The sequence below is a fragment of the Phoenix dactylifera genome, chromosome 1, assembly GCF_051530095.1.
Source record: "Phoenix dactylifera cultivar Ajwa chromosome 1, Ajwa_hap1_PhDact_Kaust_v1.1, whole genome shotgun sequence".
Classification (NCBI taxonomy): domain Eukaryota; kingdom Viridiplantae; phylum Streptophyta; class Magnoliopsida; order Arecales; family Arecaceae; genus Phoenix; species Phoenix dactylifera.
Window position 1 is genome coordinate 73,654,559 of NC_143190.1, and position 71,756 is coordinate 73,726,314.

General features: G+C 43.3%; 1 protein-coding gene, 1 long non-coding RNA gene and 1 pseudogene across 3 annotated transcripts in view; 2 read left to right on the forward strand and 1 right to left on the reverse strand.

Moving 5' to 3' along the window:
• LOC113461318 (myricetin 3-O-glucosyl 1,2-rhamnoside 6'-O-caffeoyltransferase AT2-like) overlaps positions 1–10,880 on the forward strand; it is a 14,254-nt gene extending 3,374 nt beyond the window's left edge. Inside the window, exon 2 of one of the 2 annotated variants that reach the window (XM_088711708.2) lies at positions 10,434–10,880. In XM_088711708.2, coding sequence (XP_088567834.2) covers positions 10,434–10,571 — 138 coding nt within the window. In that variant the 3' untranslated portion in view covers positions 10,572–10,880. Of the gene's footprint in view, positions 1–7,089; positions 8,770–10,433 lie in introns of those variants that run through there. The other variant, XM_026801204.4, reaches the window with a different exon arrangement.
• Positions 10,881–18,723: 7,843 nt separating this feature from the next.
• Positions 18,724–19,467, forward strand: LOC103698424 (acyl transferase 5 pseudogene; annotated as a pseudogene).
• Positions 19,468–20,946: 1,479 nt separating this feature from the next.
• Positions 20,947–57,534, reverse strand: LOC148715557 (uncharacterized). The gene is made up of 4 exons (XR_016398301.1): positions 57,397–57,534; positions 31,602–36,669; positions 28,668–31,045; positions 20,947–21,627 (listed from the first exon to the last, which is right to left on the reverse strand). It is a non-coding gene; the product is annotated as an uncharacterized LOC148715557 (long non-coding RNA).
• Between the last annotated feature and the right edge of the window lie 14,222 nt (positions 57,535–71,756).

A 71,756-nucleotide genomic window follows, 5' to 3' on the forward strand; every position in this document is an offset into this window, starting at 1 on the left:
TCCCGGTAATGGGTATACCAAGATAGCTCCAGACACCCTCCTGCTCCGGTACCTCCAGGATCCCCCTAATCTCTTGCCTGACACCAAGGCTAGTACTCAGGCTAAAGCGAATATAAGACTTTTGGAGGTTGACTCTTTGACCCAAAATGGCACAATACTCTGCCACAACTTCTCTGAGAACCAATGCTTCCCTCGCCCGCGCCCTAGCCACGAGAAGACAGTCGTCAGCGAAAAGTAAGTGAGAAATGGGTTGGGCTCCCGGGCCAGGAACATAAGCTTCCAAAGACCGAGAGGCGCAGGCAGTCCGCAATGCGCACGACAATGCATCCGAGCACATAATAAACAAAAACAGGGATAAGGGACATCCCTATCGCAACCCCATAGTAGACTGGAAGAAAGACGATGGCCTACCATTGACCAAAATAGAAAACCTAGGCCCCTGAATGCAGCCCATCGCCCAATCAATCCAGATACTATGAAAACCAAAACTCTCTAATACATGCTGGAGAAAACTCCATCGAATCCTATCATATGCTCGCTCCATATCCAGCTTGAAAGCCATCAAGCTCTGCCGCTCCGAGGCCCGATGAAGGTCTCACATCATCTCCTGTGCGAGCATGACATTATCCAAGATACTCCTTCCCCCCACGAACGCCCCCGTTCTGGACTGATAATAGCCGGCAACAAGGCTTTCATCCTCCCCACTAGGATTTTCGCCACTATCTTATACAGGGTTGTACACAGGATGATGGGCCTAAAGTGGCTAGGTTTCATCGCATCCTGGTGTTTCGGGAGTAGGATAACATACGTGGCCTTCCAGTCCTCAGCCATCACGGCCCGACTAAAAAAGCATTGAACCGCATCCACCACTGATCTCCGAATAATCCACCAATACTTCCAAAAGAAAAGTGGTGGAAAGCCGTCCGGTCCCAGGGCCTTATCCTCGGCCAAGGACCAAACCGCCTCCTACACCTCCCTCTCCAAGATAGGCCTCACCAAGGTCTCATTCTCCGCATCACCTATCCAAGCGCCAGGGCTCGGAAAACGCACAATACCTGCTACGTCACCCTCCTCCTTCCCACTAGATTGAAAAAAGTTGAATAAGACCTTGCTAACAGCGGCCTCACCCTCCCTTTTGGCATTTCTCGTTTGTCTGTAAATGAGTGCAATACTCCTATGGATTGATATTTAAGGTAGCATTCCGCACAACACATCAGTTGTTCCTTGCTAAGATAGCCACATGCCGATGCATGCAAACCATGTCTCCTTATCATGTACCATCATGGAAGCCTGCCCCATATTTCTCCCCGCCCCATATGATTTTTGTTCATCTTAGCTTATCAGCAATCTCTCGAAAATAAATATTGTTAATAATTATTTCTACATTTTTAATGAATGTGATGGTGTATTAGCCAACACTTGTTTAATTAGATATTAGGAATTTAATTAATAATTACATGATCTATATATTAGAATAATTTCAAAATATGAGTTTCCACTGATTGCGTATTTTTGTTTTATAAAATGGGTTAGACGTATAGCTCATAATGGTACTATGGTTAAGCCCAATATGATGTGTGATTACTTTGTTCTATGGGCTTCGGTGCACCTTGGATTTATAGGATTGAGTTCTATTTATTGTGGTAATTTTGGTATATAGGCCAAGAAATCCAATTAGGGTTGGAGCCCTTAATGGGAAGGCTTCCTTAGGTTTTCTATATAAAGGCTAGGTCCTCCTCTCCTCTCCATGTGGTCGATAGCTTGTCCCATTGACGGCTATTTTTGTGAGGAGCAAGGAAGAGAAGATCAAGCCGCTATTATTTTAGGTGATTGAGGAATCGCATTCAATATGTCTTCTACAGGTATATCTCTCAAACTTGAATACAATGTTATTATGATTCTAAATCTTAGCATGTTATTATTTATGATTAACAATTAGTATCAGAGCCTCCATGCTAAGATTAGAATCCTTCATACACAATTATTATTATATCTAGATTTACAGATTAATTTTATGCATCGATGATATATTCAAAAAAAAAGGAAAAAGAAAAAGGATTTCACTATTCTATCTTTTTCCTACCCTATTCCTTCATCTTCTTCACCATTTTATAATCCCCCTTTTCATGGTGGATGATTAAACGAAGAAGAAGAAGAGGAGGAGGAGGCACAGCCTCCTTGGGATGCGGATGCCGAGGACCCACGGCTGGGATGCCGCGGACCCGTGTCCGGCCTCCCCAGGATGCGGACGCCGCGGTCCTGCGGCTAGGATGCCGCGGTTTCGCGGCTGGACTCCCGGTCCTGCGGTTCCACGGCTGGCCTCCCGGTCCCGCGGTCCGAGAGCCGCAATCCCGTGGCTGGCGGGCTGCTCCCGGCCATTCCACGGCTGGCCGCATGCCTCGTGGCGTCGCCGTGGCCCGGGGAGCATCACCAGCCACTCGCAGTGGCCGGCGTGGTGGCGGCCATGGGTGGCAACCACGGGCTGCCTCCCAAAACAAAAAAAAATGGGGTGGCGGCGTTGAGAGAAAGAAGAAGATAAAGAGGGAGAGAATAGTTTAGGCTTTTCTTTTGATTGGGCTAGGGCTTGTGAAGCCCAATCCGAATAGGTCCATGGTTGCGAGTTGGGCCCTTTTATTTGGTCAGCCCATGTTTATTTTATTTGCATTTCATTTTAATGGGCCAGAATGGGTTTTGGGCCTGAGGCTAAGAGTTAGTAACCCATTTAATTGCTATTTAAATATTGAATAATTTGAATTAAGGCCCTCATGCATATTAATTAATGAGGTATTAAATTTTGGACATATTTTGCTGCCATATATACCTTGAATTTTGTAATTAATATCTTTGTTTGATCAATTACATGTGATTTTGATTATGATTGCACCATGTTTGATGGTTACGATTTTGTCACATAACCATTATTTTTGTGATTGAAATTTGTTGGGCATAAAGACTATCATTATTTTTCCATTAAGAGAATATTTTGAAATTGAAGTGGGTGGTAGCCGCCAAAATGACACACTCACTGATTTTTATCTGATTTTCTCAAAAAAAAGGTAGCATTGCATTTTTTCAGATCATTGTACGCAATATCTTGCCCGAAGATGTTATTGTGTATGATGTTTTGGAAAAATGATATGGAGTGATTAACGGGATTGCATTAGCCTAGAATCATCCTTCTGTCCAAAGGTGATGGTGTTTCGAAAGTTGATGTGATTTTGTTAGTTGGCTTCATGATATGTCTTAAGAGTACCTTATAGCTTGTTGTATTGTCAACCCAAAAGTGACTCTACAATAATGCACCGAGGCTCTTACCGTAATTAGACTTATATGTTTTTCAAGCCTGATTACGGACTATCTAATTAATAGCCCAAATTAATTAGATAGATATGTTGTCATCCATTTAATTACATATATCACATTTGGATGATATTAAATAAAATATGTTGTTTCCGCAATTTTGAATGTCTCTTCCCTTTCAAGCTAATTGTCTGCTATTGAAATTCTGACTGGAAATAATTATGTGAGATGCAAAAGAGACATAGAAATAGCACTGGGTCTCTTGGGTTTAGATTTTGCTTTGGAGGAGCAGCCTTCAAAACCAATAGATAAGAGCACTGTCGAGTACAAGACTAAGTATGTCAAGTGGAAAAGAGCTAACAAGCTGTGTTTGAAGATTATCAAGCGTTCTATATCTGATTCTATTATGGGTGCTATACCGGACAACGACAATGCTAAGAATTTTTTGGATGCGATAGGACCGAGATTTGTTGAGTCCGATAAAACTGAAACTGGGGACCTAATGGATAAATTTATGAGTATGAAATATGATGACACTTGTGGAGTTAGGGAGTATATTATAAAAATGCTGCACATAAGTTCTAAATTAGAAGCCCTAAAAATTTCCATTGCATAGCCTTTTCTTGTCTATCATTATCTTAATAGCCTTCCCAGCCAGTTCAATCAACTTAAGGTTGCTTATAATGCTCAAGGTGACAAATAGGATTTGAATGATTTGATTGCTGCGTGTGCCCAAGAGGAGTATAGAATGCATCGTGAGACTGTTGAAACTGTGCAACTGACCTATCAGCCTTCTCAGAACAAGAAGTCTTCTCATAATCATAAGGCTAAGTTCCATAAGAGCAACAAGCCTCACTACAATCAGCAGAACAGAGGGTCACGTGGACAGACTTCTGGTGGTCCTAAAAGAATTATGAAGAAGAATGACAAATGTAAGTTCTGCAAAAAGAAGAGTCATTGGCAGAAGGATTACCTTAAGTTTAAGACTTTGGTTAGAGAAGAAGAAAACTTCGGCAGGTATCTCTTTGGCCTTGGTTTGTTTTGAGTCTTATTTAGTATATGTACCTTTGAATTCTTGGTGGATAGACTCTGGTGCAAGTATTCATATCACTATTTGCAGGGGTTCGTAAGGAGACGAAGGCCAAGTGAGAATGAAGTGAACCTGTGCGTTGGAAATGGAGTTCAAGTTAAACTTGAGTTTATAGGAGCAGTGGAGTTATCCTTGGAGTCCGGTTTTTCTCTTGTTTTGGAAAATATATTTTTTGTACCGACGATGAGACGAAATTTAATTTGTGTCAAAACTTGATCAGTCTGGATTTTCTTTTAAATTTAGTAATGGAATGATTGAATTATTTTATGATTCTTGCATAGTTGGAAATGGCATTTTATGGGATGGTTTATACAGATTGAATTTGGCTCCAGTTGGTGAAGTTTTTTGTGTTACTAAAGTTGGAAAGAAAAGAGCCTTAATTCGTGAATCATCCTCTATATTGTGGCATAAGCATTTAAGGCACATTTCAAGGGAGCGAATGGAAAGATTGATGAAAGCTGAGATTCTACCCTCTTTGAATTTTTTAGATATTTTGACACTTGCATAGATTGCATAAGGGGAAAGCCGACTAAAACTATAAGAAATGGATCCACTAGGAGCAATGGTCTTTTGGATCTTATTCACACCGATATTAGTGGACCGTTACCTTCTACTATATGTGGGAACAAATACTTCATAACCTTCATTGATGATTTCTCGCGTTATGGTTCTGTTTACTTGATCAATGATAAATCCCTCGCTCTTGAGAAAACTATGGTAAGTATGATGAGTTCAGTCAGAACATGGGTGATTTTGCAAGATTTTTGTAAGAATGTAGGATAGTTCCTTAATACACAATGCTAGTAACACCAGAGCAAAATGGTGTTTCTGAAAGGCGTAATCGGACTCTGAAGGATATGGTTAGAAGTATGATGAGTAGAACAAATTTGCCAAAATTCTTGTGGGGTGAGGCATTGAAATCTGCCATGTACATTCTAAATAGGGTTCCTAGTAAAGCTGTTGAGAAAACTCCTATTGAATTGTGGGCAGGTTGTAAACCCAGTTTAGCCCATTTTAGAGTTTGGGGCTGCCGAGCTGAGGTTAGAATTTATAATCCTTCTGAAAAGAAATTAGATCCTAAATCCACATCTAATTTTTTCATTAGGTATCCAGATAGATCAAAGGGCTATAAGTTCTATTGTCCTAATCGTGACACCAGAATTGTTGAGTCCATTACGGCGAAGTTTCTGGAGAATGATATTGGTAATAGTGGGAGTTCTATGTTAAAGAAATTTTTTGCTGAACTGGATCAAGTTGTGGTTCCAATTTTCGTTATACAAGAAAAAGTTATTTCTTAACCGATTGCAATAGTTAATGAAGTACCTAGGCATCAAGAAGAGCCTCACGTTCCTCCTCCAACAGCAGTTGAGTCAGTTTCTGAACCGCGGGTTAGAAGATCACAAAGAAAAGAAGGTCTGCCTTGCCTAATGACTATATTGTCTATTTACTGGAGAGTGATTTTAATATTGGGCGTAATATTGATCCCGTCTCTTTTAATGAAGCATTAACAAGACCTGACTTGGATAAATGGTTGAATCCCATGAAAGATAAAATGTTTTCTATGAAGAGAAATAGAGTTAGGGAACTTGTTGAACTTCCACCACATGTTAAGGCCATAGGTTGTAAATGGGTTTACAAATTCAAATTAGACTCAAAAGAGGATGTTGAACGACAAAAGGCTAGACTGGTTGCTAGAGGTTTCACTCAGCAAGAGGGCATCGACTATAATGAGACCTTTTCACCGGTTTCATCCAAGGATTCTTTTAGAATTATCATGGAACTTGTAGCACACTATGATTTGGAACTTCATCAAATGGATGTTAAGACAATATTTTTAAATGGAGATCTCTGTGAAGAAGTTTATATGAGACAACTTGAAAATTTTGTCGTAAAGAGAAAGAAAAATTTGATGTGTAAGTTGAACAAATCTATATATGGGCTCAAGCAAGCATCCCGACAATGGTATTTGAAATTTGATGAAGTTGTGACTTCTCTTGGTTTTGTTGAAAATATAGTAGACCAATGCATTTATCTCAAGATCAGTGGGAGAAAATTCATTTTTCTTGTTTTGTATGTTGCTAGCAGTGACTTAGGGTTACTTCATGAGACAGAGAAAATGTTATCTGCTAATTTTGAAATGAAAGATCTTCGGGAAGCTTCTTTTGTACTTGGTATTGAGATACAGCGTGATAGAGGCCGTGGCTTGTTGGGACTTTCTAAAAGACATATATACGACGCGTCCTAGAGAGATTCAGTATGCAAAATTGTGCACCTGGTGATGTACCTATTGTAAAAGGGAATAAGTTTAGTAAAGCTCAGTGTCCAAGAAATAAACTTGAAAGAAAATCTTTGAAGAACATACCATATGCTAGTGCTGTAGGGAGCCTGATGTATGCTCCAGTTTGCACTAGACCAGACAAAGCCTATGCAATCAGTGTCCTTAGTAGATTTCAGTCGAATCCAGGACAAGAGCTCTGAAAAGCAGCTAAGAAAGTTATGAGATATTTGAAGAAGACTAAGGTTATATGCTTACTTTTCAGCGTATAGATCATCTTGAGGTGGTAGGCTACTCTGATTCTGATTTTGCAGGATGTCAAGATGATCTGAAGTCAACTTCAGATTATGTTTTTGTGATAGCTAGTGGTGTTATTTCTTCAAAAAGTGTTAAGCAAACTCTAATGACTTTTTCTATTATGCAGGCTGAATTTGTGGCATGTTATGGAGCTACGGTCCAAGCCATTTGGTTGAGGAATTTTATTTCAGAACTGAAAGTTGTTGATTCCATCTCGAGACCAATTACTATCTACTATGACAATAGTGCAGCAGTGTTCTTTTCAAAGAATAACAAAAGTTCTGGTGGCTCTAAGCATATAGACATCTAGTACTTGATGGTCAGAAATAAAGTTAAAGAAGAGCAGACAAAAAAAGAGCATCTAAATATAGAGGCAATGATTGCAGACCCATTGACTAAGGAACTTGCACCGAAAGTCTTTAAGACACACATTGCTAATATGGGCATTGTGGAAACCTTTAATGTTATTAGTTAGTGAGAGTTATTTATGTAAAAGAACTACATTTTGGCTTGATCCCTTTGTACGGGGTACGTAGGCAACCCATATGCTTCGGGTACAGCCTCTTTCAATAATCATAACATTTATCTCTCCATTTATAATTCTATATTTTGTGCACAAAAATTATAATTATATTTGAGCATGCATTTCACATATGTCTTTTATTATGATATCATTTTGATCTAGAGATATAATGCATAAAGACATGATGTGAGTCTCTTTTGAGACATGTGGCTTCTTTGAAGCATTTTTGAAGATCGATGTGAATTAGCACACCTTTTGATCACATTTTGGTGCTAAGTTCATACTACATACTACCACATTGGTTGGAGGATGGGGATCCATGTCGATAAGGATGTTAGCATTTGTAGCTGTGGAGTAGTCTTACATCGATTAAATGGTGTAACGACTTCCATGTTCGATGTTTGTTGCCCAAAAAGACAACCCAAGAGGGGGGGTGAATTGGGTTTTAAGTAATTATTGCAATTAAAAACTTTGTGAGTAACTAATCAAAACTTATTGCAAGTGGATTAATTAGTTATTATATGCAGTGAATAAAAGGAATGGAAGAGACAATGAAACAATCACAAACACAAGAGATTTTATAGTGGTTCGGAGCTAACCCTTGCTCCTACATCCACTCCCCAAGCTTCACTTGGGAGTTCACTATAATCCCTCGGATTACAGCCGGTTGTTTTACAAGCTCACAACCCAACTTGTTGTTTTACGAGATCACAACGAACTCGGTCGGTTTTCACAGGCTCACCGACTAGAACCATCCGATTGTTTTTCCGGGATCACAATCAAACCCTTACACCGTTGGTTTTAACCTCGGCTCACCAACCAACCTCTACACCCTTGATTCAATCCCCTGATTGAATCAAGTAACAAGAAAACAGTTTGTAAAGAGTACAGGAATAGCTTCTTGAAAAGCAAATATAAACAATATAACTAAAGAAGAGTTAGAAGCCCTCAAACAGATTTTTAGATTTGAGGAAAGAGGCTTCTCGAACTCTGCAATCTCCTCGTGAGTGGGATGAAGATTTGCTGTCAGATGAGGAGCCTTGAATGCGAGGAAGATGTTGGGAGGATGGACTTCAATGCACTTCTTCCTTCTTTCTCTTGTATTTACTCTAGAGAGGCTTTGGTAGGTGGAAATCCCTTTTGCTTTTAATGGAGTCTCTCTTTCTTACTCTATTACTGTTCACTCTGGTTATTTAAGCATCCCCAACGAAAACTAGCCGTTAGACACACATTTATGGTCGTTCTGCACACTCTGCAACTCCTAACAAAGTGTCCGTTGGGATCGAATTCGACTCGCTCGATCTGGAGTCGACTCGGCTGTTGCTGGAGTCGACTCATGCTTTACTGGAGTCGACTCGCCCACTGTTCAAAATTTGAAATAAAGTGTCGTCCCGTTCTGGAGTCGACTCGGCCAAACGTGGAGTTGACTCGCCAATGTCCGGAGATGACTCGGCCCTCCGGAGACGACTCGTTCTCAGGGTTCCAGAGATATGTTTTTCTTCATTTCTTTCTCGAGTCGACTCGGATCATTTTGGAGTCGACTCGGCTCTCAGAGTCCGAAAACTGATCCTCTGTGTTTGGAGTTGAACTGCCTCTGAGTCGACTCGGATTTTGTTGGGGTCGACTCGGCTGACTTGGGAGTCGACTCGTGAGTACTTGGAGTCGGCTCGGCTCTCAGGATCCGAAAACTGTTTCTCTGTGTTTTGAAGGTGAACTGCCTCGGAGTCGACTCGGACTTTGCTGGAGTCGACTCGGCTCTCAGACACCGAAGTTGGCTCTCTGACTCTGTCTTGCATTCCTCTGAGAGTCGACTCTTGCTTCCTTAGGAGTTGACTCGCCAACCGTTGGAGTCGACTCGAGTTCTTCTGGAGTCGACTCGGTTCTCAGAGTCCAAAACGACTTCTCTGTCTTTCAGTCTGTTACTCCATGGAGTCGACTCGTACTTTGCTGGAGTCGACTCGGCAAGCATCGGAGTCGACTCTAATTCTTCAGGAGTCGACTCGGGGACAGGGTCTGAGATTTATCTTTCTGTCCTGCTGTCTGTTCTCAGTCGGAGTCGACTCGTAATGTGCCGGAGTCGACTCGAGCTTGTGCCAGTGCTTCTGATACACTTGGAGTCGACTCGTAATCTTCCGGAGTCGACTCGAGCTTCAGACTTTGGTTCAAATTGATTTCCATACTTAGCCAAAATGTATTGAACCAAAGCTAGAGACACTTAAACATAAATTCACAAATATTTGGCTGAAACACTAGATTGAATTCATTAGTACAAGATATACTCAAATGCTTTGAGCTCATCAAAATCAAATAGGGTTATAATCAATCACTCCACAATGTTGATGTTCTTGTTGAACCGGATCATGTATCAAAGGTGATTATCATTTGAGTTATATATGTGGCCACCTATGTAGTCTAACCCGAGAGTCATTTTCAAAACAAAGTTTTTTAAATTAATATGGCAATCCGTGTTCGCCCAAGTGGGAGAATATTAGAATAATTTCAAAATATGGGCTTCCACTAATTGCATATTTTTGTTTTATAAAACGAGTTAGACGTATGGCTCATAATGGTACTATGGTTAGGCCCAATATGATGTGTGATCACTTTGTTTTATCGGTTTTGGTGCAACTTGGATGTATAGGATTGAGTCCTATTTATTATGGTAATTTTGGTATGTAGGTCAGAAAACTCAATTAGGGTTGGAGCCCTTAATGGGAAGTCTTCCTTGGGTTTTTTATATAAAGGCTAGGTCCCCCTGTCCATGTGGTTGATAGCTTGCCCCATTGACGGCTATTTTTGTGAGAAGCAAGGAAGAGAAGATCAAGCTGCTATTATTCCAGGTGATTGAGGAATCACATTCAATATGTCTTCCGCAGGTATATCTCTCAAACTTGAAATTCAGGTCACAAAATTCAAATTCTCATCCACATGCGTTTCTTTAAATTCAGGTCACGAAATTCACATGCGGAGGATTCGTTGTTGGCATCCGCTTCAGTCACACAGTCTTCGATGGCCTCGGAGTATCCCAATTCCTGAATTCAACCACAGAGATGGCCACAGGCCTTCCACAGCCAGCAGTTGCATGAGCGCGAGGGAACCGGCCTAGGCGGGGAAGGAACCGGAGGTGGTGGCCTCGCCGGTTCGTTCCGAGCCTTGGACCGTCGCTCGGCCCCGCTCGCGGAGATGGGTCTCTTTCGGCTTGGGACAACTGCTTTCCTAGGCATTTTTGACCTAGACACGGGAGAGGAACTAGGAAAAATGGAGGAAAACTCGATGGAGAAGACCTAGAATGGGTCGGAGACGAGGTCGGAGTCGGCTCTAGGGTTTTGGAACAGTGTCGGCTGTGAATAGAAGTGGGGATTGAACGTTTCGATTAGGGTTAAAACATCGGATTCCCAACCTTGAGTCGACTCCAGTAAGTCGTGAGTCGACTCGACCGCGAGTCGACTCCCCCATGAGCCGACTTTAAAATGTATCCGAGTCGACTCGAACTCTGGCACGCACCCAAAAATCATGTTATTTTCGTGCCACAAGAGAGAGTTATGAACTTATCCATGATTTAGGAACTGATTTGATGATCATAGATAACAAGTTCTATGTCCACCATAGACTAATCCTCAAAATCTATGAACTAGAGGAGAGTATCACTAGAATGGATCAATCACTCCTAACCCTTTTCTAAGTATGCAAAATCGATCTTCACTCAGAGGTTTTGTGAAGATATCAGCAAGTTGATCATCAGTACACACAAATTGAAGTGTCACATCACCATTTAGTACATGATCTCTTATGAAATGATGTCTTATCTCAATGTGTTTAGTTCTTGAGTGCTGAATTGAATTTTTAGTTAGATTAATAGCACTTGTATTATCACAGTTAATGGAAATTTTATCTTGTTTAATGCCATAATCTTCAAGTTGTTGTTTAATCCACAAGATTTGAGCACAACAACTTCCGGCAGCAACATATTCGGCTTCCGCCGTAGATAGTGCAACCGAGTTTTGTTTCTTGCTAAACCAAGAGATTAAATTTTCTCCTAAGAATTGACATGACCCGCTGGTGCTTTTTCTATCAAGTTTACAACCAGCAAAGTCTGAATCTGTATACCCTATTAAGTTTATGCTAGATTCTTTAGAGTACCATAAACCTATATTTTTTGTTCCTATTAGGTATTTAAAGATTCTCTTAACTGCAATTAAATGTGATTCCTTAGAATTAGATTGATATCTAGCACACATGCATACACTAAACATGATATCAGGTCTACTTGCAGTGAGATATAATAAAGATCCTATCATACCTCTATACATCTTTTGATCTACTGATTTACCTGATTCATCTTGGTCTAGTTTGCATGATGAACTCATGGGTGTGCTGATTGACTTGTTTCCTTCCACACAAACTTCTTAAGCATCTCCTTGATGTATTTAGCTTGATTGATGAAGATCCCTTCTTCAGATTGTTTGATATGGAGCCCGAGGAAGTAGTTCAGCTCTCCCATCATGCTCATTTCAAATTCACTCTGCATTAGGTCAGCAAATTCTTCGCAGAGGCGATTGTTAGTAGCACCGAAAATAATATCATCTACATAAATCTGAACTACTAACATATCTTTGTTTTTTCTTTTTAAAAACAATGTTGTATCAACGTTCCCTCTAGAGAATTCATGGTCTAACAGAAATTTGCTAAGTCTTTCATACCATGCTCTAGGTACTTGTTTCAAACCATAAAGTGCTTTGTTTAATTTATACACATGATTGGGGTATTGATGATTTTCAAAACCAGGAGGTTGTTCTACATACACCTCTTCATTAATATACCCATTCAAAAAGGCACTTTTTACATCCATTTGAAATAATTTGAAATCTTTAGAGCATGCAAATGCTAGTAACAATCTAATTGCTTCAAGTCTAGCTACAGGAGCAAAAGTTTCATCAAAGTCTATACCTTCTTCTTGATTATAGCCTTTTACTACTAGTCTAGCCTTGTTCCTAATCACGATTCTATTTTCATCAAGTTTATTTTTATATATCCATTTGGTTCCTATTATTGAGTATTCAGAGGGTCACTCAACTAGGTTCCATACCTTGTTTCTAGTGAATTGGTTTAGTTCTTCTTGCATTGCATTTATCCAATTTACATCATTTTCAGCTTCTTCTATGTTTTTAGGTTCAAGGTGTGAGACAAATGCTAGATGATTATTTAAGTTTCTAAGAGATGCTCTAGTTCTAACAGATTGAGATGGATCATCTAAAATTAATTCCTTAGGATGCCCATGAGCATACCTCCAAGCCTTAGTCAGCCCATGATCCACAATTACCTATTGGCTTGTTGATGCTTCTCCAATTTGCTTTGGTTCATCTTCTTGTAATGTCATCTCATCAATTTTTTCTTCAAGAATTTCTGCATCATCATCAAGAGCTACTTTCTTGCTAGAAGAGATGTCATTAGTATCATCAAAAACAACATGTATAGACTCTTCAATAACAAAGGTTCTTTTGTTAAAGACTCTATACGCTTTACTTGATGTAGAATATCCCAAAAAGATACCTTCATCAGATTTAGAATCAAATTTACCTAAGTTATCTTTGCCATTATTATGAATGAAACACCTACATCCAAAAACATGAAAATATTTTACTTTAGGCTTTCTACTTCTCCAAAGTTCATAAGGTGTTTTCTTTATAATGGGTCTCAATAAAACTCTATTTAATATATGACATTATGTATTAATGGCTTCTCTCCAAAAGTACTTAGGGAGGTTACTTTCATACAACATGGTTCTAGCCATTTTCTCTAGGGTTCTATTCTTTCTTTCTACAACTCCATTTTGTTGTGGTGTCCTAGGTGCAGAGAAATTATGAGTTATCCCCTTTTTACTACAGAATTCATCAAATAGATGATTTTCAAATTCCGTTCCATGATCACTTCTAATAGCTATGACTGAAGCATTTCTAGCATTAGTTACTTCCTTATGAAATTTCTTAAATACAGAAAATGCTTCATCTTTATGAGCTAAGAACATGACCCAAGTATATCTAGAAAAATCATTTACAATAACAAGACCATATTTGTTTCCACCAAGACTTGTGGTTCTAGTTGGTCTAAATAGATCCATGTGTAGTAGTTCAAGAGGTCTACAGGTAGAAACACAATTTATGGATTTAAAAGAGCTCCTCGATTGTTTGCCATATTGACATGCTTCACAAATTTTATTTTTCTCAAATTTTAGTTTTGGCAAACCTATTACAGAATCTCTTTTAACTAACTTAGATATTGTATCCATACTTGCATGTCCTAATTTACGGTGCCATAACCAGCTTGCATCATCAACCTTAGTATCACTAGCTACTAAGCAAGGACTGTTTTTAGCAAGATCATCTAGATCTACTACATAGATATTTCCACGTCTTATTCCTTTGAATACTAAGCTATTGTCAATTGAGTTGGTTATGATGCATAGGGATGGTTTAAACAGAACATCAAAACCCTTATCACATAATTGACTTATGCTAAGTAAGTTATGTTTAAGACCATCTACCAATCGTACATTATCAACAAAGATTGAGGAGGTGATTTGTATTTTACCTATACCAATGATGTGACCCTGATTATTGTCTCCAAACGTCACTGCACCTTCCTTTTTAGGCTCTAGGGTGAAGAATTGCTCCTTGTCACCCGTCATGTGTCTTGAGCAGCCACTATCCAAGTACCAACAGTTTTTGTCGACTTTGGCTGCAAGACACTCCTACATAAGGAAATCATACAATTTTAGGTACCCAAGTTTTCTTGGGTCCTTCATGGTTAGTAATGTTGGTTCCTTTTGGAACCCAAACCTTTTTAATTTTTCTTTTAGCTTTTCATTTTCTATCGTCACACACATTAGCTTTATGTCCTATCTTTCCACAGCAAAAACAGGTTATATTCTTAATTTTGCTTTCCCCTACTTTCACAAAAAAATTACTAAGGAGCTTTTGCTTATTCTTAGGTTTATACCCTAAACTAGCTCTATTGAACACAGCTCGTTGATTATTAAGTATCATTTCCAATTTTTCAGAACTATATGTAAACTTTTCTACAAAAGGTTTGTATTTTTCAAGTTCTTGTGCCAACTTTTGTTTTTCTGTTTTTAGTATGTTTAAGTCTTTTGTGAGATTATCTCTTATAGTTTGTTTATCGTTTTTAAGTTCTAAAATTTCCTTGGTTAGTTCTTCGTTATCTTTAATTAAGGTATTAGTTTTTTGAATTAACATTTGCTTGCTTGTTTTAAGTTCTAAATTTTCTTTAATGATAAAATCCTTATCCTTAACTAATTTATCGTATTTATGGAAGTGTGATTGATTGGTTAGTTTTAACTCTTTATTCTTAAGATTTATTGTCTTATATTCATCCATTAATTCATTAAACGCATCATACAATTCATCAAAGGTAAAATCTAAATGTGTTTCAGATGTTACCTCATTTTCATTCGCCATAAAGTAGAGGTTGGCCTTTTCCTCTGGTTCCTCATCCGATGATGATGATGATGAATCGGAATCCGATAAGGTGGAGATGAGGACTTTCTTTTTCTTATATTTGCTGGCCTTCTTGAGCAAAGGACAGTCCGCTTTGAAATGTCCCGGCTTCTTGCATTCATAGCATCCGATTTCCTCATTTTCCCTTTTCTTACCTTTATCCTTGTAATAGGAACTCGAGAGACCTCTCCTCTGATGAAAGGACTTCTTTCGGTTGATGAATTTTCTGAACTTTCGCACGAGAAGAGCCTCATCATCATCTCCCTCATGATCTTCTTCTTCACTGCTGCTACTGCAAGATAAATTCTTGTTATAAGAAGTAGATTTGAGAGCTATTACCTTTTTCTTATGAGAGGATTCTTCTTCGCTGTGTTGTTTCATTGTGAGCTCTGCGTCATTAGGGATCCAAGAAGCTCCTCAAGTGGAAGCTTGTTCAAGTCCTTGGCTTCTTGGATTGCCATAACCTTGGCCTCCCATGACCTTGGCAGACATCGAAGAATTTTTCTGACAAGGTCACTGTTAGTATAATTTTTGCCAAGGCTTTTTAGGCCATTGACAATATCAGTAAATCTAGTAAACATGCAAGTGATAGTTTCATTGGAATCCATCTTAAATAATTCATACTTATGTACTAATATATTTATTTTAGATTCTTTTACTTGATTCGTGCCCTCATGAGTCACTTCAAGTCTATCCCATATCTCTTTTGCAGAATTGCAAGTAGAGACTCTATTGAATTCATTTCGGTCTAAAGCACAATAAAGCACATTCATTGCTTTGGCATTTAGTTGTGCCTTCCTAATATCATTGTCATCCCAATCTTTTTCAAGTTTGGGTATAGTAACACCCTCTACAAAAATTGATGGGATGTATGGTCCATTAAGCATGGTGGTCCACATCTCATAGTCTTGTGCTTGGATAAATATCCTCATCCTAGCCTTCCAATATGAGTAGTCGGTTTCATTAAAGAATGGAGGTCTATGGGTGGACTGCCCCTCAATATGAGAAGATCCAAATGGGGTTGTCATTTTGATCTTTTACTCTTTCGATAGAAGAGTTCCTGCTCTGATACCACTTGTTGCCCAAAAAGACAACCCAAGAAGGGGGTGAATTGGGTTTTAAGTAATTATTGCAATTAAAAACTTTGTGAGTAACTAATCAAAACTTATTGCAAGTGGATTAATTAGTTACTATATGCAGTGAATGAAAGGAATGGAAGAGACAATGAAACAATCACAAACACAAGAGATTTTATAGTGGTTCGGAGCTAACCCTTGCTCCTACATCCACTCCCCAAGCTTCACTTGGGAGTTCACTATAATCCCTCGGATTACAGCCGGTTGTTTTACAAGCTCACAACCCAACTTGTTGTTTTACGAGATCACAACGAACTCGGTCGGTTTTCACAGGCTCACCGACTAGAACCACCCGATTGTTTTTCCGGGATCACAATCAAACCCTTACACCGTTGGTTTTAACCTCGGCTCACCAACCAACCTCTACACCCTTGATTCAATCCCCTGATTGAATCAAGTAACAAGAAAACAGTTTGTAAAGAGTACAGGAATAGCTTCTTGAAAAGCAAATATAAACAATATAACTAAAGAAGAGTTAGAAGCCCTCAAACAGATTTTTAGATTTGAGGAAAGAGGCTTCTCGAACTTTGCAATCTCCTCGTGAGTGGGATGAAGATTTGCTGTCAGATGAGGAGCCTTGAATGCGAGGAAGATGTTGGGAGGATGGACTTCAATGCACTTCTTCCTTCTTTCTCTTGTATTTACTCTAGAGAGGCTTTGGTAGGTGGAAATCTCTTTTGCTTTTAATGGAGTCTCTCTTTCTTACTCTATTACTGTTCACTCTGGCTATTTAAGCCATCCCCAACGAAAACTAGCCGTTAGACACACATTTATGGCCGTTCTGCACACTCTGCAACTCCTAACAAAGTGTCCGTTGGGATCGAATTCGACTCGCTCGATCTGGAGTCGACTCGGCTGTTGCTGGAGTCGACTCATGCTTTACTGGAGTCGACTTGCCCACTGTTCAAAATTTGAAATAAAGTGCCGTCCCGTTCTGGAGTCGACTCGGCCAAACGTGGAGTCGACTCGCCAATGTCCGGAGATGACTCGGCCCTCCGGAGACGACTCGTTCTCAGGGTTCCAGAGATCTATTTTTCTTCATTTCTTTCTCGAGTCGACTCGGATCATTTTGGAGTCGACTCGGCTCTCAGAGTCCGAAAACTGATCCTCTGTGTTTGGAGTTGAACTGCCTCTGAGTCGACTCGGATTTTGTTGGGGTCGACTCGGCTGACTTGGGAGTCGACTCGTGAGTACTTGGAGTCGGCTCGGCTCACAGGATCCGAAAACTGTTTCTCTGTGTTTTGAAGGTGAACTGCCTCGGAGTCGACTCGGACTTTGCTGGAGTCGACTCGGCTCTCAGACACCGAAGTTGGCTCTCTGACTCTGTCTTGCATTCCTCTGAGAGTCGACTCTTGCTTCCTTAGGAGTCGACTCGCCAACCGTTGGAGTCGACTCGAGTTCTTTTGGAGTCGACTCGGTTCTCAGAGTCCAAAACGACTTCTCTGTCTTTCAGTCTGTTACTCCATGGAGTCGACTCGTACTTTGCTGGAGTCGACTCGGCAAGCATCGGAGTCGACTCTAATTCTTCAGGAGTCGACTCGGGGACAGGGTCTGAGATTTATCTTTCTGTCCTGCTGTCTGTTCTCAGTCGGAGTCGACTCGTAATGTGCCGGAGTCGACTCGAGCTTGTGCCAGTGCTTCTGATACACTTGGAGTCGACTCGTAATCTTCCGGAGTCGACTCGAGCTTCAGACTTTGGTTCAAATTGATTTCCATACTTAGCCAAAATGTATTGAACCAAAGCTAGAGACACTTAAACATAAATTCACAAATATTTGGCTGAAACACTAGATTGAATTCATTAGTACAAGATATACTCAAATGCTTTGAGCTCATCAAAATCAAATAGGGTTATAATCAATCACTCCACAATGTTGATGTTCTTGTTGAACCGGATCATGTATCAAAGGTGATTATCATTTGAGTTATATATGTGGCCACCTATGTAGTCTAACCCGAGAGTCGTTTTCAAAACAAAGTTTTTTAAATTAATATGGCAATCCGTGTTCGCCCAAGTGGGAGAATGTTAGAATAATTTCAAAATATGGGCTTCCACTAATTGCATATTTTTGTTTTATAAAACGAGTTAGACGTATGGCTCATAATGGTACTATGGTTAGGCCCAATATGATGTGTGATCACTTTGTTTTATCGGTTTTGGTGCAACTTGGATGTATAGGATTGAGTCCTATTTATTATGGTAATTTTGGTATGTAGGTCAGAAAACTCAATTAGGGTTGGAGCCCTTAATGGGAAGTCTCCCTTAGGTTTTTTATATAAAGGCTAGGTCCCCCTGTCCATGTGGTTGATAGCTTGCCCCATTGACGGCTAATTTTGTGAGAAGCATGGAAGAGAAGATCAAGCTGCTATTATTCCAGGTGATTGAGGAATCGCATTCAATATGTCTTCCGCAGGTATATCTCTCAAACTTGAAATTCAGGTCACAAAATTCAAATTCTCATCCACATGCGTTTCTTTAAATTCAGGTCACGAAATTCACATGCGGAGGATTCGTTGTTGGCATCCGCTTCAGTCACACAGTCTTCGATGGCCTCAGAGTATCCCAATTCCTGAATTCAACCACAGAGATGGCCACAGGTCTTCCACAGCCAGCAGTTGCACCTGTTTGGTGCAGGGAAGCCATCCCGGATCCGCCCAAGCGGCCGCAAGGAGAACCACCATCCTTCAACGCCTTCCTCTTCGAGAACTCGATAATAGATCTCTCTCTTGACAGCATCAACCATGTGAGGGACGAGTTCATCAAAGAGACCGGCCACAAGTGTTCCATCTTCGATGTCGTCACCGCAATGATCTGGCGAGGCCGAACGCGAGCGGTCGGTTTGGAGTCTCAGGACGAGGTTCGCCTTGACTTCGTCGCGAATGTCCGGCACTTGCTGCACGAGGTGCTGCCCCAAGGAGGAGGTTTCTATGGGAACTGCGTGTTCTTCGTGGGAATCACGTCGACCGGTGGGAAGATCAAGCATGCATCGCTCGTTGAGGTGGTGAGTTTAATTAGAGAGGCTAAAGAGAGCCTGCCCACCAAATTCTCGGAGTGGTTGGTGGGAGACCCCAAGGGCCGGGACGCGTATAGAGTGCCGCCGGGCTACGCGACGCTGGTGGTGTCGGATTGGAGCCGAGTGGGATTCTCGGAGGTGGACTTTGGGTGGGGAGAGCCAATCCACGTTTCACCTTTCAACGACGATTGGAACATGGTAGCTTCGTGCATCTACCTCAAGCCGCCCAAACCCAAGCAGGGGGTGCGGTTGATGGCGCGCTGCGTCGTTCGGGAGCACTTGGCGGCCTTTGACGACCTAATGATGATGTTGGCCTAACAAATCCATCCGTGTTCGCTATTGTATTGGTGGTGGAAATCCTTATATGACTTTGGATTGAAGAAAATAAATAGAGCTGTCCTTAAGAATACGGGTGCCATCCAGCATTGCCCGTTTAATTCGTCTAACGAATTAAGTATCCTTAGTAACTGGTACTTTTCTACTTTTGATGATAGATTATTGCTGTGCAAGTAAGGATTTGTCGGAATGTTATGGTTGCTTAATTTTCTTGTTCTTCATTTATTCTTTACCTTTTAAATTTATTATAGTCATTTTTAGGCTCTGCAAGTTAGGTTTAGATGAAAATAGAGTCTTGACAAGGACAAGTGTGAAGGTGCGATGCACGACTGCCTTCGAGATTTTTATCCCTGTTTCAGGGACTTCCACATGCGGGGGTTTTAAACCTGGAACTGTTTTGATGGCAACGGATAGAAAATAGGAAAAAATAACGAATTCAAGCATTTTTCTCCTTCCGCGATGCCGAGAATCAAAGAAATGTTTCAGAGGGTTGAAACTTTTGTCCTCCAAATTCTCGGCTTCTCGACATCATGGATGATAGTAATATTAATTTACTGGGAGACAATAAATCACATGGACATGATAGTATAACCACTGTTTGGGACCCTCTGACCCAGCTCGGCCCGCTATTGGGTTACCTACCGGGTGGTCCAAACTGACCACAAAATTTCTGCCCAAATTGGAAAACCACAAATTCTAGGAAATCGATGCCTAATCAAGTTTAGCGCTGATCAACCTTATTCAAGCTATGAACGTCTGTGAACCTTAGCCCCTAACGACTTGATGCCTTGTCACTATGCAGAATTGTCGCTAGTAGTAGTACTTTGAAAAGCAGAAGCTTCCAAATTTTGCAGAAGCCTTCAAATAAAACATACCCCATTCCATCTAATGCAAGAGACTGTAATTCCTTATTATTGATTTTGCTTCTATTGTATTCGATGGGGGAAAGTGATTTTTCCTCCTCATGTATGGGGGGATGGCTATAGAGCACAAATCCAACACGTTTACAAAACTAAATTAAAAAAATGGAAAAAACTTAATATATGTACATACGAATAGATAATAAAAATAAACTAAAAAACAAAATATAGAACCTGTGAAAGCGAACACAAATTCTAAAATAAACAACACATGGAAATTACAAAATATAAACGAAGAAAATACAAGATGAATTTTCAAGAACAAAAAACAAATGCCACAGGTTCCCATGCCAATGTGGCACTAGCATGGCACGTCATTATTTGACTAATCTACTGTTTAGTGGACCAGACCCTGTAAATAACACCAATGCCTTCCGCAACATGGCACAAGAAATATTGTGTGGTTGAGGGGCAGCCCATATTATTACTCTTTAAAAAATAAAATTTCAAAGAATATACAAAACCAAATACACAAAACCAGATTACAAATTGATAAAATAAGAAAAAAAAATGAAAGCATAATATTATCGACATGGATAACTGAAAATAGGAACAAATAAAATAAAAAAAATATAAAATTTAAAGTTGGTAATTAGTTTTCTAGATTAATATGCTATCGACATGGCATCTTGTCGTTCAACCCCTCATTTGATAGCATCAACGCCCCTCTCTTTTTTTATTTTGCAACACCATTGACTCATGGCAATCTGGTATGGATACATCCAAAAAATCAAAATACAACAAATTACGAAGCGCCAGAGGCACCTCCATTTCGTCCATCCAAAAAATTCCTCCAGAGTGATTTGCAACAAAGGAGGCCACCCAGTTCGCAGCTTCGTTGGTCTCCCTAAAGACATGCTTCTTTCTAAAGAATAGCACCACTAGCCATGCCTCAGATATCCCGAAGCAGCAGAGCGCTTCGAATCCAACCGATCACAGTGGCCAAGTTATCTTTCAGCAGGATGGCACTGGCCCACAGCACACGCCGAGCATGATAGAGGCGTTTCCAAGCAACTCTCAGCACCGCCCCAAGGACTGAGATAATAAAAATCTGGCTCCCTCCAGCCGCCACTACTCTGAGCTCCTGATCACGAAGTTCGCACCGCTCCTTCTACCACCGTTCAAAACACATCCATCAAGGTTAGTAATTCCCTCAGCCAAGTGACACGAGCAACTCTTCCCTCGTGACTGCACCAGCACTCTCAAATTGCTCCAATCCCCTCTGCCATGGGAAACAAGAAATGTTATGCGGTTGGGTGGCAGCCTGGAGCATCACTCTCTAAGAAATGAAATTCCAAATAAATATACAAAACCAGACATGCAAAACAGATAGCAAACAAATAGCAAAACTAAAATAAGATAAACTGAAAAAACTAAATATATGAAGAAAGATATAAAAATGAAAAATAAACTAACAGAAAACACGAAACTAAGTTCATGAAAGTGAAAATTTTGAACAGGAAAATAAACAGAAAATAGAAACAAAATTGAAGAGAAAAGGAAATATAAAACTGAATTTCAAAATAAAAAATGCTATGTGGGGTACCACTCTGTCACGCAAAGAAGTTTCATGGACTGACACTGCTTTGGTGTGCGTACATCATTGTTCAACATCTCAATATTAGCACCAGCCACCTACAAAGCACCCCAATTCCCTAAAACATGCTAATCATGTGATTAGACGGTACCCCATAGAATTCTGCTTTCAAAAAGATAAAAAGGAAATCAAATTCCATACACGCACACACACAATCCAGAAAGCTAAATAAACAAGCAAAAAGATTAAATTAATATGTAAAAACTTAAAACAGGACTAAAAGAGCATCAACTAAATAAAAAGCAGAAAATGCAAACCAGATTACAACGTCGAATACAAAACAAAACAAACTGAAGAACTGAATATATAGAAAACAATAATAAAAATAGAGGAAAAAAATAAAAACACAGAATAAAAAGTTGGTGAAAGTGAACATATATAGGTAAGAAAACAAACAGAATACACAGAATGAAAACAGAACTATAAAACTGGATTTTCAAGAAGAAAATGCTATGAAGTGCCACTATGTCACCTAATAGTTCCCCTAGCTGGCATGGCACCTGCATGGAACACCATTATTTAACTGACCCCTTCTGAATTAAACCAGCCCTATATATCCTTATCAATCCTCTATACTGAATTTTTCTGTGAACAAGCTGCCATTCATAGCATTAGTCTTTCAAATATATATATATATATATATAAATACATATATATCCAGGAACTTCCATAGCGTTGGCGTGATTTGGTTTGACCAATGGATCCTGACGTGATACATCTTTGTAACGAAGATGGAGTGGAAACATCATGATGAATTAGCTTTTCCCGGTTTTCTGAATGAGCACTGTGAACTATCCGCTTCAAAAAGTATAGTGGATCGAACCGAAACCAACATTAAGTGAAGTCAATGAGCCATCTAAAAAGCGGAATAATGGAGCTTCCGTTCTAAATGTTGTATTTCCTTAGTTATTCTTTCGGGGTTCTTTGGCTTTCAACTAGAGTCCTGATCAAGCAAGACGTAGTCCTATCTATCTATCTCTCCAGACACAATATCTTGAGTACCTGAAACCATGTTCAGTGCTGCAAAAGTGTAGTTGTAGCCCCTAACATCTTCATATATATAATGAAACTCCAAATAACTAAATAAGAGCAAATTACAAAACAAAATAACAAAAATAAACTGAAGACTTCAATATGAAACAAAAATAAAAATAAATAAATAAAAGCTAAAGAACTGAAAATGCAAAACTAAATTTGTGAAGTGAAAATAAAAGCAAAAAATAAACATAAAACAAAAAGAAATAGAATAAAAAAGAAACATAAAACCAAATATGTAAAAAGAGAAATGCCATGGACACCAACATGTCACACAAAAAGTTCCTCATGCCAATGCGGCTCAAGCATGGGATCATTATTTGACCGACCACTCATAAATCACACCAATTCCCACAAAAATTACACCAATCACCTCAACCACATGGCAGGAGGAACATTTTGTCATATTAAGTGGTTGCCGGATCATTACTCTTTTTAGAGATAAGATAAAATGAAAAAAAAAAGAAAGAAAAGTGCATGGAACCAGATCACATGACTAAATAATAAAATTAAAAAAATGATAAGTGAATATGTAGAAACAGATAATAGAAAAGAAAAAATAAACTGAACTTGTGAAAGTTAAAAAATTACAAAAACAGATAAATAGAGAATATGAACAAAGGAGAGTAAAAGGGAAACAAAATCCAAAGTTGTTGCCCAGAGGTGCAGCCCAAGAGAGGGGGGTGAATTGGATCTCTTTAAAAAATAATTAAAGTTAAAACGCATGGAGAGTATGAGTTACTATTATCTTATAGATTCAGCAACGGAAATAAGATTGCACAAATACGATAGTGAATAAAGTTAGGAAAGCAGTCAGGAATATGCAGAGGAAAGGAAGAGAAGAACCACAATCACAAACACCAAGGTTTATAGTGGTTCGGTGCACTCCCAGCACTTACGTCCACTCCTCAAACCTAACTTGAGATTTCACTATAACCCAACAGATTACTGCCTGATTATTTTTCGGGCTCACAATCAACCCAGTTGGTTTTCCCAGGCAACCAACTGAAAACCTTTTGTTTTCCGGAATCACAAACAACCCAGTTGGTTTTCAGATAAACCAACCAAAAACTTTACACCGTTTGTTTTTCCGGGCTCACAAACAACCCAGTTGGTTTTCAGTCAAACCAACCAAAAACTTTTTCCTTGCTGAATATTCTCGATTCAGCAACTTCCAATCGAGGCTTGGAAGAGCCTTTACAAGTTTCAGATCAATGAAACTGTTACAGCAGCAATTAATCCAACTAAAGAATGTTGTAACTAGAAAACTTAAAGCTTCAGAGCATATAAAGAATAAATCAATGAAAGTAAAAGCTGAAGCCGATGAAAAAGTTGGTTGTGGAAGGATGTCCCAATGTCCGAACAGCAGCTCTTCACGATGCAGTGAGAAACTTCGACTGATCTCCTTACAAGAGAAAGTTTCAGATTACAATGCTGGTGAGGATGATGAACTGTTAAGCTTTTCTTCTCTTTTTCTCAGTGGAAACCTTTTGTTTTCAATAGAATCTTTTTTCTTTCCTTTCTTTTTTTCATTCTGAGGTTCCCTCATATTTATAGACAGATTCTTCGGCGGGATTTGAATTCCTTTCTTTCCGTTCTGATGAGAATCTTTTTCTGTTACAGAAGAAGACAAAAACCGTTTACAGCTTCTCGTTGTGATCCCAGCAATACAAAGGTCGACTCATATAACTCAGGGGTCGACTCATGTTCTTTCTGGATCGGCACTTCAAAATATGGAGAAAGCTTTTGCTGTGTCATCTTCAAAGGGTCGACTCTTAATTCTTAAGGGTTGCCTCATCTTCATCAGGAGTCGCCTCTTTAAATACAAGGATCGACTCATCGTCTTCAGGAGTCACCTCTTTAAATGCAAGAGTCGACTCATACCATAATTTTCTGGCTGTCGCTTAAACTGAGCTGGGGTCGACTCTTCAAACGCAAGGGTCGACTCTTCAATTTCGGGGGTCGACTCATTTTGAACAAGGGTCGACTCTTCAAGCTTCTCTCAGGCGGTAAAAGCTTTCTGTTTACTTTAAACTACACAAGAGTCGACTCATGTTTTGCGGGGGTCGACTCATTGATTGTGTTTTTTGAATAAAACTTATCAAAATCAACTTAAACTTGTCCTTTTTGCTTAGGGGTTGATACAAGTTTTTCAAACAGAAAACTTTAGACTTCATCTCTGATCTCCATGGATTAGATTATGATCATTTTCTTTTGGAACATGTCCAATGAGATGTTTGCGAAGAACTTATGATTTTGTAGTGCTTCATTCCTTCTGATTTTTTTGACTTAGAAATCTTCACAATTAGGCCAATGTCATTAGTACACAACATGATCTCAAGTGTTTTGTAATCATCAAAATTCATCCTTTAGGGTTGACAATCTCCCCCTTTTTGATGATGACAAAACCATTGAGTTAAAAAGAATTTTGCAATAAATTTCACAGCAATTATCAGAATTTTATAATGAAGTTCAGAGCAAATATGACATTCAGAGATATATGCATAATTTCCCCCTATCAATTATAAACATTTGAATTATGCAGAGTTCTTGTTCTTCATCTTTTCTTAAGTTTTGTTTGCCATCATAATTTAAAGCTCCCCCTATATATTATCTTTAATGTAGAGATTAGTATTCTGAATTATTTTCATATTTTTTATTTCTCAGATTAAAGTTCTTTATCATATATTTCTTCCGATTTGTATTCTGAATTCTTTTCACATTTCTTATTTCTCAGTTTAGAATTCTTTTTCATATATTTCTCCCTCTTTTTGTCATCAATAAAAGGAAGGAAACTTAAAAATAATATCTGACACCAACATTAAGGATTTTGATACCATTACAGATTTTGATAGGTATCAGAGCAGTGTATAAACTAATAAAGACATATACTTCAAGAAAGATAATCATTCATTATGAAGTACATTTGATAAATCAGAAGATTACAATTTGTATCAATTGGTATCAGTCAGCATACAAGTGTGCCAAATAAACATAAAACTCAGCTTAGTACAAGATTATGCTTTGAGAACATGGGTTTCAGTCTAAGCTTAGGTTAGGTTCAGTCTAGGGTCAGTCTAGGTTCAAGATTTTGAAGATGAAGGTCCAGACTGATCTTCCTTTGGCTCTTCCATCAGCTTGTCAATTTTACTGTTTAGTGCAGTGATGGAGCTAGTGAGCTGAGTGTGCTCTTCTTTTAATTCTTGTATGGAGCCTTGAACAGAATTTTCTTGTGCTTGCATGTTTTTCAATCTAAGTAATTCTCCTCTGTTGATTAGCTGCTAATTGCCTCAATCCTTGTAGTTCAGATTTTACTTCTTTGAGTAAATTAGTGAGGTCAAGCACTCTATCCCAGCAGACTCCTGAACTGAACAGTGTTTTGATAATATTATCTCCAATAGACTTTAATTGTCATTTCTCAAGTCTGAGTGGAGGATCTAATGGCCTTTGGATTGGAGGCTGACTGACTGGAGGCTCTCTTGGAGGTGCTTAAGTAGGGATCCTTTTGCCTTTGAGTGGTGTAGGAGTGTCTTGACCACTTTCATCTTGAATTTCTTTCCCTTTATGAGTCCATTTTTCTTCATTTTTGACAAATCCCATTCTTTTCAGTGATTTGTCATTGTAGACATCTGAAGTTAGAAGCTCTTTCTTGGTCTCTCCATCCAAGTTAATGTTGAAATAAATGAATACTAATGTCAGAACCATACCATAAGGATGTGAAGCTCCTTTTCTCTGTCCTTGAGCTTCCATGTATCTGAGCATCAAGCAGGGTAGGTTCAGTGGGAGTCCTTGTATAATATGATGCATTACTAGTATATCCCTTTCTGAAACCTGATCAAATTTTTCTGTCTTCGGGAAGAACATCTTGTTGATCATGTGATCCAGCAGACGCATCTCTGCATTTAGTTGATTGACACTGATTTCAGTCCAATCTCCTGTGACTTCTCTATTCAGAATGGTACTTATCCCTTCATTTCTATTCCCCAAATGATCTCCATTCTCTCCATCGTTTGGAATCCGAAGAGCATCTCTCAGAATTTCTTCTGTAATCAAGATAGAGATTTCTTTTACCTTGGACGAGATCTGTCCTTGTCCATATCTGGCATTGTTGTAGAACTCTCGTACCAAGTCTGGGAAGATTGGCACATTCAGGAAGCAATAGTATTCCCAACCCATATCCTTTAGATTATGCCCTAGTGGGAAGTTTTCCTTTTCCAAGAACTCGAAATCCACTCTCCTTCCTGTGGATACATTTCTTATGGAGAGAGGTCCTTGTTTCGAGACCGAGGATGGAGGTGACAGAGGGGCTGTGACAGGTTGAGGCGGTGGCGTTGCTTGCCTTTGTGGATTCATCTCCTTTTCTGCCCTAGCCTTCGTTCTTCTCTCTGTGTGTGAAGTGGCATTCTTCCTCTTAGGTCCGGATGTCACTTGCTTTACCCTCACCATTGGAAGATCAATCAGAACCTCGGAAAGATTTTCTAGGGTTTTTGGAAGTTTTTGTTTGAAGAATAGTTTGAAGACAAAAAAAGGCGCTCTAAGGGGTATGAAACGTTTCAAATTCAACGTTTCAGAGAGAGAGAGAAAGCTTTTTAGAATCCATTTCGAATAATTTCCTCTTCAGTCGACTTATTCAACTCATGAGTCATCTCCTATAGACTAGGAGTCGACTCTTTTAGCTTAAGAGTCGTCTCCTGCAAGTTAGGGGTCGACTCTTTTAACTTAAGAGTCGTCCCTTACTACATGAGTCGACTCCTCATTTATATGAGTCGTCTCCTCAGACTGTTCAAGAGACAATCTTTTTTAATAAGATTCAAAAATCAATTGTAAACTACAAATCAAATCAACTAAAATTCAACCAATAATAGTCAATCAAAATACATGGTTTATCATTCATAATCTGTCAATAAAATGGATCACAAATGCATAATTCACCTCTAAATTTACAAAATACTTCTTCATTAAGAGGTTTAGTAAAAATATCTGCAATTTGTTTATCAGTATTTATACATTTCATTTTTATATCCCCATTTTGAGCATGATCTCTTATGAAATGATGTCTGATTTCTATATGTTTAGATCTTGAGTGTTGTATGAAATTTTTAGTCAGATTTATGGCACTAGTGTTGTCACACCTTATAGAAATTTTATTCTGTTTTATGCCATAGTCCTCAAGCTGTTGCTTAATCCATAGGATTTGGGCACAGCAACTTCCTGCAGCAATATATTCAGCCTCAGCTGTAGATAGTGCTACGGAATTTTGTTTCTTGCTAACCAAGAAATTTAGTTTGTTCCAAGGAATTGACAAGTTCCACTTGTACTTTTTCTGTCTAATCTACAACCAGCAAAATCAGCATCTGAATATCCAATCAAGTCAATTGTAGATGCCTTAAAATACCATAAACCTAAGTGTTGTGTTCCTTTTAAGTATCTTAGTATTCTTTTAACAGCAATAAGGTGTGATTCTTTAGGATTTACTTGATATCTTGCACGCATACAAACACTATGCATTATATCAGGTCTACTTGCTGTAAGATAAAGTAAAGATCCAATCATTCCTCTATACAGCTTTGAATCAAAGGATTTACCATGCTCATCTTTTTCTAATTTACAAGAGAAGCTTATAGGAGTACCTATTGATTTTGAATCTTCCATACCAAACTTCCTTAAGATTTCCTTTGTGTATTTGCTTTGGCAGATGAAGATTCTATCGCTTGTTTACTTGATTTGGAGTCCAAGGAAGAAGTTGAGTTCACCCATCAAACTCATCTCGAACTTACCTTGCATGAGCTTAGCAAATTCTTCACATAAACTTTCATTAGTAGCACCAAATATAATATCATCAACATATATTTGAACAATCAGAATATCAGAATTTTTCTTTCTAATAAACAGAGTTTTATCAACATTTCCTCTTGAAAAATTACTCTTTATTAAAAAGTTGCTTAACCTATCATACCAAGCTCTAGGAACTTGTTTCAAGCCATAAAGTGCTTTGTTCAATTTAAAAACATGATCTGGAAGTTTATGATTTTCAAATCCATGTGGCTGTTCTACATAAACTTCTTCAGTTATGAAACCATTTAGAAATGCACTTTTGACATCCATCTGAAATAATTTAAAATTCATGAAGCATGCAAATGCAAATAATAATCTAATAGCTTCAAGTCTAGCTACAGGTGCAAAAGTTTCATCAAAATCAATTCTTTTTTCTTGATTATATCCTTTAGCAACTAATCTAGCCTTATTTCTAATTACAATTCCATCCTCATTTAATTTATTTCTGAAAATCCATTTTGTTCCAATTATAGAAATATTTTCAGACCTTCTAACTAAATTCCAAACATTGTTTCTTTCAAATTGATTCAGTTCTTCCTGCATTGCCATTAACCAATTGTTATCTTTTTCAACTTCTTCAAAAGATTTTGGTTCTATTTGAGAAATAAATGCAAGATGATTACAAACATCTCTAATGGAGGATCTAGTCATAATTCCTTGTGAAGGATCACCAATTATTAGTTCTCTAGGATGACTATATGCATACCTCCATTCTTTTGGTAGACTAGTTTTATCATTAAGCATTTGATCTTCTTTCTGATTTTCATCATGCTCTAATTTTCAGATGCAGATACATCCTTTAGGGTCAATTCTTTGGCTTGCTTATTGAGTTCTTCTGCATCATCATCGAGATCTAAATTCTTCCTTGATGAAGGGTCATTAGATTAATCAAAGATAACATGTATTGACTCTTCTACGACTAGAGTTCTCTTGTTAAATATTCTATATGCTTTGCTTGATGAAGAGTATCCAAGAAAAATAGCTTCATCTGATTTTGAATCAAATTTTTCCAAATTGTCCTTACCATTATTTAAAACAAAACAGATGCAACCAAAAACATGAAAGTATGAAAGATTTGGTTTCTTATTTTTCAAGAGCTCATATGAAGTTTTCTTTAGTATTGACCTAATAGTAACTCTATTAAGAACATGTCAAGCTGTATTTATTGCTTCATCCCAAAAATACTTTGGTAAATCACTCTCACATAACATTGTCCTAGCCATTTCAGTAAGTGTTCTATTTTTTCTCTCTACAACACCATTTTGTTGCGGTGTTCTTGGTGCAGAAAAATTATAATCAATACCATTTTCAGTACAGAAATTTTCAAAATCATGATTTTTAATTCAGTTCCATGATCACTTCTAATCTTGATAGTTTTCAGTCCATATTCATTTGAAATATTTTTATACAGTTTAGTGAAAGTTGAAAATGCCTCACTTTTGTGTGCCAAGAATAAAACCCATGTATACCTAGAAAATCATCCACAATAACAAAGCCATAAAGTTTTCCTCCTAGACTTACAGTTCTAGTTGGTCCAAATAAGTCTATATGCAGAAGCTCTAAAAGCCTATTTGTGGAGACAGCATTTTTAGATTTGAAGGAGGTTTTGGTCTGTTTTCCTAGTTGGCATGCTGAGCAGATTTTATCTTTTTCAAATGATAATTTAGGCAAGCCGAAAACAAGTTCTTTTTGGATAAGTTTTGAAATTAAGTCCATGCTTGCATGAGCTAATTTTCGATGCCACAACCAGCTGACTTCACTATTTTTCATTGCTACTAGACAGTCCATGTTTTTCATTAGTATTTGATCTAAATCAACTACATATACATTTCCATGTCTATATCCAGTAAATATTATACCACTGCCATTACTACTAGAAACTAAGCATAATGATGATTCAAAAGTCACAAAATATCCTTTATCATAGAATTGACTAATGCTTAGCAAATTATGTTTCAATCCATCTACCAATAAAACATTTTCAATAAAAGTAGTTGGTGTAATCCGAATGTTACCAATACCAATGATTTTGCCTTTTTCATTATCACCAAAGGTAACCATTCCCCCATCTTTCTTTTTGAGGGACATGAATTGGGATTCATCCCGTCACGTGTCTAGAGCACCCACTATCCAAGTACCATTTTCTATTTGATGCTTGGGATGCTAGACACACCTGCAAAACAGAAATTCAATTCTTTATCTTTGGTACCTAAGTTTTCTTGGGTCCTTGAATGTTAGCAATGATGGTTTCCTTCGGAACCCATATCTTTTTAATTGAAAAATTCTTCATAAAACACTGACTTATAGGATTGTAAGTGGCATATTTCTGTTTCAGTTTGTCTAATTTGAATGGTACAGATTTCGGTTGAACATAAGTGGGTTTCACAAAAATGTTTTTCAATGATTTCTATTTCTTCTAAGGATTATATCCTAAACCAGCTTTATCATAAACAGCTTTCTGACTTTCTAGAATTAAATTTAATTTTTCAGAACTTAGGGTGAATTTATCAACAATAGGTTTCAGTTTTTCAACTTCATTAACTAACTTCTGATTTTCTTCATGCAGTTTCTTCTTATTATCCAGAAGCAGAGTATTTTCTTTTTCTAATGATTGGTTCTTAATCTTCAGTTCCTTGTTCTTTAAGCTAAGCTTTTTATATTCAATCATAAGCTCAGAAAAGCATCTTGAAGCTCATCGAAAGTGAAATCATATTCAGTATCAGATATACCTCATTTTCGTGTCCCATTGGACACAGATTTGCAGCTTCTTGTTACTGTTCTTCTTCTCCAGAGCTGGATTCATCACTGTCACTCCAAATAGCCATCATAGCTTTCTTCCTTAACCTCTTCGGAGCCTTCTTTAATAGAGGACAGTCTGTTCTGAAGTGTCCAGGCTTTTTGCACTCATAACAAACATATTGCTCCTTATTTTCTTTGCTTTGCTCCCCCTTGATTACAGACCTTTTCCTGAAATTTTCTCTGTTTCTTCTGAAGAATTTTCTGAACTTTCTTGTAATCAGGGCCATTTCCTCACTGTTATCAGGTTCAGAATCCTCACTCTCATCCTCATGCAGAGTGGATTTAAGAGCGATGGTTCTGCGCTTCTTGGGTTAATCCTCCTCAAGGTTCTGTTTCATTGAGAGCTCATAAGTCATTAAGAAACCCAGCAGTTCTTCCAGTGGGAGAGAGTTGAGATCTTTGGCTTCTTGAATGGCAGTGATCTTTGCTTTCCATGCTCTAGGAAGAGACCTAAGAATTTTCCGAACAAGATCACTGTTAGAGTAAGATCTAACAAGGCTTTTCAGGCAGTTTATAATATCAATGAATCTAGTAAACATTTTAGTTATAGATTCACTGTTTTTCATTCTAAATAATTCATACTTATACACTAGCATACTGATTTTAGATTCTTTGATCTAGGTAGTGCCTTCATGTGTAACTTCCAGCCTATCCCAGATTTCTTTAGCAGTCATGCAAATAGATATACGATTAAACTCCTTTGCATCTAAAGAACAGTAAAAAACATTCATGGCTTTTGCATTCAGTTGAGCCATTCTTTTATCATGGTCATCCCATTCAATCTCAGGTTTGAATAAGGTGATGCCATCAACAATTTTAGTTGGTGTGTGAGGTCCATTAATAATAACAGTCCATAAATCATAGTCAAGTGCTTGAATAAAAAATCTCATACGAGCTTTCCAATAAGTAAAATTTGTGCCATTGAAAAGAGGTGGTCTATTGGTAGATTGCCCTTCGGCAACAGAGGATCCCATAGTGGCTGCCACGACCTTTAACTCTTGATTGTTAGATCAAAAAATTTCTTGGAGTACCAGGCTCTGATACCACTTGTTGCCTAGAGGTGCAGCCCAAGAGGGGGGTGAATTGGGTCTCTTTAAAAAATAATTAAAGTTAAAACATATGGAGAGTATGAGTTACTGTTATCTTATTGATTCAGCAGCGAAAATAAAATTGCACAAATACGACAGTGAATAAAGTTAAGAAAGCAGTCAGAAATATGCAGAGGAAAGGAAGAGAAGAACCACAATCACAAACACCAAGATTTATAGTAGTTCGGTGCACTCCCAGCATCTACGTCCACTCCTCAAGCCTAGCTTGAGATTTCACTATAACCCAGCAGATTACAGCCTGATTGTTTTCCGGGCTCACAATCAACCCAGTTGGTTTTTCCAGGCAACTAACCGAAAACCTTTTGTTTTCCGGGATCACAAACAACCCAATTGGTTTTCAGATAAACCAACCAAAAATTTTACACCGTTTTTTTTTCCGGGCTCACAAACAACCCAGTTGGTTTTCAATCAAACCAACCAAAAACTTTTTTCTTGCTGAATATTTCCGATTCAGCAACTTCCAATCAAGGCTTGGAAGAGCCTTTACAAGTTTCAGATCAATGAAACTATTACAGCAGCAATTAATCCAACTAAAGAATGTTGTAACTAGAAAACTTAAAGCTTCAGAGCATATAAAGAATAAATCAATGAAAGTAAAAACTGAAGCCGATGAAGAAGTTGGCTGTGGAAGGATGTTCCAATGTTCGAACAGCAGCTCTTCACGATGCAGTGAGAAACTTCGACTGATCTCCTCACAAGAGAATGTTTCATATTACAATGCTGGTGAGGATGATGAACTGTTAAGCTTTTCTTCTCTTTTTCTCAGTGAAAACCTTTTGTTTTCAATAGAATCTTTTTTCTTTCCTTTCTTTTTTTCATTCTGAGGTTCCCTCGTATTTATAGACAGATTCTTCGGCAGGATTTGAATTCCTTTCTTCCCGTTCTGATGAGAATCTTTTTCTGTTACAGAAGAAGACAAAAGTCGTTCACAGCTTTCCGTTGTAGTCCCAGCAGTACAAGGGTCGACTCATATAACTCAGGGGTCGACTCATGTTCTTTCTAGATCGACGCTTCAAAATGTGGAGAAAGCTTTTGCTGTGTCATCTTCAAAGGGTCGACTCTTAATTCTTAAGAGTCGGCTCATCTTCATCAGGAGTCGCCTCTTTAAACACAAGGGTCGACTCATCATTTTCAGGAGTCGCCTCTTTAAATGCAAGAGTCCACTTATACCATAATTTTTCGGCTGTCACTTAAACTAAACTGGGGTCGACTCTTCAAACGCAAGGGTCGACTCTTCAATTTTGGGGGTCGACTCATTTTGAACAAGGGTCGACTCTTCAAGCTTCTCTCGGGCGGTAAAAGCTTTCTGTTTACTTTAAACTACACAAGAATCGACTCATGTTTTGCAGAGGTCGACTCATTGACTGTGTTCTTTGAATAAAACTTATCAGAATCAACTTAAACTTGTCCTTTTTACTTAGGGGTTGATTCAAGTTTTTCAAATAGAAAACTTTAAACTTCATCTCTGATCTCCATGGATTAGATTATGATCATTTTCTTTTGGAACATATCCAATGAGATGTTTGCGAAGAATTTATGATTTTGCAGTGCTTCATTCCTTCTGATTTTTTTGACTTAGAAATCTTCACAATTAGGCTAATGTCATTAGTACACAACATGATCTCAAGTATTTTGTAATCATCAAAATTCATCCTTTAGAGTTGACAAAAGTCTTTAAAAGACATACTATACAGTGCCACTCTACTGCATAAAAAAATCACTTGCACCAACTTGGCATTGGTATGACATGTCATGATTTGACCAAGCCTCAAAAATTGCACCAGCCTCCCTAAGTCGCATCAATTCCCCTCTACCATGTAGCATAAGGAACCTTTTCTATGACAGAGCATAGGCTCCCACAGCTTTACTCTTTCATAAGATAGGAGTAAATGAAATAATAAAGAAGTACTACAATACCAGATTACACACTAAAAAACAAAAAGATTAAAACAAACTGAAAACTGGATATTTAGAAACAGGGAAAACACTGAACTTGTGAAAGTAAATATAAAACTAAAGTCTTAAGCTAAAGGATGCACACTATCACATGAAAAGTTCCATTGCACCTGCATGGCATTGGCATAGCACATCATCATTTGACCAATCCCTTAGAAATTGCACCAGCCTCCCACTCTCCCAGTGCATCAATGTCCATCTATCATGTTGCATAAGGAACTTTTTCTATGACAGAGCAAAGCCCAAAGCATTCTCTTTAAAAAAAAATTAACAAAATAAAATGAAACTCAAACAAACATTTAAAATTATGGGTATAATTCACATATATAGCATCAGATAACAGAACTAAAAAATCAAAAAGTAAAACAAAATAGAACAATCAATATATGAGAAAAACAAAGGAAAATGAAATAAAAACAGAAAAAATACAAAGCTGAATTCGTGGAAGGATAACAAAGATGGACATGAAATAGAATAACAAGAAAACAAATAACTGAACAAAAATGCTACAGGGCACAATTTTCACACAAAGTTTCCCCTGCCAACATGGGCTAGCTATGGCACACTATTATTTGAACAAACCCTCAAAAATCAAACCAACTCTCTTTGCTGCATGGCTCAAGGAACTTTGTCTCAAAGAGGAACCAATGTATCACTACTTTTCCCAAAAAAAAACAAATAAATATACAAACCGAAAATAAAAAACCAGTTTATGGAGCAATCTAAAATATAAATAAACTAATAAAAAACTGAATATACAGAAACGGGTAACAAAAAAACAAGGAAAAAACTGCATGATTTATGTGCATTACACGAGATAAGTAACATCCCGTCAGATTATAAGATTGCAACCATCCTTACCTAGTCATCAATCGCGTGCAATGAGATAGAAAATTTACAAAAGGTAACCTAACTGAAAGCTTCTCTTTTTGAAATTAAAGTTCTCCTTACTTTAGATCCAACACCCTTGTTTCCACAGAATATGTGACAGGTAAAATGTTAAAGATGCAATTTATAAAGCATAATAAAATTTATAACTTCAGATATATTCAATATGTCGTATGCTTTTTCCATTGTTTTCAATATCTCCTTTCCTTTAACTGATAAGCATGGTGCATTAAATGACATCACGAAGTTGTAAGTTAACATTTAAGATAAACTAAAGCCAACATAGCAATAGTACCAAAATATTGGAACACAGCTTTTATCAATAATGTAAATATTATAAAAAAAATCAATTATATAAAATAATCAGATAAATCAAGTTATTAAAAACAAAACTAGAGGATCTTGGAAATTCCATTAACCATATGCTTCAAAGGAAAAACAATTATGCAATATCAATAACTGCTGGAGAAAATAAAAACACGCTACAGGCTTCAATTCTAATAATAGCCGCTTCTTGAAATAAATAACCAACATGAAAGACAGATCAAGATGAACTAGAAAATGACTAATAATTAAAGAAGCATCAGCAGACAGCATACAATGAAGTATTAGACAATATTCCCTAAAGAATGTCTGATGGTGCATAGCAAAAAGTTTCCATGTAAAAGATCCTGCAATAAGGTTACATTAACCTATTATACCGGCCAAATCAATTATACCCGCAGGTTAATCATTGTTTCACACTTAAAGCAAATCAAAGTTTTCCATAAAAAAGGTCAAAAAAAATGCATCCGTTGGAGGACAACTAGCATGGTGTTATCTGAAGTATCTTATAAGAAATACACCCAAAAAGGGAAAGAAAAGAAGGCGGATCGTGCACATTATAATCCACGAAATGCTCTGCGTTAGAAGACATGGAATTAAGATACCCACAACCAAACAATAATTTAAAATTCCAAAGACTTGCCTCCAATACGACCTTAGAATGAGCATAACCCTGGCTGCCTAAAATTTTAAAAAGAAAAAGAAAAAAAAAACCTAAAATCTTAAATGTCACGCCCGGGACCCGGATCCGTGACACGGCCGTGCTATTGCCGACTATCGCCCACAGTAGCACGCAGCCTCATACAGGGGTAACAGGTAGCCAAAAGGATTCAAACCTTTATATATTAAAAGTTTTGCAGTACAACCTTGAAGTTTGATGCCAAAAATACAGAACTTCTATGCTATTCAAATGTACAAAAGTATATAAGCTTCTCCAAAAATAACGAAGCTCTGTAGCAAAATAAAAACATATCTGATTGCGATCACTGGTGAGGATCTGAAAGAAAAACGAAGCATAAACGGACGTGAGCTACACGACTCAGTAAGTAATCCTGCATAATCCTACCAGATCAACTAGTAGGCTAAACATGTAAATCAGGGTTTGAGAAGCTGACATGCATATTTATCTAATAATCATCATGGCATAATATGTATGCAATTTTAAACAAAGCAGTAGTGCAAATCACAAAAATTTTCATAAAATATGCATATGAAACCGTGCCCCCGGCATGCCGTGGTCCATTCTCTCGGATGCTACTGCGAAGTCAGTCTTGACCACTGGCGGGGCAGGCCCAGTTACTATTCAGCCACTGGCGGGGCAGGCCCAGTTACTACTCAGCCACTGGCGGGGTAGGCCCAGTTACTATTCAGCCACTGGCGGGGCAGGCTCAGTCATTCTCAGTAGCATCTTTGAGCCCTTTATAGTGCCTCTGGGATAGCTAAGACTTTATAAACTTACATGCATGATTAAAATATCAGTATCCTCATGTTGCATACATAGCCATAGCTTCTGGGATCATGCAAGTTACTTATGCATTGTAACATATCAAGCATGAAACATATATACTTAAAAAAATGCTGAGGAAACATTAATAACATGACATGATCCATAACAGGATTAGAACAGGTTACTCACTTTCTTCACTAATCATGCATACAATTCAAATTGTATGAAAAACATTGGTTCATCTTATAAAACGTAATACAAGATCTACGATAAGATTAAGACAGATTACTTACATCAACTCGCTTTCCAAATTGCTCAAGTCCAGGTGACAAATCCTTAATCACCTAAAACAACATCATAGGGATTACATTATTCCCCATTTATTTATTATAAAATTTTTTAGTTCATCATATTATGAACTTACTTGCTTGGATCCCATCCAAGGATCTAGCCAAGTCCAATTTACCCAATTTAGAGCCTTTGGGGCTCAGTTTAAAACCAGATTGGGTTCACATAGGTTAATTGGGTTTTAATTAAAGAATTGGGCCTGATTCACAACCAATTAGGTCTGCTGAGACCAACTCAGCTTAATTGGGTTCGGACCCATTTCAATTTAACTTAAATTAGCTCAGATTTAACCCAATTTATAGTTTGGGCTCGTCCAGATTTAGCCCAATCTGATTGAGCTCGGATTTAGACTTAGCCCAATCTAATTGGGCTTGGATAGTCAAATTTGGCTAAACCCATTTCATTTCTTTTTTTTTTCCTTTTCTTCTCTTTTCCTTCTTTTTCTTTTCTTTTTCTTTTTTTTTTCCTTTTCTTTTCTCCTCTTCTCCGTTTTCTTTTCTTTTTCTCCTTTTCTTCTCCTTCTTCTTTTCTTCTCCTTCCCGAAGCTTCCTCTCCTCCCTTCTCTTTCATCCCGATCTCCCCCTTCCTCTCTTCTCCGACGATGGGAGCACGACGAGTGGAAAGGGAGGACGGCGAGCGGAAGAAGGCCGGGCCACAACCGGCGGCGTCCACGGCTAGGCCCCGCGGCGTCCTCGGCCGAGCCTGTGACGACGGTGCTCGCGGCCGAAGCCGGCGGCCGCCGCACACGACGAGGAGGATGAGTCCCCTCTTCCTCTCTTCTTTCCCTCTTCCTTTCTTTCTTTCATTCTTCTTCTTTTCTTCAACCTCCCTTCACCAACCCCATATTCTCTCTCTCTCACTCCCAAACCCTCTCTCTTCCTCTCTTCATTCTTCCCCTGTGAAGAAAGAAGGGGGGTTTGGGAGGGCCGAGCCACAGTCGGCGGTGCCACGGCCGGGCTCGCGGCGTCCACAGCCGTGCCTGCGGCGGCCTTCTCTTCTCCCACGGGGAAGAGAGGCCGGGAGAAGCCGGCGGCACTGCGGGATGCCCGCGGCCGCTCCCTTGGTCTGCCAGCAGCCGACGCCCGCGCCGACGGGATCACGGCTGAAGCCGATGGCCGTCGCCGGTGGCTCTTGGCCTGCCAACAATCCCCTTCCTCCCTTCTTTCTTTGTTTCTTTGTTGTCTTGCACAAAACAGGGGGAGAGAAGGCAGGGGGCTTACCTGGCTTCCGAAGGGGATTGCAGTGCCCCGTGCTCCAGTGCCTCCACTCCATCGCCTTTGCCGATTTAGGGGTTCTTCAGATTTTTGGAGAGAGAGCCAGTAGGGTTTAATAGATACTCTTAAGAAGAAGGTGGGGGGGGGGGGGGGACGAGTGTCACGCCCAGCTTCTTCTTGGTGAGGAGCTTGAACAGCTGGGTCCTCCTCTGATCCCCACCTGTCCCTAGTCACATCCATGCATAAAGCATGAGGTGGCAGCCATCAACAATGGGCCCCAGTTAGGTCCATTAGGTATCCTGGCCCAATGCTCGAGTACGGGCCCAAAAAGGTATTGGGCCCAGTTAATTTTTGGGCCCAGTTACTATTCAGCCACTGGCGGGGCAGGCCCAGTTACTACTCAGCCACTGGCGGGGCAGGCCCAGTTACTATTCAGCCACTGGCGGGGCAGGCTCAGTCATTCTCAGTAGCATCTTTGAGCCCTTTATAGTGCCTCTGGGCTAGCTAAGACTTTATAAACTTACATGCATGATTAAAATATCAGTATCCTCATGTTGCATACATAGCCATAGCTTCTGGGATCATGCAAGTTACTTATGCATTGTAACATATCAAGCATGAAACATATATATTTAAAAAAATGCTGAGGAAACATTAATAACATGACATAATCCATAACAGGATTAGAACAGGTTACTCACTTTCTTCACTAATCATGCATACAATTCAAATTGTATGAAAAACACTGGTTCATCTTATAAAACGTAATACAAGATCTACGATAAGATTAAGACAGATTACTTACATCAATTCGCTTTCCAAATTGCTCAAGTCCATGTGACAAATCCTTAATCACCTAAAACAACATCATAGGGATTACATTATTCCCCATTTATTTATTATAAAATTTCTTAGTTCATCATATTATGAACTTACTTGCTTGGATCCCATCCAAGGATCTAGCCAAGTCCAATTTACCCAATTTAGAGCCTTTGGGGCTCAGTTTAAAACCAGATTGGGTTCACATAGGTTAATTGGGTTTTAATTAAAGGATTGGGCCTGATTCACAACCAATTAGGTCTGCTGAGACCAACTCAGCTTAATTGGGTTCGGACCCATTTCAATTTAACTTAAATTAGCTCAGATTTAACCCAATTTATAGTTTGGGCTCGTCCAGACTTAGCCCAATCTGATTGAGCTCGGATTTAGACTTAGCCCAATCTAATTGGGCTTGGATAGTCAAATTTGGCTAAACCCATTTCATTTCTTTTTTTTTTCCTTTTCTTCTCTTTTCCTTCTTTTTCTTTTCTTTTTCTTTTTTTTTTCTTTCTTTTCTTTTTTTTTTTCCTTTCCTTTTCTCCTCTTCTCCGTTTTCTTTTCTTTTTCTCCTTTTCTTCTCCTTCTTCTTTTCTTCTCCATCCCGAAGCTTCCTCTCCTCCCTTCTCTTTCAACCCGATCTCCCCCTTCCTCTCTTCTCCGACGATGGGAGCACGACGAGCGGAAAGGGAGGACGGCGAGCGGAAGAAGGCCGGGCCACAACCGGCGGCATCCACGGCTAGGCCCCGCGGCGTCCCCGGTCGAGCCTGTGACGACGGTGCTCGCGGCCGAAGCCGGCGGCCGCCGCACACGACGAGGAGGATGAGTCCCCTCTTCCTCTCTTCTTTTCCCTCTTCCTTTCTTTCTTTCATTCTTCTTCTTTTCTTCAACCTCCCTTCACCAACCCCATATTCTCCCTCTCTCACTCCCAAACCCTCTCTCTTCCTCCCTTCATTCTTCCCCTGTGAAGAAAGAAGGGGGGTTTGGGAGGGCCGAGCCACAGTCGGCGGTGCCACGGCCGGGCTCGCGGCGTCCACAGCCGCGCCTGCGGCTGAGCCCACGGCCGCGCCTGCGGCGGCCTTCTCTTCTCCCACGGGGAAGAGAGGCCGGGAGAAGCCGGCGGCACTGCGGGATGCCCGCGGCCGCTCCCTTGGTCTGCCAGCAGCCGACGCCCGCGCCGACGGGATCACGGCTGAAGCCGATGGCCGTCGCCGGTGGCTCTCGGCCTGCCAACAATCCCCTTCCTCCCTTCTTTCTTTGTTTCTTTGTTGTCTTGCACAAAATAGGGGGAGAGAAGGCAGGGGGCTTACCTGGCTTCCGAAGGGGATTGCAGTGCCCCGTGCTCCAGTGCCTCCACTCCATCGCCTTTGCCGATTTAGGGGTTCCTCAGATTTTTGGAGAGAGAGCCAGTAGGGTTTAATAGATACTCTTAAGAAGAAGGTGGGGGGGGGGGACGAGTGTCACGCCCAGCTTCTTCTTGGTGAGGAGCTTGAACAGCTGGGTCCTCCTCTGATCCCCACCTGTCCCTAGTCACATCCATGCATAAAGCATGAGGTGGCAGCCATCAACAATGGGCCCCAGTTAGGTCCATTAGGTATCCTGGCCCAATGCTCGAGTACGGGCCCAAAAAGGTATTGGGCCCAGTTAATTTTTGGGCCCAGTTACTATTCAGCCACTGGCGGGGCAGGCCCAGTTACTACTCAGCCACTGGCGGGGCAGGCCCAGTTACTATTCAGCCACTGGCGGGGCAGGCTCAGTCATTCTCAGTAGCATCTTTGAGCCCTTTATAGTGCCTCTGGGCTAGCTAAGACTTTATAAACTTACATGCATGATTAAAATATCAGTATCCTCATGTTGCATACATAGCCATAGCTTCTGGGATCATGCAAGTTACTTATGCATTGTAACATATCAAGCATGAAACATATGTACTTAAAAAAATGCTGAGGAAACATTAATAACATGACATAATCCATAACAGGATTAGAACAGGTTACTCACTTTCTTCACTAATCATGCATACAATTCAAATTGTATGAAAAACACTGGTTCATCTTATAAAACGTAATACAAGATCTACGATAAGATTAAGACAGATTACTTACATCAATTCGCTTTCCAAATTGCTCAAGTCCAGGTGACAAATCCTTAATCACCTAAAACAACATCATAGCGATTACATTATTCCCCATTTATTTATTATAAAATTTCTTAGTTCATCATATTATGAACTTACTTGCTTGGATCCCATCCAAGGATCTAGCCAAGTCCAATTTACCCAATTTAGAGCCTTTGGGGCTCAGTTTAAAACCAGATTGGGTTCACATAGGTTAATTGGGTTTTAATTAAAGGATTGGGCCTGATTCACAACCAATTAGGTCTGCTGAGACCAACTCAGCTTAATTGGGTTCGGACCCATTTCAATTTAACTTAAATTAGCTCGGATTTAACCCAATTTATAGTTTGGGCTCGTCCAGACTTAGCCCAATCTGATTGAGCTCGGATTTAGACTTAGCCCAATCTAATTGGGCTTGGATAGTCAAATTTGGCTAAACCCATTTCATTTCTTTTTTTTTTCCTTTTCTTCTCTTTTCCTTCTTTTTCTTTTCTTTTTCTTTTTTTTTCCTTTCTTTTCTTTTTTTTTTTCCTTTCCTTTTCTCCTCTTCTCCGTTTTCTTTTCTTTTTCTCCTTTTCTTCTCCTTCTTCTTTTCTTCTCCTTCCCGAAGCTTCCTCTCCTCCCTTCTCTTTCATCCCGATCTCCCCCTTCCTCTCTTCTCCGACGATGGGAGCACGACGAGCGGAAAGGGAGGACGGCGAGCGGAAGAAGGCCGGGCCACAACCGGCGGCGTCCACGGCTAGGCCCCGCGGCGTCCTCGGCCGAGCCTGTGATGACGGTGCTCGCGGCCGAAGCCGGCGGCCGCCGCACACGACGAGGAGGATGAGTCCCCTCTTCCTCTCTTCTTTTCCCTCTTCCTTTCTTTCTTTCATTCTTCTTCTTTTCTTCAACCTCCCTTCACCAACCCCATATTCTCTCTCTCTCACTCCCAAACCCTCTCTCTTCCTGTTGCCCAGATAGACAACCCAAGAGGGGGGGTGAATTGGGTTTTAAAATAATTTTAACTATTAAAGCGTTTGTGGGTGACTAATTAATGCTTTTTACAAGATGATTAATTAGTTGTTGTGATGTGTATGAAATGAGAGTAATGGTAAGAGACAAGCAATCACAAACACAAAGCTTTTATAGTGGTTCGGAGCTAACCCTTGCTCCTACGTCCACTCCCCAAGTCTCTCTTGGGAATTCACTATAACCCCTTGGATTACAGCCAGTTGTTTTCCAAGCTCACAACCAAACTTGTTGTTTTACGAGCTCACAACGAACTCGGTCGGTTTTCCCAGGCTCACCGACTAGAACCAACCCCGATTGTTTTCCCGAGATCACAATCGAACCCTTACACGTTGGTTTTACACTCGGCTCACCAACCAACCTCAATACTCTTGATTCAATGCCCCGATTGAACCAAGCAAAGACAAAGGTGTAGATAAAAGAGACAAACAGAAAAATACAGCTTCTCAAAAGCAGATAAATGGCAATATGAACAATAACGAAGTTAAGAGCCCTCAAACGCTTTTAAGTTGGAGAAGAGGAAGGGCTTCTTGAACTTCGGGTCTCCTCTTGAATGTGTAGTCGACTTGAATGCAAGAGAAGGCTCTTTCAATGTTGGGAAGAAGTAGGTGGATGCAGTTAATGCTGCTCTTCCCTCTTTTTCGTTGAAGAACAAGTTGCAGAGATTGAAAGCTTGATTACTTGGAGTGGAATGGTTGTTCACTCTCTTGCTACAGTCCTCTGTGGCTATTTAAACCAACCCCCATGGAAACTAGCCGTTAGAGAGCTTTTTCTGCCCGTTCTGCACACTCTGTACAGTCTGACAATGTGTCCGTTGGTGGGTTGGAGTCGACTCGCGCGATCAGGAGTCGACTCATCTGTAGCGGGAGTCGACTCATACTTTTTCGGAGTCGACTCTGCAACTGTTCCAAATTTGAATTAAAGTTGCTTTCACGACTGGGAGTCGACTCGTCTTGACCCAGAGTCGACTCGCCAACTTCTGGAGCTGACTTGGCTTTCTCGGAGTCGGCTCATCCCATGAAGTCCGTGGACGTATTTTTGAATTTGGTCCACTCGAGTCGACTCGACTGTCCTGGGAGTCGACTCGGCGCTCAGAGCCCGAACTCCCTATCTTCTGTCTTTTGGCTCGTCCAGTCTTGGAGTCGACTCGAGCTTCCTCGGAGTCGACTCGGCTCTCAGTTTCCGAAACTTAGTCTTCTGCCCTTTTGATGTGAAGCTGCCTTGGAGTCGACTCTAGCTGTCTGGGAGTCGACTCGAATCTCAGAGGCAGTAACTTGGTCTTCTGTCTTCTTTGTGGTCGCGGAGTCTCGGAGTCGACTCGAATCTCAGAGTCCAGAATCTGACCTCTGACTTTTTCTTTGTGTACTGCTGAGAGTCGACTCTTGCTGTCTTTGGAGTCGACCTGCCAACCATCGGAGTCGACTCGCGTTCCACTGGAGTCGACTCGAATCTCAGACCCGAAAACTGCTCTCTGACTTTTTCTTTGTATTCCTCTTGGAGTCGACTCTTACTACCCTAGAGTCGACTCGGTGAACCTCGGAGTCGACTCGCACACTTCGGGAGTCGACTCGTTAACAGGTTCTGAGTTGAAGCTTTCAGTTCGTCTGTCTGTTCTCAGTCGGAGTCAACTCGTACTGATCCGGAGTCGACTCGAGCTCGTGCCAGTGAACTTGATACGCTTGGAGTCGACTCGTGATACTCTGGAGTCGACTGGAGTCTCAGACTTTGGTTCAAGCTGACTTCTTAACTTATCCAAAAATTATGAACCAAGTCTTGAGACACTTAGACAAGATTTTCACTGAAACACTTAATTGAATTCATTAGTAAACAAGAAATATACTCAAATGCTTTGAGCTCATCAAAATCAAATAGGGTTTTAATCAATCACTCCACAATCTCCCCCTTTTTGGTGATGACAAAACATTGAGTATATGTAAAGTGAATTGCACAATAAACAATGAAATAAAATCCATAAATGAATTCAAATGTCTAGTAGTTCAATTTATCCAAGCTTGAAAGGAGTGAAACAATAAATTTCGGAGTTAAAGCTCCCCCTTTCATTTGGAATTATATAAGCCTTCATATCATGCAATCAATTGTTTGGCTTATATATATTTAATGATTTAGCTTTCTTAAAAATTCAGATTCTCCCCCTCAACATATGCATTCTACTTTGTTTTAATTCTTTGAATTTCCTTTTAATGCTTTGAAGTTTTTGAACTGAAATTTTGGTTTTTAGAGGGAAAATCTGTCAATTTGTTCTTGAGTAGGATTCAGCTAATCTCCGAATATCCCTTGAATAGATTCTGGAGATTACTCCATTAAGAGCCCCAAAAGAGAGATAATGAGCCTCGGGGTACCGAATCCACTTAGAACAAATTTGTGTGTTTTAAGAGTTTATCTTTTTATTGATTTCCATTGATTCCTTTTACATATTTTATACATATTTTTCTTCCTTTTACATATTTCTCCCCCTTTTTGTCATCATATCAAAAAGGAGGTAAACAGAACACACAATCAACCATAGATCAAAAGGCACATTATTGAAGAAAAATGCGGCTACTCATTGTATTAATTTGTATGTAAGTACATTTCAGAATACAATAAGTAACGTAAAGCAATACATGTCAAAGCAAAATACAAAAAGTAGCTACGGTCTCCTCGAGGATGTAGGTCCTCCTCTCGAGGATGTATCTCCTCCTCTCGAGGATGTGACTCCTCCTCTCGAGGATGTGGCTCCTCCTCTCGAGGATGTATCTCCTCGAGGCATGCGCTCCACGAGTGATTGGACCGCAGTCCGTCTTGCTTGTCGATGAGCACATTCGACAAGCGCTCGGCCCCTGCGGTGGTGGTGGACATGTCACGGCCGATGTCATCCCGCATCTGTCGAGTGGTGCTCGTGACCTCACTCATGCTGTGGAACTGGGCCTGTATCAAGGTCCTCATGTTGTATATCTCTTGCCGCACCTCAGCCATCATGTCTGTCACGGCTGTCAGGGAAGGGACCAATGCGGAAGATGTGGGCACAGGAGAGGGAGTTGGCACCGAACTCCGGAGCTCCTGGAGCAGATCTCGGACTATCTCCTGCCGCAGCTCCCGGAGCTGCTCAGACGAGATCCGGACCTCCATAGGCTGAGTGGGTGGAGCTGAGGAGGAGGGTCCGGCGGAGGTGGTAGGAGCAGAAGTGGATGGAAAGTCTGGTACGTCGGGAAAGTCAGAATCGGGCTCAGGACTGGGGGAAGGTCTGGCGGTCTGTGTGGTGATGGATGACTTCCTAACCCAGATCCCCTCTCTCTTCCGAAACCCCATCCTGTGTAGGGTCCCCGCTCGCATGCGATCTGTCCATCGCAATGCCTTAGAGGGTTCCCCCTCAGGAATGGGAATCTCGTACTCCCTAAACAGAAGAGTGAATATCATGCCGTATGGGAGGGTGAGCCTAGGTCTATCTAGGGGCTCACACATATACCTATAGATGAGTTTGGGGAAGTTGATTGGAGTGTCCTGAAGAATATAAAACATCAGAGCTAGGTCTCTCTCATTTACAAAATCAAATCTTCCTGTCTTAGGGAAGATGGACCTAGACAATATACTCAAGAGGATCCGCACCTCAATCGGTAGTGAGCTAGCGGATACCTCGTCTAGAGGTGACTGGGGTGGATGCCCTAGAACGGCCGTAAGGGCCTCAACCCTGTCCTCAGGGTGTGTGGGAGCCACCCCTACTTGTGGAAGGTGGAGGATGTGGGCAATGAGATCCTCCGTAACAAACAGAGGGACACCGGCTACTGTGCCCTCGATACCCCCATCTTCCCGATGGACGGTACCGTAAAACTCTCTAACAAGGCCAGGGTAAGTGGGGAGGTCTAATGTAAGGAAAAACTCTAAGCCCTGGACCCTAAGCCTATCACCTATGGTGAACCCTTCCCGGGAGAGATAGTCGAAGTCGACATATCTCCCGGTGGTGACGGCCTTCCCGGCCAATGGCCTCACGGGAACCGCCCTAGGCGGGGAACGAGCCGGAGGTGGTGGCCTCGCGGGATCGTGCCGCGCCTTGGAGCGCCGCTCGGGACCGGCCTCGGGTCGGGACCTCTTTCGGACTACGGTCTTACGCGGCATAATGACCTAAAATGGGAGGAAAACTTAATGAGCGGTGAAGAACCGACGGGAAAGTCTTGGGGACGACTGGGGACGACCTAGAAAGGGAGGAAAACCCTAAGGGACGATGAAAGGTCGACGGAAAAGGGCTTGGAGACAATCGGGGACGACCTAGGAGTCGGCTCTAGGGCTTGTGAACAGTGGCGGCTGAGAAAGAAAGTGTTTTCGAAACGACAAAGCTAGGGTTAAAAAGTCGGATCCCGACTGCGAGTCGACTCCACTGAGTCGCGAGTCGACTCGACCTCGAGTCGACTCCAGAATATGCGCGAGTCGACTCTTCTTATGCGCCTGTAGACCTCGAGTCGACTCCCGACTATATGCGAGTCGTCTCCCCCTCTGCTGCCATCTTTGCAAGTCGACTCCCGCAAATGCGCGAGTCGACTCCCCCTTAGGAGCCGACTCTGAAACTTACTCGAGTCGTCTCTAACTTTGGCACGCACCTAAAAATCATGCTTCGTTTGTGCCAAACGAGGGAAAATCACTAAATTAGGATCTGATTTGATGATCATTGAAGAGAAACTCTATTTTAACCACAAACTAATCATCAAAATCAATGAATCTAGTGGAAACTACCACTAGGATGGATCAATCACTCCGAATCCCCTCCTAAGCACACTAAACCTCTCTTCACTTAGGGGTTTTGTAAAAATGTCTGCTAATTGATCATCAGTACAAACAAATTGGAGTGTCACATCACCATTCAATACATGATCTCTTATGAAGTGATGTCTTATCTCAATATGTTTAGTTCTTGAATGCTGAATTGGATTTTTAGTTAGATTAATGGCACTTGTATTATCACAATTAATGAGAATTTTATCTTGTTTAATGCCATAATCTTCTAGTTGTTGTATAATCCACAAGATTTGAGCACAACAACTCCCGGCTGCAACATATTCAGCTTCAGCAGTAGATAATGCAACCGAGTTTTGTTTCTTGCTAAACCATGAGATAAGGTTTTCTCCTAGAAATTGACACGATCCGCTGGTACTTTTTCTATCAAGCTTACATCCAGCGAAGTCTGAATCTGTGTATCCTATTAAGTTTAGGCTAGATTCTTTAGAGTACCATAGCCCTATATTCTTAGTTCCTATTAAATATTTAAAAATTCTCTTAACTGCAACTAGATGTGATTCTTTAGGATTAGCCTGATATCTAGCACACATGCAAACACTAAACATAATATCAGGTCTACTTGCAGTAAGATACAATAAGGATCCTATCATACCTCGATACAGTTTCTGATCTACAGATTTACCTGATTCATCTTGGTCTAATTTGCATGATGAACTCATGGGGGTGCTGATTGATTTGTTTCCCTCCATATCAAACTTCTTGAGCATCTCCTTGATATATTTGGCTTGATTGATGAAGATGCCTCCTTCAGATTGTTTGATTTGGAGTCCAAGGAAGTAAGTCAGCTCTCCCATCATGCTCATCTCAAATTCACTCTGCATCAAGTTAGCAAATTCTTCGCAGAGACGATTGTTAGTAGCACCGAAAATAATATCATCAACATAAATCTGTACTAACAGCATATCTTGGTTTTTCTTTTTCAGAAAAAGAGTTGTATCTACATTACCCCTAGAGAACTCATGTTCTAATAGGAATTTGCTAAGTCTCTCATACCATGCTCTAGGTGCTTGTTTCAAACCATAAAGTGCTTTGTTCAATTTATAAACATGATTAGGGTATTGATGATTTTCAAAACCAGGAGGTTGTTCTACATATACCTCCTCATTAATATACCCATTTAAAAATGCACTTTTTACATCCATTTGAAATAGTTTGAAGTTCTTAGAGCATGCATATGCTAATAATAATCTAATAGCCTCAAGTCTAGCTACAGGAGCAAAGGTTTCATCAAAATCTATACCTTCTTCTTGATTATACCCCTTTGCTACTAGTCTAGCCTTATTCCTTATTACGATTCCATTTTCATCTAGTTTATTTTTATAAATCCATTTTGTACCTATAATTGAATATTCAGAAGGTCTCTCAACTAGATTCCACACTTTGTTTCTAGTAAATTGGTTTAATTCTTCTTGCATTGCATTTATCCAATTTACATCATTTTCGGCTTCTTCTATATGTTTGGGCTCAAAGTGTGAGACAAACGCTAGATGGTTATTTAAATTCCTAAGGGATGCTCTAGTCCTAACCGGTTGAGATGGGTCATCTAGAATTAGTTCCTTAGGATGCCCGTGAGCATACCTCCAAGCTTTAGTTAGCCCATGATCCACAATAGCCTCTTGGCTTGATGATGCTCCTTCAATCAATTTTTGATTATCATCTTGTAATGTCATTTCATCTATCTTTTCTTCAAGAATTTCAGCATCATCATCAAGGTTAACTTTCTTACTAGAGGAGATGTCACTAGAATCATCAAATACAACATGTATAGATTCTTCTATAACTAGGGTTCTTTTATTAAAGACTCTATAGGCTTTACTAGTCGTAGAGTAACCTAAGAATATGCCCTCATCAGATTTAGAGTCAAATTTACCTAGATTATCTTTCCCATTATTATGAACAAAACACCTACATCCAAAAACATGAAAGTAGTTTACCTTTGGTTTTCTGTTTTTCCAAAGTTCATAAGGTGTTTTCTTTATAATGGGTCTTAATAAAACTCTATTTAATATATGACAAGAAGTATTAATGGCTTCTCCCCAAAAGTACTTAGGGAGGTTACTTTCACATAACATAGTTCTAGCCATTTCCTCTAGAGTTCTATTTTTCCTCTCCACAATTCCATTTTGTTGTGGTGTCCTAGGTGCAGAAAAATTATGAGTTATTCCCTTTTTACTACAAAACTCATTGAATAACTGATTTTCAAATTCGGTACCATGGTCACTTCTAATGGCTATTACTGAAGTATCTCTAGCATTGGTTACTTTCTTATGAAACTTTTTAAATACTGAAAAAGCTTGATCTTTATGTGCTAAGAACATAACCCAAGTGTACCTAGAATAATCGTCTACAATAACTAGACCATATTTATTTCCACCTAGGCTTGTTGTTCTAGTTGGTCCGAATAGGTCCATGTGTAATAATTCTAGAGGTCTAGAGGTAGAGACACATTTTATGGATTTAAATGAATTCCTAGATTGTTTGCCAAATTGACATGCTTCACATATTTTGTTCTTTTCAAATTTTAATTTTGGCAAACCTATCACGGAATCTCTTTTAACTAGTTTAGTTATTGTGTCCATACTTGCATGACCTAACTTACGGTGCCATAACCAATTAGCATCATTATCTTTAGTTTCATTAACAACTAAACATTGGTTATGTTTTGCAAGATCTTCAAGGTCTACAACATACACATTTTCACGTCTAATTCCTTTAAAGACTAAACTATTGTCATTAGGGTTTGTTATAATGCATAGTGATGGTTTAAACATAACATCATACCCTTTATCACATAATTGACTAATGCTTAACAAGTTATGCTTAAGACCATCAACATATCTAACATTATCAATAAAAGTAGAAGGGGTGATTTGAACTTTACCAATACCAATGATGTGACCTTGGTTGTTGTCTCCAAAAGTCACAGCACCTTCCTTCTTAGCTTCAAGGGTGAAAAATTGATCCTTATCACCCGTCATGTGTCTTGAGCAGCCACTATCCAAATACCAGCAGTTTTTGTTGACCTTGGCTGCAAGACACTCCTACACAAGCAAATCATGTCATCTTAGGTACCCAAGTTTTCTTGGGTCCTTCATGGTTAGTCAAGTTGGTTCCTTTTGGAACCCATACCCTTTTAATTTTCCTTTTTGTTTTACCTTTCCTAAAATTACACACATTTGCTTTATGACCTATAGTTCCACAACAAAAGCAGGTTATTTTCTTAGTTTTACTTTCCCCAGCTTTAACAAAGAAGTTACTAAGAAGTTTTTGTTTATTTCTTGGTTGATATCCTAAACCCGCTTTATTAAATACTGCTCGTTGACTATTTAGTATCATATTCAATTTTTCTGAGCTATATGTAAATTTTTCAACTAAGGATTTGTATTTGTTAAGTTCTTTGGTTAGTGTTTGATTTTCTGCCTTTAGATCATTTAGTTCTTTTGTGAGATCTTTGTTTAAGATTTGTTTATGGTTTTTAAGTTCTGAGAGTTTCTTAGTTAGTTTTTCATTATCCTTAGTTAAGGTATTAGTCTTTTGAGTTAAAAGTTGGTTGCTTGTCTTAAGGTCTATATTTTCTTTGGTGATTAAATCCTTATCCTTAACTAATGAATCATACTTACGGATATAAGTTTGGTTAGTTACTTTTAATTCTCTGTTTTTAACATTTATAGCCTTATATTCAATCATTAGTTCATTAAAGGCATCATAAAGCTCATCAAAAGTAAAATCTAAAGGCGATTCGAGCGTTACCTCATTTTCATTGGCCATGAAGCAGAAATTGGCCTTTTCCTCTTGTTCCTCATCCGATGAAGAGGATGATGAGTCTGAGTCGGATAGTGTCGTGACAAGAGCCTTCTTCTTCTTGTACTTGCTCCCCTTCTTCAGTAAAGGGCACTCAGCTCTTATGTGACCCGGCTTCTTGCACTCGTATCAGCCAATCCCCTCATTTTCCCTTTTCTTACCTTTGTTCTTGCGGTAGGAATTTGAGGGGCCTCTCCTTTGATGATAGGACTTCTTGTGGTTGATGAATTTTCTGAATTTGCGCACAAGAAGTGCCTCACCATCATCATCCTCATGTTCTTCTTCTTCACTGCTGCTACTGCAAGATAAGTCCTTGTTAGATGAAGTAGATTTTAGAGCTATTACCTTTTTCTTATGGGAGGACTCTTCCTCATTGTGTTGTTTCATGGTTAGCTCGTGCGTCATTAGGGATCCAAGAAGCTCCTCAAGTGGTAATTTGTTCAGGTCCTTGGCTTCTTGGATTGCGGTCACTTTAGCTTCCCATGACCTTGGTAGACACCGAAGGATTTTCCTGACAAGCTCACTGTTAGTATAGTTCTTGCCAAGGCTTTTTAGGCCATTGACAATGTCAGTAAACCTAGTAAACATGCATGTAATTGTTTCATTAGAATCCATTTTAAATAGTTCATATTTATGAACCAAAATATTTATTTTGGATTCTTTGACTTGATTCGTGCCCTCATGGGTCACTTCAAGTCTGTCCCAAATCTCTTTTGCAGAATTGCAAGTAGAGACCCTATTAAATTCATTTCTATCTAAGGCACAATAAAGCACATTCATAGCTTTAGAGTCTAGTTGTGCCTTCCTCATGTCATGTTCATCCCAATTCTTTTCTAGTTTGGGTACCGTGACACCCTCCATATATATGGATGGGATGTATGGGCCATTTACTACAATGGTCCACATCTCATAGTCTTGGGCTTGGATGAATATTCTCATCCTAGCCTTCCAATATGAGTAGTCGGATCCATTAAAGAATGGGGGTCTTTGGGTGGACTGACCCTCAATGTGGGAAGATCCAAATGGGGTTGTCATTTTGATCTTTTACTCTTGGGTGGAAGAGTTTAGGCTCTGATACCACTTGTTGCCCAGATAGACAACCTAAGAGGGGGGGTGAATTGGGTTTTAAAATAATTTTAACTATTAAAGCGTTTGTGGGTGACTAATTAATGCTTTTTACAAGATGATTAATTAGTTGCTGTGATGTGTATGAAATGAGAGTAATGGTAAGAGACAAGCAATCACAAACACAAAGCTTTTATAGTGGTTCGGAGCTAACCCTTGCTCCTACGTCCACTCCCCAAGTCTCTCTTGGGAATTCACTATAACCCCTTGGATTACAGCCGGTTGTTTTCCAAGCTCACAACCAAACTTGTTGTTTTACGAGCTCACAACGAACTCGGTCGGTTTTTCCAGGCTCACCGACTAGAACCAACCCCGATTGTTTTCCTGGGATCACAATCGAACCCTTACACGTTGGTTTTACACTCGGCTCACCAACCAACCTCAATACTCTTGATTCAATGCCCCAATTGAACCAAGCAAAGACAAAGGTGTAGATAAAAGAGACAAACAGAAAAATACAGCTTCTCAAAAGCAGATAAATGGCAATATGAACAATAACGAAGTTAAGAGCCCTCAAACGCTTTTAAGTTGGAGAAGAGGAAGGGCTTCTTGAACTTCGGGTCTCCTCTTGAATGTGTAGTCGACTTGAATGCAGGAGAAGGCTCTTTCAATGTTGGGAAGAAGTAGGTGGATGCAGTTAATGCTGCTCTTCCCTCTTTTTCGTTGAAGAACAAGTTGCAGAGATTGAAAGCTTGATTACTTGGAGTGGAATGGTTGTTCACTCTCTTGCTACAGTCCTCTGTGGCTATTTAAACCAACCCCCACGGAAACTAGCCGTTAGAGAGCTTTTTCTGCCCGTTCTGCACACTCTGTACAGTCTGACAATGTGTCCGTTGGTGGGTTGGAGTCGACTCGCGCGATCAGGAGTCGACTCGTCTGTAGCGGGAGTCGACTCATACTTTTCCGGAGTCGACTCTGCAACTGTTCCAGATTTGAATTAAAGTTGCCTTCACGACTGGGAGTCGACTCGTCTTGACCCAGAGTCGACTCGCCAACTTCTGGAGCTGACTTGGCTTTCTCGGAGTCGGCTCATCCCATGAAGTCCGTGGACGTATTTTTGAATTTGGTCCACTCGAGTCGACTCGACTGTCCTGGGAGTCGACTCGGCGCTCAGAGCCCGAACTCCCTATCTTCTGTCTTTTGGCTCGTCCAGTCTTGGAGTCGACTCGAGCTTCCTCGGAGTCGACTCGGCTCTCAGTTTCCGAAACTTGGTCTTCTGCCCTTTTGATGTGAAGCTGCCTTGGAGTCGACTCTAGCTGTCTGGGAGTCGACTCGAATCTCAGAGGCAGTAACTTGGTCTTCTGTCTTCTTTGTGGTCGCGGAGTCTCGGAGTCGACTCGCGTAATGCGGGAGTCGACTCGAATCTCAGAGTCCAGAATCTGCCCTCTGACTTTTTCTTTGTGTACTGCTGAGAGTCGACTCTTGCTGTCTTTGGAGTCGACCTGCCAACCATCGGAGTCGACTCGCGTTCCACTGGAGTCGACTCGAATCTCAGATCCGAAAACTGCTCTCTGACTTTTTCTTTGTATTCCTCTTGGAGTCGACTCTTACTACCCTGGAGTCGACTCGGTGAACCCCGGAGTCGACTCGCACACTTCGGGAGTCGACTCGTTGACAGGTTCTGAGTTGAAGCTTTCAGTTCGTCTGTCTGTTCTCAGTCGGAGTCGACTCGTACTGATCCGGAGTCGACTCGAGCTCGTGCCAGTGAACTTGATACGCTTGGAGTCGACTCGTGATACTCTGGAGTCGACTCGAGTCTCAGACTTTGGTTCAAGCTGACTTCTTAACTTATCCAAAAATTATGAACCAAGTCTTGAGACACTTAGACAAGATTTTCACTGAAACACTTAATTGAATTCATTAGTAAACAAGAAATATACTCAAATGCTTTGAGCTCATCAAAATCAAATAGGGTTTTAATCAATCACTCCACACTTCCTCTCTTCATTCTTCCCCTGTGAAGAAAGAAGGGGGGTTTGGGAGGGCCGAGCCACAGTCGGCGGTGCCACGGCCGGGCTCGCGGCGTCCACAGCCGCGCCTGCGGCTGAGCCCACGGCCGCGCCTGCGGCGGCCTTCTCTTCTCCCACGGGGAAGAGAGGCCGGGAGAAGCCGGCGGCACTGCGGGATGCTCGCGGCCGCTCCCTTGGTCTGCCAGCAGCCGACGCCCGCACCGACGGGATCACGGCTGAAGCCGATGGCCGTCGCCGGTGGCTCTCGGCCTGCCAACAATCCCCTTCCTCCCTTCTTTCTTTGTTTCTTTGTTGTCTTGCACAAAACAGGGAGAGAGAAGGCAGGGGGCTTACCTGGCTTCCGAAGGGGATTGCAGTGCCCCGTGCTCCAGTGCCTCCACTCCATCGCCTTTGCCGATTTAGGGGTTCCTCAGATTTTTGGAGAGAGAGCCAGTAGGGTTTAATAGATACTCTTAAGAAGAAGGTGGGGGGGGGACGAGTGTCACGCCCAGCTTCTTCTTGGTGAGGAGCTTGAACAGCTGGGTCCTCCTCTGATCCCCACCTGTCCCTAGTCACATCCATGCATAAAGCATGAGGTGGCAGCCATCAACAATGGGCCCCAGTTAGGTCCATTAGGTATCCTGGCCCAATGCTCGAGTACGGGCCCAAAAAGGTATTGGGCCCAGTTAATTTTTGGGCCCAGTTACTATTCAGCCACTGGTGGGGCAGGCCCAGTTACTATTCAGCCACTGGCGGGGCAGGCCCAGTTACTACTCAGCCACTGGCGGGGCAGGCCCAGTTACTATTCAGCCACTGGCGGGGCAGGCTCAGTCATTCTCAGTAGCATCTTTGAGCCCTTTATAGTGCCTCTGGGCTAGCTAAGACTTTATAAACTTACATGCATGATTAAAATATCAGTATCCTCATGTTGCATACATAGCCATAGCTTCTGGGATCATGCAAGTTACTTATGCATTGTAACATATCAAGCATGAAACATATATACTTAAAAAAATGCTGAGGAAACATTAATAACATGACATGATCCATAACAGGATTAGAACAGGTTACTCACTTTCTTCACTAATTATGCATACAATTCAAATTGTATGAAAAATACTAGTTCATCTTATAAAACGTAATACAAGATCTACGATAAGATTAAGACAGATTACTTACATCAATTCGCTTTCCAAATTGCTCAAGTCCAGGTGACAAATCCTTAATCACCTAAAACAACATCATAGGGATTACATTATTCCCCATTTATTTATTATAAAATTTCTTAGTTCATCATATTATGAACTTACTTGCTTGGATCCCATCCAAGGATCTAGCCAAGTCCAATTTACCCAATTTAGAGCCTTTGGGGCTCAGTTTAAAACCAGATTGGGTTCACATAGGTTAATTGGGTTTTAATTAAAGGATTGGGCCTGATTCACAACCAATTAGGTCTGCTGAGACCAACTCAGCTTAATTGGGTTCGGACCCATTTCAATTTAACTTAAATTAGCTCGGATTTAACCCAATTTATAGTTTGGGCTCGTCCAGACTTAGCCCAATCTGATTGAGCTCGGATTTAGACTTAGCCCAATCTAATTGGGCTTGGATAGTCAAATTTGGCTAAACCCATTTCATTTCTTTTTTTTTTTCCTTTTCTTCTCTTTTCCTTCTTTTTCTTTTCTTTTTCTTTTTTTTTTCTTTCTTTTCTTTTTTTTTTTCCTTTCCTTTTCTCCTCTTCTCCGTTTTCTTTTCTTTTTCTCCTTTTCTTCTCCTTCTTCTTTTCTTCTCCTTCCCGAAGCTTCCTCTCCTCCCTTCTCTTTCATCCCGATCTCCCCCTTCCTCTCTTCTCCGACGATGGGAGCACGACGAGCGGAAAGGGAGGACGGCGAGCGGAAGAAGGCCGGGCCACAACCGGCGGCGTCCACGGCTAGGCCCCGCGGCGTCCTCGGCCGAGCCTGTGACGACGGTGCTCGCGGCCGAAGCCGGCGGCCGCCGCACACGACGAGGAGGATGAGTCCCCTCTTCCTCTCTTCTTTTCCCTCTTCCTTTCTTTCTTTCATTCTTCTTCTTTTCTTCAACCTCCCTTCACCAACCCCATATTCTCTCTCTCTCACTCCCAAACCCTCTCTCTTCCTCTCTTCATTCTTCCCCTGTGAAGAAAGAAGGGGGGTTTGGGAGGGCCGAGCCACAGTCGGCGGTGCCACGGCCGGGCCTGCGGCTGAGCCCACGGCCGCGCCTGCGGCGGCCTTCTCTTCTCCCACGGGGAAGAGAGGCCGGGAGAAGCCGGCGGCACTGCGGGATGCCCGCGGCCGCTCCCTTGGTCTGCCAGCAGCCGACGCCCGCGCCGACGGGATCACGGCTGAAGCCGATGGCCGTCGCCGGTGGCTCTCGGCCTGCCAACAATCCCCTTCCTCCCTTCTTTCTTTGTTTCTTTGTTGTCTTGCACAAAATAGGGGGAGAGAAGGCAGGGGGTTTACCTGGCTTCCGAAGGGGATTGCAGTGCCCCGTGCTCCAGTGCCTCCACTCCATCGCCTTTGCCGATTTAGGGGTTCCTCAGATTTTTGGAGAGAGAGCCAGTAGGGTTTAATAGATACTCTTAAGAAGAAGGTGGGGGGGGGACGAGTGTCACGCCCAGCTTCTTCTTGGTGAGGAGCTTGAACAGCTGGGTCCTCCTCTGATCCCCACCTGTCTCTAGTCACATCCATGCATAAAGCATGAGGTGGCAGCCATCAACAATGGGCCCCAGTTAGGTCCATTAGGTATCCTGGCCCAATGCTCGAGTACGGGCCCAAAAAGGTATTGGGCCCAGTTAATTTTTGGGCCCAGGTATTACATTAAAACCCAAGCATCTAAAGTTACAAAGAAGGCAATCCTTTTCCAGTAGTGACGATCATCAAAGAATCGTGCCCAAGAACCCTTGGATCAATCGAACACACAAGAATTACCAAAAAAGAAAGGAAAAGAGAGAGAAAGAGACCTTATTCTGGTGGCTTCGTGCGAGGAGATGAGGCTAAAGGTGACGCGGATGAGAGGGCGAGATCTGGAGGTGGCCCAGCCGAAACGGAGAGGAGATAGCAACCGCCGGCAGCAATGGCGGTGGTGGAGAACGGGAGCGGACGCCAACTAGGGTTTTGCCGTTTTGGCTCGAACGACCGTTCCGATGGTTCCTCTCCTAGGGTTCTTGACTCCCAGTGACCTTAGGCTTCAATATTTTCAAAAAACCAAATATCACAAGTTTAGTACCGAGGAAATTTTTATAATGCCCTCGTCAAACGGTAAATTACATATACATCCCTCTTAAAAATTCTCCTAATGAATATGCTTCTTAAAAAAATCAAATTTACTTGAACACCCTCTTAAATTTATATTTATTTCTATACCCTCATAAAATACTGTTTTTGCACAAATATTCCTAACATAACAGTTATTCTAACACTGTTAATAAAACCATATTTATTTTAATAAAAAATAAAATAAAATTTTGGAATTACTTGTTTGTCCCTCGTCACTATTGTTTTATAAATATTTTTTTTGCACATATACCAATTTAGAATATTTTAGTTATTTATAATTTAAAACTATTAATTTTTTAACGGCGTTAGATTGTATGGGTACATACGTAAAAATAAAAATAAAAAAATGTAAACTAGCAAAATAAGTATTTTATCAGGATATATATGTAAATATTAATTTTAGGAGAGTATTTATGTAAAAAATGATATCGAGGAGGGTGTTAATGTAAAATAAGCCCGGTAACAACTAACAACTGCCGCCAGAAAAAAAACCTGAGGAAAAATTATATGTACCTTTAAGTTTAAAAAAATGTTTTTTATTTGTAAGTCCTAAATCATAAGATTTATAGAGGCAGCAAAATTTACCTACTTAATTGATCTAATTAAGTAAAACTTTTAAAGATTATGTGCAAGTTAGATAATCGGCAACTAGAAAGGGCGCACATGCGCATGCGCGCGGACGCACGCACGCGCACACACACATATAAATCTTAATTTTTTATGAAAATGAATTGGATCCCAAGCTATTTGATGTAATTATCAAAAACTTTACTTACTTGCTAAACTAACATTTCTATAACTAAATTTTTACTATTGTTAGTGTTGCTGGAAATTGGACCCGGGGGCCGCCACGGAGCCAGGGGAGGAGGAGCTCCGCCGCAGGGAGGGCGGACGGCGGTGCGCCGGCCGGCTGTGTCCTCCTGTGCCCTCCTGAGGGGTGTGAGAGAGCGGAGAGGAGAGTGCGTCCTGTCCTGTCCCGTCCTGCAAAAAAGCCGGTGGCCGGGCTCCCCGGCGCCGGCCCTCCGATGCTTAAGTCAGAGGAGGCCAATATGTGGAGAGAGTAAGGAAGGGATATGTGGAGAAGATGAAGAGAATATTGTGCTCAATTGTGTCTGTGCTGTTTACTTGTGTTCCGGTCCTAGTCCGGGGCCTCCCCTCTTTCCTCCCAGGCTCCCTTTTATAGAGGGATTTTATGTCGCCCAGGAGGTGACAGGGAGTTTATTCTCTTTTATAATAATTGGGCACGATTTGGCCCATTAATGGCGTAGTGGAAAATAAGGCCGAATCAGACCGGAACCAGGGAGTTGTCACGGTCGATCGGACCTGTTGGAGTGGTCGAACCGCCGGCCGTGATAGGCCCGGGGTCCATGGATGGTAAGTGCATTTATTACCGAGTGAACCGGCGGTCAGGGAGAGCCATACGCTTTGATGGTTCAGTGATCCGGAGATCGTCTTGAGCCGTGTTCATTAAATGACTGAGCGCATCGGAGACTTGAGGGGGTCTCATGCATTAATGGCAGGTAGTACCAAATACCTGCGGAGATCTTATGCCTTGACTGCTTGGAGATAGAGGCAGGTTGTAGTGGATTGTCAAGTCCCTCAGGGGGTTAGGCAGGAGTTGAACGTTTGGTCAAGGCAATCGGCTCGGCAGGAGTGCCGAGCCGAGCTGGTCGCCCAATGGGGCGCCCTGTGGCGGGGTCGCTTCTAATGCTTCTGGTCGGCGCCCTTTGGTCGAGCGCCTTCTAGCCGAGCGCCTTTATTTCGCGCTCTCCTCTGGTCAGCGCCCTCTAATCGAGCGCTTTTCTGGTCGGCGTTCTCTGGTCGGCACTCTTTGGCCGAGCGCCTCTTTGGCCGAGCGCCTTTCCGGTCGGCGCTTTTTGGCCGAGCACCTCCGTGGCGGTATGACTTGGGGTTTTCCCCCCAACACTACCCCCCGACTTCCGAGTTCCAGTTGGCTACCAGCTGGAGTGCGGGAAGTAGCTTCAGTTGGGCCGTACGAATTCCGAAAATTTTAATTTATTGCGCATTTTGAATTATCGGACGCCTCGAGATGCCTTTAATAGGCGGCGTCTCTTCTTTCCCGAAAATCCTCATTATTGGGATACCTCTTGCGAGGCGTTCTCGCACCGTGGGCTCATGATGGGGCCGCACGATCCGATGGGGCGCTTCGGCATTCGAAGCGTTAGCCCTAATTAAATGCGTCGTTCTGTCTTTTGGACCGACACGTGTGGTCATCTTAACGGGGTACGGCTTTTCTTTTTGCCGATCGGGGCCGTTGGGGAGGTTTATATAAACTCTCCCCTGGCCCTTCGTCCCCTTCCTATTGCCTTCTGCTTCCAACTTTTCTTCCCCCAGCTTTTCACAGTCCGAAGTTCTTTTCTCCGGCGTCTTCCCCAGGTCGTCCTTTTTTCTTTCTTAATCCCTTTCTTCCTTTACAATGGGTTCTCTCCCCAGTGAGGTCGAGTCTACCATCAGCGTCCTGGAGGTCGAAATGACCGAAGAGTGGTTTTTCCCTCTTCACGAGTTCCGCTTGGAGCCCGCCAGGCGAAGGGATCGGATAACCGATCCTCCGGTAGGCCGGGTCGGAGTGCATCTGGAATCGCTCTGGGCCGGCCTCCGATTTCCGCTTCACGGCTTCGTGAATGAGTTGCTGACGGTGTGCCAGTTGGTTCCGGTGCAACTCACTCCGAATGCCTGGAGGACAGTGGTCGGTTTCCTATCGCTGTGCTTACTGCAGGGGATTCCGACCTCTGTCAACGTTTTCCAGTGACTTTTTATCTTTAAGTCGAATCCGGGAGACGGAGAGTGGCTGTATATCGCCCTTCGGGCGGGTCGGCCACTTTTTCATGGTGCCCCCTCATCCATTCATGGCTGGAAGGAGAAATTCTTCTTCCTTGGTTCTGCACAGTCCTGGGGGTTTGACCCCAGGTGGGGACCGGCTCAGCTCAAGTCCATCAACAAACCCCCCAAACTTTCTCCACGTGAGCAGGGGATCCTCGACGCCATCCGCAGCCTCGGGGACGGCATCTTACTGAACGGCCTCATCTGTGAGGACGCTTTGGTGAACGTGGGCTTGAGCTCGGCACGTCCCCACGGTAAGAGTAATTACAAGGTGTATTTATTTCCTTACTGTTCTAATGTTCTAATCCTTTTTGCCTTTGCAGATATCGCAAAGATGGTGACGAAAAGCGAAGTCCTCTACGCCCGCTTCCAGAAGAGGGCAGCCGAGCTCTCGGGTGAGCCCACTGAGCCGAGAAAGAAATAGAAGGTCTCGGCGACCCCAGCGCCCCCGGCGCCAGCAGTGACCGAGGCGGGTCCTTCTCGCCCCGCGCACTCCGAGGCGGGGCCTTCTCGCCCCGCGCACCCCGGTGCTGGTCAGAGGGAGGGCACGGATTCCAGGGGCTCGGGCTCCCGGGGAGCTTCAGCAGTGCTCCCATGCCCGGTGCCCCTGGCACAAGTTCCTGGTCGGTAGGACGCTCCAGTTGCCGACCAGGGGAGGAGTCCTGCGCGCCCCGCCTCAGTCGTGCGGCAGTCAGATCGGCCGCTTGTCCGACCCCAGCCCCCTAGCTCCGAGCCGGGGAGCAGTCAGGGAGCCTCGGGGTCGGCTCTGCCTAGGCCAGCCGATGCTGGCCTTCCGGGCCCATCGGGCTCGGGGGAGCGAGTGCCTCTGGCACTCAACTGGTCGGTGTTCGAGGGCGATTCAGCCCTCGAAAACCCTCGAGTGGCACGCGAAGTTTTTCGGGTCGCGCTGCTCCCGGCCGACCGGGCCCTGATACAGTCCATGAGCTACAATGCTTTCATGGACTCTACCCGCTGCAGCGCCGTCCGGGTATGTAAAATTTTTCATCTGTGTAATTTGTAAAAAAATTTTACTCGCAGCGCCTTATGTTTTTCTTTTCGTCTCTTTTACAGCATTTGCACGAGATGGAGATGCTGATGCACATCACCCACGACTACCGGGAGCGGGCCCGGAGGTATCAGCGTGGGTATGACGAGGTCCAGGCGAGGTACCTGGCCGCCGAGGCGAGGTACCTGGCCACCGAGGCGAGGTACCTGGCCGCCGAGGCGAGGTACCAGGCCTCCGAGGCCGAACGTCAGGTGCTCCAGGAAAAAGTAGGAGCATCCGAGGAAAGGGTTCGAGCTCTCACCGCCGAGCTCGAGGAAGAAAAGGGCGCGCGTACGTTGGCAAGGTCCGAACTGCGCGCCGCGGAAGCTCGTCTGGCTGCCGCCGAGCTGGCGTTGGCCTCCCGCGAGCAGGAGGTGGAGAACGCCCGCCTTCGTTACTTAGAGCTCGAGCGGGGATTGAATAACCTTGAGCGGAAGGCCGCATATCATGAGGCTCGGGAGCTCGAGGCCCGGGAGCAAGCTCAGAACGCGGTGAGGCTCTTCCGCGAGTCGGAGGAGTTTCACGACCTCCTAGCAGAGGAGGGCGTGAATGGGCTAATCCAAGGCTTCCGGAATTTCCGCAATCAATTGCGGCGGCTCCTCCCGGATTTTGACGTGAACCTGCTCCAACCGGGAGCAGGGGTCGAGAGGGGTGATGCGGCCGAGGCGATCCCCGAAGTCACCGAGGTCGCCGCCGAGGTCGCCCCAGCTGCTGCCGAGGCCGCCGAAGAGGCCCCGACTGGTGAGCCAGCTATTCCTGGTGCTGCGGTAACCGAAGTAGTCGAGCTCGAGACTTGATGTAATTTTTGTTATTTTGTAAAGTCGGGATGGCCCCCCATACTTGTAAGGGCCGAACCCGAATTTTTGTACTCAGCCTACGGGCTTTTTGAAATGAATATACTTTCTTGGAAAAACCCGAATTTTTGTACTTCGCCTACGGGCCTTTTTTGAAATGAATATACTTTGGAAACTCGTCTGCTAAGTTTCTCTGCTCGGATCTATTTTAGGTTCCGAGGATATGGGCTCTAGGGCCTCAGCTTTACCCGCCACAGGGTTTGGTTTTAGGTTCGGCTTGCCGAGCTCCATTACTCGGCCCTTCGACCAGTGGTATAGCAACGCTTGTGCTTAAGGGATTTGGGCTCGGAGAGTCTTTCCGAGCCTAGCCCAGATTTCGACCAAGCCCTAAAGCGGTCACTGGGACTTAAACTTTTTAGCGAAGTTAGTAAACTTTGGGTCCGAGCCCCACATTGCCGGGGCGGGTCGGATTCTTTTCCAATGAATGGGTTGAATACTATGTCAGCTCGTGACGGGGATTCAACAGTGTTTATACCAAGTTTGTTGGTATCGTGTGTTTCACGCCGAGGTGACTAAAACATTCTGCTCGGAGTCCACTCTTTGAGGACGTCGGCAGAGAACCAAAAATAGATAAGATAATGTAAAAATATTAAATAAATGGGTACCTTGTACCGTGTGCGTCCTTGCGCCGAGGCGACTGAAGACGCTCCTCTGCTCGGGGTCCGTTCTTTGAGGACGTCGGCAGAGATCCAAAAATAGATAAGATAATATAAAAATATTAAATAAATGGGTACCTTGTACCGTGTGCGTCCTTGCGCCGAGGCGACTGAAGATGCTCCTCTGCTCGGGGTCCGTTCTTTGAGGACGTCGGCAGAGATCCAAAAATAGATAAGATAATATAAAAATATTAAATAAATGGGTACCTTGTACCGTGTGCGTCCTTGCGCCGAGGCGACTGAAGACGCCCCTCTGCTCGGGGTCCGTTCTTTGAGGACGTCGGCAGAGAAATCCGGTGATGGAGAACGAGCCGAGCTTGTTGGTTGAAGCAGGTGGAGAACGAATCGAGCTTGTCTCGGTCAGTGAAGACCGCATCCCAACGTATCAGGGCATCCCGAAGAATCGGGGCATCTCGACGTCTCGAGGCATCCCGGCCGAGGTCGGGGTAGGAGAACGAGCCGAGCTCGTTGGCCGATGGAGCACGAGCCGAGCTCGTCGGTGGAAGTCGATGGAGGACGAGCCGAGCTCGTCGGTCACTTAAGACCGTATCTCGACGTCTCGAGCCATCCCGATGGATCGGGGCATCCCGACGTCTCGGGGCATCCTGACCGTGGTCAGGGTAGGAGAACGAGCCGAGCTCGTTGGCCGATGGAGCACGAGCCGAGCTCGTCGGTGGAAGTCGATGGAGGACGAGCCGAGCTCGTCGGTCACTTAAGACCGTATCTCGACGTCTCGAGCCATCCCAATGGATCGGGGCATCCCGACGTCTCGGGGCATCCTGACCGTGGTCAGGGTAGGAGAACGAGCCGAGCTCGTTGGCCGATGGAGCACGAGCCGAGCTCGTCGGTGGAAGTCGATGGAGAACGAGCCGAGCTCGTCTGGTCAGAGAGGACCGCAACTCATATCTCGACGTCTCGAGCTTCCCTATAGCCGGGGCATTCCGACGTCTTGGGGCATCCCGACGGATCGGGGCATCTCGACGTCTCGAGGCGTCCTGATCGTGGTCAGGGTAGGAGAACGAGCCGAGCTCGTCTGTGGAAGTCGATGGAGCACGAGCCGAGCTCGTCGGTGGAAGTTGATGGAGCACGAGCCGAGCTCGTCGGTCACTTAAGACCGTATCTCGACGTCTCGAGCCATCCCGACGGATCGGGGCGTCCCGTTGTGGCAGGGCATCCCAATATATTGGGGCATCCTGACGTCTCAGGGCATCCCGACGAATCGGGGCATCCCGACGTCTCGGGGCATCCTGACCGTGGTCAGGGTAGGAGAACGAGCCGAGCTCGTTGGCCGATGGAGCACGAGCCGAGCTCGTCGGTGGAAGTCGATGGAGGACGAGCCGAGCTCGTCGGTCACTTAAGACCGTATCTCGACGTCTCGAGCCATCCCGATGGATCGGGGCATCCCGACATCTCGGGGCATCCTGATCGTGGTCAGGGTAGGAGAACGAGCCGAGCTCGTTGGCCGATGGAGAGCGTATCACGAACTCACGAATATCTTCAGAGAGTCCTCGCAAGTCCCCCATCATCCCGAGACATCGGGGCATCCCAACCGTGGTCAGGGGAGGAGAAATAAACCTGGGATCATGAGATAACCAGGAAAATCGGTGAGCTTGAAATGAGTATGCAGACTGTAAGTTCATTATGAAATGAAATTCATAGAATGAGATTCAATGGTTGAATAATGGGGGACCCCTTGGGGTTTTATTGGTGGTACACGCGGAGATTTTCAGAGTTCCAGCTCCGCGGAATGGGAGTCCCATCTAGAGACTCCAATTGATAAGTTTCGGGTCGGCGGATGCGCGTGACTCGGTATGGTCCTTCCCAGTTCGGGGCCAGCTTCCCTTGCTCAGTTGGTCGGGAGGCTTCAGCTCTTCTGAGGACAAGGTCCCCCGGTCTGAAAGATTTGACTTTGACCCTGGCGTTGTAGTACTGAGCTGTCCTTTGCTGGTACCTCGCCATACGAACTCGGGCGGCCTCCCTCGTTTCCTCGACTAGGTCAAGGTTGCTTCTGAGCTGCAAAGAGTTGGAGCTGGCGTCATGATGCTCGACTCTCGAAGAAGGAATCCCAATCTCCAGTGGGATGACAGCCTCCGTCCCGTATGTCAGGTTGAAGGGAGTCTCGCCGGTGGGGACGCGGAACGTGGTCCGGTAGGCCCACAGGACATTGTATAGGTCTTCGACCCATTGTCCTTTGGATTTGTCGAGCCTGGCTTTGAGACCCTGCAAGATAGTACGGTTAGTTACCTCGGTTTCTCCATTTGTCTGAGGGTGCGCGACCGAGGTGAAGCGGTGGTTAATGCCAAGCTCGGAGCAGAATTCTCTGAAGTGAATGTTGTCAAACTGGCGACCGTTGTCAGAGATGAGGATGCGGGGAAGCCCAAATCTGCAGATTATGGACTTCCAAACAAAATCCCGCATCTTCTGCTCGGTGATCTGGGCAAGAGGCTCGGCTTCCACCCATTTCGTGAAATAGTCGATGGAGACGACCAGGAACTTCCTTTGCCCAGTGGCCAGTGGAAATGGCCCTAGGATGTCAATTCCCCATTGGGCAAAAGGCCAAGGGGAGCTAATTGAAGTTAAGGAAGCCGAGGGCCGGCGTTGGACATTGGCGTTCCTCTGGCACCAGTCACATCTTTGGACAAAATCCATAGCATCCTTCTGGAGTGTCGGCCAATAATATCCTTGGCGCAGAATTTTATGGGCCAATGCTCGCCCTCCCAGATGATTTTCACAAATTCCTTCATGGACCTCGCGCATGGCGTAATCAGCCTCCGTTGGGCGAAGGCATCTGAGGAGGGGAGATGTGAAAGATCTCCGATAGAGCTTTCCCTCGTATAGTATGTATCGGGTGGCGGAGCGCTTTATTCGGCGAGCTTCTTGTTCATCAGTGGGAAGGACTTCATCTTGCAGATAGCTGATGAGCTCGTCCCTCCAGCTCGGCTCGAACTCAGTGCAGAGGGTCTGCTCTGGCCCGTCCGTGCTGGGCTTTTGGAGGTACTCCAGTACTGCCTCCTTGGGAAGCTCGCTCATGCGAGAGGACGCCAGCTTTGATAGCTGGTCGGCCCTAAGATTCTCCGACCTGATAACATGTTGAATGTGAAAAGAGTCAAAAGTCGAGGCGAGATCCCGTACCTTCTGAAGATACTTCTGCATGATCGGGTCTCTGGCTTCGAAGTCGCGCACAATTTGGTTGACGACGAGCTGAGAATCACTGAAGGCCTTCAAGTCCTTCACTCCTAGCTCTTTGGCTAGCTTGAGCCCGACGACGAGCGCTTCATACTCCGCCATGTTATTGGAAGCAGGAAACTCGAGGCGCAAGGCTTGCTCAGCGACCACCCCCTCCGGGCTGGTAAGGATAAGTCCCGCTCCGCTACCCCCCGAGTTTGAAGAGCCATCGACATGCAGAGTCCATGTCAAACTCGGGGTCAGAACCGTTAGTGGCTCAGGTTCGGGCTCGGCCTCGTCCGGTATGGTGCACTCGACTATAAAGTCTGTGAGCGCTTGTGCTTTGATCGCTGGTCTGGGTCGGTACTCGAGGTCGAATTCTCCGAGCTCGATGGCCCATTTAGTGATTCGGCCCGCACGGTCTGATCTCTGCAAGATCTGCTTGACCGGCTGATCGGTCAGTACGGCCACTGTGTGGGCTTGGAAGTAGGGTCGAAGCCTTCGAGCTGAGATGACCAGAGCATAGACAGTCTTCTCCAGCTTGGAGTATCGGGTCTCGACGTCCCTCAAGACCCGGCTGGTGTAATATACTGGCTTTTGGAGTTTACCCTCCTCTCGGACCAAGACCGAGCTTACTGCTACAGGGGAGACAGCTAGATACAGATAAAGAAGCTCTCCCTGTTGAGGCTTTGTGAGCAGGGGAGGGGAAGCCAGTAGATGCTTGAGCTCCTCAAAAGATTGCTGGCACTTGTCCGACCACAAAAAGTTCTTCGGCTTCTTGAGGGCTGTAAAGAATGGAAGGCAGCGCTCGGCCGAGCGGGAGATGAATCTCCCAAGGGCTGCCACTCGGCCTGTGAGCCGTTGTACCTCCTTGACCGTCCTAGGAGGCGTCATCTCTTGGAGGGCTCGGATCTTTTCGGGGTTGGCCTCGATTCCCCGTTGTGTAATAATGAAGCCGAGGAATTTGCCGGAGGTGACTCCGAATGCACATTTGGCTGGATTGAGCTTCATCTGGTACTTTCGGAGTGTGGAGAAGGCTTCATTGAGGTCGGCTATATGGTCTTGTGCCACCTTGCTTTTCACCAGCATATCATCAACATAGACCTCCATGTTCCGCCCTATCTGGTCTTTGAAGATCTGGCTGACCAGCCTTTGATAAGTTGCCCCGGCATTTTTTAAATCGAACGGCATCACTTTGTAGCAGTAAGTTCCCCCATCGGTGATGAAGGCGGTCTTTTTCTCATCTTCTGGTGCCATGCGGATCTGGTTATATCCGGAAAAGGCGTCCATAAATGCCAGCAGCTCGTGACCTGAGGTGGAGTCCACGAGCTGGTCGATGCTGGGGAGCGGGAAGCTGTCCTTTGGGCAGGCTTTATTCAGGTCGGTGTAGTCCACGCACATGCGCCACTTTCCGCTGGCTTTCTTGACGAGGACCACGTTGGCAAGCCATTCCGGGTAGGATATCTCCCGGATGAAGCCAGCTTCAAGGAGCTTGTCGACCTCCTCGGCTGCTGCTCGCTGTCGTTCAGGGGCAGCGCCTCGTTTCTTTTGTCGCACAGGCTTGCTGGTTGGCTTCACTTGGAGCCGGTGGACCATGATCCCCGGGTCTATCCCCGGCATGTCTGCAGGCGACCATGCGAAGACATCCATGTTGTCTTGTAGAAAATTGACGAGGCGACCCCTCTCATGCTTGTTGAGGCCAGAGCCGATCTGCACGGTTAGCCCGGGAGAGAGCTCTCGTAAAGGAACTTGAATTAATAACTCACCAGGCTCTACCCGCTCTTTCCGAGGGTTAACCCGTGCCTCCAGAATCTTAGTCGAGGGCTGGTCGGTCGCTGGGACAGGCACCTCGGCTGGTCGCTTTGCCTCGTGGGTCGCCAGATAGCATCGCCTTGCCACCATTTGATCTCCTCGAACTTCGCCGACTCCCTGGCCGGTGGGGAACCGCATGAGCAAGTGGTGAGTTGAGACCACTGCTCGGAGGGCGTTGAGGCCTGGCCTTCCGAGAATGGCGTTGCAGACTGAGGGAAGGCGTATCACGAGGAAGCTCATCCCCACGGTACTTTCACGGGGGGCGAGCCCAGCTGTGACCAGAAGGTCAATCTCGCCCTCTACTGGGACTGAATCCCCAGTAAATCCAACTAACGGAGCATTCATCCTCCGTAGCTGTTCTTTGGTCATCCCCATTTTACAATAGGCACCATAATACAAAACATTTGCCGAACTTCCATTATCGACCAAGATGCGCTTTACATCAAATTTGTTTATGATCATGGAGATGACCATGGCGTCATCATGGGGAGTTTCAACTCCCTCTAGATCATCGTTTGAAAAGGAGATGGCTTCAGAGGCGCGCAGGCGCTTTGAGGAGATTCCTTCCCCTGAAGTTTCTCCCACCGAGGCCCCGCCTTGGATGGTGTTAATGACGCCGGCGATGGGCCTGTTGGCATTTGAACCTTCAGGCTGTGTAGCTCCTTCGGCCGGCTTCTTCTCTTCACGCCGGCCTTGCACAAACCGATCGAGCACCCCTCGGCGGATGAGTGCTTCGATCTCGTTTCGGAGCTGATAACAATCCTCAGTATCATGGCCGTGATCCCGGTGGAAACGGCAATACTTCCGGAAATCACGACGGATTCTGGTATCTTGTTTCGGAGGTGGGAGCCGGATACGATCCCGATCCTCGATCTCCATGAGGATTTCAGCCCGAGGAGCATTGAGGGGAGTGTATTTTTCATACCTCTCCTCGGGTGCATGGGCCCGCAGTTGGAACTTCGGGTGGAGTGGTGGCCTCTGCTGTGGCGGTCCCCTCAACCGGGGTGGACTCTTCGGGCGGGGCGGATTCTTGGCTCGTCGCGGAGACGGGCTTCTGGGCTGGCTGCGCTCCTCGCGGCATCTCTTCCTAGGGTTCTGCTCGGTCCCGCCCCGCCTAACGGCCACGGCTTCCTCAGCCTTGGCGTACTTCTGCGCCCGGGCGAGCATTTCAGGGAGGTCCGCAGGGAAATTCTTTTCGATTGAGAAGAGAAACTTGTAGGACCGGGCTCCAGTCTTCAGTGCTGACATTGCGATTGACTGGTCAAGCTCCCGGACCTCCCATGTCGCGGCGGTGAACCGATCCAAATACTCCTTGAAGGATTCTCCCTCCTTTTGTTTGACATCAAGGAGGGAGTCGGATGTCCGCCGCTGGGGCTGGCTGGCGGCAAAATTGCCAGCAAACTGTCTGCCGAGCTGCTCAAAGGAGGAGACAGTATTCGGCTTCAGCCCGGTAAACCACAGTCGGGCTGGTCCTCGGAGTGTCGCCGGAAAAGCCTTGCACATCATGGCCTCCGAGGATCCTTGTAGGGCCATTAAGACCCGGTAGCTTTCCAGGTGGTCAAGGGGATCAGCCTTGCCGTTGTAAGGCTCCACCTGGGGCATCTTGAACCGTAGCGGAACCGGTTCATCTTCGATCTCCGGGGAGAAGGGTGACTTCGTAGTAAACTCGAAGTCGCCGTCACGTCCTGATTTTCTCCCGTGGAGTGCCTGGATCTGGCGCTCCAGCTTCTCGACCTTCTTGTCGAGTTCGTCATTCTGGAGGATCGCTGCAGCGGTTCGTTCGGGTGCAGGTTGCCCCGGAACCGACTCAGCTTCTGAAGGTTGTGGCCAGCCTCCGTGGCCCCTGGCTGGGTGCTCTCTCCAGAGGGAGGCCTGGACTTGGGAGTCCTGACCTCGAAGGGGAAGTCCACTTGTAGGGGGCTCCGGTTGAACTGGAGCCGGAGGAGGCGGTGCCGTTGGGATGCCCCTGGGCTGCAGGCTTTGGACAGCGGTAGCCAGGGCCTGCACCTGTTGCACCAGGGCATCAAACTGCTCCGGCCGAACTTGAGGTGCTGACTCAGCCGGAGGTGGTGAGTTTCGGACGGAATGCTCAGGGCTGGGTGGAGGGCGTCGGGAGGCGTTGGAAGCCCCTTTGCTTCTTAGCTTCATGGCAGCGACTCGGGCCCTTCCTCTAGCGCCAACTGTTGCTGGAAATTGGACCCGGGGGCCGCCACGGAGCCAGGGGAGGAGGAGCTCCGCCGCAGGGAGGGCGGACGGCGGTGCGCCGGCCGGCTGTGTCCTCCTGTGCCCTCCTGAGGGGTGTGAGAGAGCGGAGAGGAGAGTGCGTCCTGTCCTGTCCCGTCCTGCAAAAAAGCCGGTGGCCGGGCTCCCCGGCGCCGGCCCTCCGATGCTTAAGTCAGAGGGGGCCAATATGTGGAGAGAGTAAGGAAGGGATATGTGGAGAAGATGAAGAGAATATTGTGCTCAATTGTGTCTGTGCTGTTTACTTGTGTTCCGGTCCTAGTTCGGGGCCTCCCCTCTTTCCTCCCAGGCTCCCTTTTATAGAGGGATTTTATGTCGCCCGGGAGGTGACAGGGAGTTTGTTCTCTTTTGTAATAATTGGGCACGATTTGGCCCATTAATGGCGTAGTGGAAAATAAGGCCGAATCAGACCGGAACCAGGGAGTTGTCACGGTCGATCGGACCTGTTGGAGTGGTTGAACCGCCGGCCGTGATAGGCCCGGGGTCCATGGATGGTAAGTGCATTTATTACCGAGTGAACCGGCGGTCAGAGAGAGCCATACGCTTTGATGGTTCAGTGATCCGGAGATCGTCTTGAGCCGTGTTCATTAAATGACTGAGCGCATCGGAGACTTGAGGGGGTCTCATGCATTAATGGCAGGTAGTGCCAAATACCTGCGGAGATCTTATGCCTTGACGGCTTGGAGATAGAGGCAGGTTGTAGTGGATTGTCAAGTCCCTCAGGGGGTTAGGCAGGAGTTGAACGTTTGGTCAAGGCAATCGGCTCGGCAGGAGTGCCGAGCCGAGCTGGTCGCCCAATGGGGCGCCCTGTGGCGGGGTCGCTTCTAATGCTTCTGGTCGGCGCCCTTTGGTCGAGCGCCTTCTAGCCGAGCGCCTTTATTTCGCGCTCTCCTCTGGTCAGCGCCCTCTAATCGAGCGCTTTTCTAGTCGGCACTCTTTGGCCGAGCGCCTCTTTGGCCGAGCGCCTTTCCGGTCGGCGCTTTTTGGCCGAGCGCCTCCGTGGCAGTATGACTTGGGGTTTTCCCCCCAACAGTTAGATTGATTCATGAAGCAATTTATATACTAACATCTATACCATGTTTGTCTTGAACAGTATGACTAAGACTTTGAATGTCAGTTTTCAATCATTGAGCTTACTACTTGAAATAAAATGTTAATAGGGTAAAAAAGTATACAAACCTCAAGCAAATCCCCAACAAGTTCACCTCATCATAGAGAAGAAAAGCAAAAGAATATATTGAAGCCCCTTGGTGGTAAACTTCCAATCATCCCCATGATTAGAGTAA